The 72,089-nt window shown below is 35.6% G+C and overlaps 3 protein-coding genes across 11 annotated transcripts in view; 2 read left to right on the top strand and 1 right to left on the bottom strand.

The window, feature by feature from the left end:
• Positions 1 to 23,262, top strand: part of LOC127861164 (probable phosphorylase b kinase regulatory subunit alpha) — a 71,199-nt gene extending 47,937 nt beyond the window's left edge. For 4 of the 6 annotated variants that reach the window (XM_052399544.1, XM_052399543.1, XM_052399541.1 and 1 more), the window contains 12 exons: positions 1,389 to 1,629; positions 4,140 to 4,215; positions 5,089 to 5,166; positions 6,703 to 6,779; positions 7,102 to 7,180; positions 7,771 to 7,900; positions 8,568 to 8,666; positions 12,552 to 12,661; positions 17,318 to 17,488; positions 18,478 to 18,531; positions 21,141 to 21,347; positions 22,030 to 23,261. In XM_052399544.1, the coding sequence (XP_052255504.1) occupies positions 1,389 to 1,629; positions 4,140 to 4,215; positions 5,089 to 5,166; positions 6,703 to 6,779; positions 7,102 to 7,180; positions 7,771 to 7,900; positions 8,568 to 8,666; positions 12,552 to 12,661; positions 17,318 to 17,488; positions 18,478 to 18,531; positions 21,141 to 21,347; positions 22,030 to 22,200 (1,493 nt within the window). In that variant the 3' untranslated portion in view covers positions 22,201 to 23,261. Of the gene's footprint in view, positions 1 to 1,388; positions 1,630 to 4,139; positions 4,216 to 5,088; positions 5,167 to 6,702; positions 6,780 to 7,101; positions 7,181 to 7,770; positions 7,901 to 8,567; positions 8,667 to 12,551; positions 12,662 to 13,467; positions 13,548 to 17,317; positions 17,489 to 18,477; positions 18,532 to 21,140; positions 21,348 to 22,029 lie in introns of all 6 variants that reach the window. The other 2 variants (XM_052399540.1, XM_052399539.1) reach the window with 2 other exon arrangements.
• Positions 23,263 to 25,672: 2,410 nt separating this feature from the next.
• On the bottom strand, positions 25,673 to 53,442 carry LOC127861166 (uncharacterized). 2 transcript variants are annotated; one of them, XM_052399545.1, is made up of 10 exons: positions 53,310 to 53,442; positions 43,132 to 43,538; positions 41,848 to 41,981; positions 39,921 to 40,063; positions 39,126 to 39,222; positions 37,884 to 38,036; positions 36,855 to 37,027; positions 33,394 to 33,565; positions 32,744 to 32,934; positions 25,673 to 29,962 (listed from the first exon to the last, which is right to left on the bottom strand). In XM_052399545.1, the coding sequence occupies exons 1-10, from the start codon at positions 53,426 to 53,428 to the stop codon at positions 29,839 to 29,841; spliced, it is 1,713 nt and encodes a 570-aa protein (XP_052255505.1). In that variant the 5' UTR covers positions 53,429 to 53,442; the 3' UTR covers positions 25,673 to 29,838. The 2 variants fall into 2 exon arrangements, with proteins under 2 accessions (XP_052255505.1, XP_052255507.1); XM_052399547.1 differs by lacking the exons at positions 32,744 to 32,934; positions 33,394 to 33,565 and adding an exon at positions 33,928 to 34,093.
• Positions 53,443 to 70,500: 17,058 nt separating this feature from the next.
• Positions 70,501 to 72,089, top strand: part of LOC127861170 (torsin-1A-like) — a 6,348-nt gene continuing 4,759 nt past the window's right edge. Inside the window, exons 1-2 of one of the 3 annotated variants that reach the window (XM_052399556.1) lie at positions 70,501 to 70,548; positions 71,642 to 71,785. In XM_052399556.1, the coding sequence (XP_052255516.1) occupies positions 71,677 to 71,785 (109 nt within the window). In that variant the 5' untranslated portion in view covers positions 70,501 to 70,548; positions 71,642 to 71,676. The other 2 variants (XM_052399555.1, XM_052399554.1) reach the window with 2 other exon arrangements.

Raw genomic sequence — 72,089 nt, 5'->3', positions numbered from 1 at the left:
AAATGGTTTCCGTATGATAACTCAAGAACGCTTACGCCTAGGATCATGAAACTTCATAGGTACATTGATCATGACTTGCAGATGACCCCTATTGACTTTCAAGTCACTAGGTCAAAGGTCAAGGTCACAGTGACTTGACACAGTAAAATGGTTTACGGATGATAACTCAAGAAAGCTTACGCCTAGGATCATGAAACTTCATAGGTACATTGATTATGACTCGCAGATGACCCCTATTGATTAGCAGGTCACTAGGTCAAAGGTCAAGGTCACAGTGACAAAAAACGTATTCACACAATGGCTGCCACTACAACTGACAGCCCATATGGGGGGCATGCATGTTTTACAAAAAGCCCTTGTTTTTTTCAATTTTTACATGCAATATTTTTCAGAAATACCAGGCATGAACAAGTTTGCAGAAAGTTTTCACATACCATGACTTAACATACTGAAATATTAATAGGATATAGCCCATTATTTTTTCTTTTTGAATAAAAAAATGTGCATCTATATTTCCATAAGTTTATTAATTTAAGTAATTAAAGCAACCCCCTTATGCCTTATAAACGCTGTGAATATACACTATATCAGATTTTGTTAACCACATCTGAATGATGAAATCGTTGTCACCATATTTTCTTATTTGACATTTTATTGTTTAGCACATCAATCTCGAATACCATAAATAAAATCAAGGGTTGGCACAAAATATTAGGGTCGGTTTTATGGAAACTTTTTACGCTTAGTCCACCAATAGTTAATTTGAGTAGGACTTGTATATTTGTAGCTGTTTCGGAATATAGTAGAAGTAGCAACACAATTATATACAATACAATGCTTTGAAACTAACAAATCAATGATAATTTTCATCATGATGCTAATAATAGTAACTTCTTTATTCAAAGGTTTCACTGCATTTTTGTAGCTTTGATAACAAATATTGCCCTGTTTGGTAGACATCATACCAAACAAAAATCCTTATTTCATTACTGATTTTTCTCTCGACACATTATTACAATAAATATTATTCTCTTTAAGTGTTAAAACACTGTTCTGGTATGTGTTTGCAATGTGCGTCACTGCATAAACCTGGCGGAAATTCATCACTTAAAATGCTTTTCTCACATTTATGCTGCAACATACATTTATGTTGCTGCAAATTTGTAAGCCTTATTCCACAACTAACCTCTTTCTTTTCCAAAAGAATACTTTGGATTTACAAAGTAAATAATGACACATAATTATGTCAATTATAATATTTTTACCAAGTTTTCTTGACCCTCAAAGAATATTTTTAACCATGGAAAGATTTTGTTTCCACAATCATGAACAATCAGAATATCAAAATAAAGTCAACTATGTATTAAAACTACCACTATATTTCACAGAGCTTGCCCATCCCCACCTGAAGGGCAATGGTCGTTCCCCCATGTGTACCCCAAATAGAAGCCCGGTCCAGAGCCCGATGGGGTCCCCCAAGGCCCAACACAGGCTGTGGCCGTTCATGGACAAGTTCAACAACGACTCCTCCTACAACAATGTAGATGTACATGAGCTGGTGGACCAGCTGTCTCAGTCTGAGAATCTCAATGAGCAGGCCGACATCATTCACTACCTGTACATTAAGCAGTATGTACTGGTTTTGTATAAATTTGTGCATAAAGTGTAATCCCAGATTAGCCTGTGCAGAATGGGTCACACTTTCTGTCTAAACTTTATTTTCTTGAAACAAAAAATAGCATTAAAGAGGAAACTGTCGTCCCTGATTAGACCGTGCAGTCAGCACAGGCTTATCTTGGACAAAATTAAGAGATGCATTAAGCCCAGCAGCGTTTGCATTTGGAGAATCGTAACAAGAAGGCAGACATAATACACTTGGGAATCCTGCAAATGAAAAAGTATGTGTTTTTTTTGTAGACTCTTAATCTATATAACATGATGCTCCATGATATTTCTTTGGACAAGGAACAAAAAATGAAGATCAGCTGCATTTTGGGGATACTGGGCATAATGCATTTGTGCACAGGCTATCTAGGGATGATATTTTGGGGATACTGGGCATAATGCATTTGTGCACAGGCTATCTAGGGACGACATTTTGGGGATACTGGGCATAATGCATTTGTGCACAGGCTATCTAGGGATGACATTTTGGGGATACTGGGCATAATGCATTTGTGCACAGGCTATCTAGGGATGACATTTTGGGGATATTGGGCATAATGCATTTGTGCACAGGCTATCTAGGGATGACATTTTGGGGATACTGGGCATAATGCATTTGTGCACAGGCTATCTAGGGATGACATTTTGGGGATACTGGGCATAATGCATTTGTGCACAGGCTATCTAGGGATGACATTTTGGGGATACTGGGCATAATGCATTTGTGCACAGGCTATCTAGGGATGACATTTTGGGGATACTGGGCATAATGCATTTGCGCACAGGCTATCTAGGGATGACATTTTGGGGATACTTGGCATAATGCATTTGTGCACAGGCTATCTAGGGATGACATTTTGGGGATACTGGGCATAATGCATTTGCGCACAGGCTATCTAGGGATGACATTTTGGGGATACTGGGCATAATGCATTTGTGCACAGGCTATCTAGGGATGACATTTTGGGGATACTGGGCATAATGCATTTGTGCACAGGCTATCTAGGGATGATATTTTGGGGATACTGGGCATAATGCATTTGCGCACAGGCTATCTAGGGATGACATTTTGGGGATACTGGGCATAATGCATTTGCGCACAGGCTATCTAGGGATGACATTTTGGGGATACTGGGCATAATGCATTTGTGCACAGGCTATCTAGGGATGATATTTTGGGGATACTGGGCATAATGCATTTGTGCACAGGCTATCTAGGGATGATATTTTGGGGATACTGGGCATAATGCATTTGTGCACAGGCTATCCAGGGATGACATTTTGGGGATACTGGGCATAATGCATTTGTGCACAGGCTATCTAGGGATGATATTTTGGGGATACTGGGCATAATGCATTTGTGCACAGGCTATCTAGGGATGATATTTTGGGGATACTGGGCATAATGCATTTGTGCACAGGCTATCTAGGGATGATATTTTGGGGATACTGGGCATAATGCATTTGCGCACAGGCTATCCAGGGATGATATTTTCCACCTTTTTTTTTTTTGTTAAGGAGAGACTTCTGTTTAATGAATTAATTACATAAAAGTGGACTGCACAGGTGAATCTGGGACGACACATTACCAACAAGTCATGCATTAACCCTTTCCCACTCAGAAGCAAAGTGAAAATGTGCAAACAGCATAAAACCAGAACAGCCTGCGACTTACTCGCAGTCTGTTCAGGTTTTATGCTGTTTGCTGCTCATCGGTATCTAAGGGTCAGAACTGAAGCCTTTGAAACTTGAATTTAGTACTAAAGGTATTTAATTAAATTTAACTTTCTATGGGACTACAAATGCGAGAAAATACGTATATAAGGGGTAAATGGTTAAGCCCAGAAGCTGTCTCATGCGGTAAATCTCAACGAGCAGGCAGACATTGTTCACTTCCTTCCACATGAAAAAGTATGTTGTGTTTTGGTTGTTGCTTAATATATATGAGCCTTGTTCTGGGAAAACTGGGATTAATTCATGTGCAGTCTGCGCAGGCTAATCAGGGACGGAACTTTCTGCTTTTATGATATTTTTCGTTTAAAGAAAGTCCCTTCTTAGCAAAAATAAAGTTTAGGTGGACTGCACAGGCTAATCTGGGACAACACTTTACGCACATGCATTAAGCCCCGTTTTCACAGAGGATAGCACTAAATTGCACATATGAAGTAATTGTTCAAGTTTTGCACCTGATCAGGTCGAATTTATGCAGGCATTCACCACCTGTTCATGAAAAGCATATTTATGCAGTATTTCACTGTCAGAAAAAAATTCAGATTACATTGAACATGGTAGCGGTTAACGTAGTTGATAACCTATACATGTTTTAAAACATATTCATTTATATATAATGTTATAATTGGTGTGTAATAATGGTTCTGTCAATTTTTTTCTAGTCATTTGAGATAGAAACCTTATTAAAATGCTGTTACAATCATCTTGTTTCACAAAAATCATGTAATAATGTTTATTTCCAGGGGTCCAAATTGGGACACTGAGGTAGATGGAAAATCATGCACTGTGAGAGAACTTCTAGTGGAGCTATATGAAAAGGTAAGCAATGCTTCACTGTGAATTCTGTGGTCATGTGGTCCCATCATACAAAATATGTTTGTATGACATATGCGGCCAGCATATAAAGTAATACAAGGTTATGTGGTCTAATTAGCAGACAAAAAAAGCTCCTTTACTGAAGCTTCACTTGCTGCATATGCCATAAGACCCATTTTCACTTGAAGCTTTTAGTTTATATTGTGAATGATCATGACGGTTTTTACACACCCACACACACACACAAAGTAGTATTTGTGTGTGTTTTATTTAATATAGAATGCACCATTTAGAATCTATTTAGTTTCCCTATGCAGCGCTATGGCTTGAACCTATGCAAATATAATATTGATAACTTGCTATCACTTAGTTATCAATTTTTAGCTCGGCTGTTTTTGGAGAAAACCCGAGGTATTGTCATGGCCAGCTCGTCGTCTGGCGTCGTGCTAAAACCTTTACATTTTGTTAACTTTTGAATATTGGCTCTCAAATCAAACTGCTTCCACCTACCACTTTGAAACTTCATATGTAGATGCACCTTGATGAGTTCTACACGCCACACCAATTTTTGGGTCACTAGGTTAAAGGTCAAGGTTACTGTGATCTCTAAAAAAAAAAAAAATCTGACAAGCTTTAATTTATTCAAAACTGCACCCGCAGCCGAGCGTTGGCATCCGTTATGCTATGCTCTTGTTTAGTTTTTGTGAGCTAATATCAAATACACCAATTTACCAATGTGACTTCTTGACCCAAATTTTCCCAATATCAGGGTTTTGTGTGCAACTTTTTCCCAATTCGGCTAGTACCGGTACTTTTTCCAATTGGGCAAAAAAGTCACTGTGATGGTGAGTGATTGAGGCTTGTGCTGTGTTTCAGGCTGGCCATTGGAAGCAGTGGTGGCTGGTGAGGCATGCAGCAGGCATGTTGAAGAAGAGGGTAGAGGACCTCGCATTGGTAGGATCTATCAGTGCTTAATTTCATATATAGAATAGTCAGTAGGGTAGTCCAAGACCTAGCTTATAGTACATGTGGGGCCAGTCATGTGAAGGTTACTTTCACTAAAAATAGAAAAAATGGATCCTAGTTACTATCTTGAGTTTTGATGGAGATATTGCTCTGAAATTTTGTGTAGGTATCTTACATGAAGACCTAGCATGGAATTGCATTGTGGGTCAGTTAAGTCCATGTCAAGGTCATTGTTACTAAAAAATAGAAAAGCAGATGAATCTGAATGAAACTGTAGCAAGCTATAGCAAGCTTGCATGGCTACCTAGCATGGGATTGTCAATGTCACTAAATTTAGAAAATGGATTAGACTAAATAATGTTAGTTTGGATAGAGCAATGGTACTGAAATTGTGTGTGTAGGTACAATGCAATGTTCAATTGGCATCTTGAACAGCATATCCCACAACATCACACCTTCATGTTTACTTCTTAAAAAAGGTGAATGTTTGTGTATATGAAATTCATTTATGGATTTATCGCTATTATTGGCCACAATTGCATTTTAAAATGCAGTTTGCGATAGTTGTGCATTGGGGAGTTAAGTTGTGTCTCTCTATATGCAGGCTGCTATGCCATGTGGTTGTCCATTGTGTCTCTCTATACATATTGTGTCTCTCTAAACACAGGCTACTATGCCATGTGGTTATCCATTGTGTCTCTCTATACATATTGTGTCTCTCTATATACAGTCTACTATTCCATGTGGTTATCCATTGTGTCTCTCTATACATATTGTGTCTCTCTAAACTCAGGCTACTATGCCATGTGGTTATCCATTGTGTCTCTCTATACATATTGTGTCTATCTATATACAGGCTGCTATGCCATGTGGTTATCCATTGTGTCTCTCTATACATATTGTGTCTATCTATATACAGGCTGCTATGCCACGTGGTTGTCCAATGTGTCTCTCTATACATATTGTGTCTCTCTATACATATTGTGTCTATCTATACACAGGCTGCTATGCCATGTGGTTATCCATTGTGTCTCTCTATACATATTGTGTCTCTCTATACACAGGCTGCTATGCCATATGGTTATCCATTGTGTCTCTCTATACATATTGTGTCTATCTATACACAGGCTGCTATGCCATGTGGTTGTCCATTGTGTCTCTCTATACATATTGTGTCTCTCTAAACTCAGGCTACTATGCCATGTGGTTATCCATTGTGTCTCTCTATACATATTGTGTCTCTCTATACACAGGCTGCTTTGCCATGTGGTTATCCATTGTGTCTCTCTATACATATTGTGTCTCTCTATACACAGGCTGCTATGCCATATGGTTATCCATTGTGTCTCTCTATACATATTGTGTCTATCTATACACAGGCTGCTATGCCATGTGGTTGTCCATTGTGTCTCTCTATACATATTGTGTCTCTCTATATACAGGCTGCTATGCCCTGTGGTTGTCCATTGTGTCTCTCTATACATGTTGTGTCCCTCTATACATATTGTGTCTCTCTATATACAGGCTGCCACAGACCTGCTGGTGAGGCAGAAGCAGCTGTCAGTGGGCCTCCCCCCGGACCGGGAGAAAATCATTACAGGGTTAGTGCATTTAGGGTCCATTGAGAAACTGCTGCATCAGCATCACATTTCTGTATTGATCAAATGCAAACAATTTGCGTTATTAGTGTAATTTCTTAATATTACATTATTTATTCAAATGTATTAAATTTGCAGTCTGATTGGCTTCAGGTCTAAATACCTTTATAATTCATGTAAGAATAATATAAATATTCTCCTGCATTACATGGTTGTGTTATTAATTTACTTAATTTCCAAAGTTTGAAAATAATTTGTTTTGCATAACAATAATACAATAGTCTCCAAACTGTGTTCTTTACATTTCATGATGCCCTACTTTCAGTCCCCTGCCCCCAGATGAGCTGGCTGCAATCATATATGAGTCCTGTGGCGATGACCTGAGCACAGCCTCTCTCACGCAGGTGCAGTACACAATTAACCTTGTAGTGTTATGTATGTCATGGAGTAACCAGTACTCAAGCCATTATGAATGCTTGCCATTCATTTTTTTATCAAAATGGGGGCATTTTGTGAAGTGTTCGGAATATTTGACTTTGTAGTCGGTCACCTTATATCGGTATTTCATCCGTAATAAATGATTATCACATATAATTTACTTTCCTTATAAAAATCTGCAAAATAATAATATGTGGGTAACATTTAATTTAATTAAATTAATTTAAACCTATTTATTTTAGCTTGATTGCATCGAAAGCCTATGGCTTATATAAACGCTCTCGAGTCCGTTTCCTGGGCCTAGAACCAGTACTTGGTGTCTTTGGGGGAGATTTAAAGAACGCTCCCATGTTGTAAATTTGTTGACAGGTAATCCTATGTGCGCACATAAGCCACTGTTTTTATTCCCCTGGGTAAGGTGGCATAAAGCAATTGCTGCAGAAAGTATTTATACTGTATTTGTTTCATAAGATACTCATTAACATGGCTATGTTTATCTGTACTTGTTGCAGAAGATGCTTAAAAAGCTGGCTATGTTTATATGTGCTTGTTACAGGAAATACTGATATACCTTGCCATGTTTATCCGCACGGAGCCCAAACTGTTCAAGGAGATGCTGCGTATGCGTGTAGGACTGATCATACAGGTCATGGCCTCGGAAATGTCGAGACTCTTCAAGTGTTCAGGCATGTATTTACGCAAATAATGTCCAACACACGTAGTCCCTGTAGTCTAACTCAGAACTTGGGGCATGTTTTTGGAAATCAAATAAAATATTACATATTGGTTATCATAAGTTATTACCCATTTAACTCAGGTTAAAAGTTACTTACACAATTATAGTAATACAGTTATTGCGAAGTAAACAAAAACACTTCAGTATTTAACAGAGTAAGTGCCAAATCCTTAATTCTCATTAATTAATCTGGTCACATGCTTACTGTGCCTTTTCTATACTAGGTCAGTTTGAATGATCAGATATTAATTGAATACTACTTGTTTTGCTTCTTATAATGATTATTGTATTCAGTGAGTCTTAAACAGTCTTAATCATGAGCTTTTATTGATTTTGTCTCTTATTGTAATATTTATGATAAAACACACTAAATAACATAATAAACATGAAATAATTTTACCGCATATGAATTCTGTATTTTAAAGCAGCTTCTTTGTATTTGAACTGTCTGGTAAGGTGCTGTCTGCTCTAAAGTCAAGCAAAATTTGGTAGTGTCCTAAGCTGACAATCTAGCTCCTGAACAGGCTGCGTGGTATGCACAGGCTGGTCTGGAGCTGTGCTACTGGCATATGCCATAAGAGCCATTTTTGCATGATGCAGGTCTTGTATTTCAACAGGTGAGGATGCGTCTGACCACCTGTTGAACCTTTCTCCATACGAGCTGAAGATGATGTTACACCACATTCTCAGTGGCAAAGAGTTTGTCATCACAACAGGTACATATACCAGAATTACCAGTTGTCACTATCTTTATAATTACACTGATTTGTCTTTAGATGAAAATATTATTGTTATCAAAAAAAAGATATCTTCAGTGCAGCATAGTAAAAAGAACAGGTTTTTTTTCTAGTGCAAAACTATTTACCAGATATGAATTTGTTTGAAAATTGATTCACACTGTCAATGTTCAGGAGCTCATGAACAACTTTAAGTCGCTCTTACAATTCCTGGTTGTTCAAAAAGTTGCCAATTATTTAATGATCCCAATTGTTAATTTTCTAATCTACATAGATTTGAAAGTTCTGGGTGAGTTTAACACTGACCAAAATAATCACCAATTACTAACCGATTCTGCAGAATTTAGCCTTCATATTTCATAATGATGTTTGAGTCAAGCAAAAGACATTTACATCTAAATTTTTACCATAGGTAATAATATCAATGGTAAAAATTTGGCCCAGAAGTTTATCTAATGACCTTACATTCTGGTAATATATGTATAAGAACTCAAAATTGTTGTAAATGGTTAAATCAACAATAATAAATGTAACAATTTATTTTATGCTTGTTCAAGATGTTTGTAATTTTTTCAGAAAAAGTTTCATGGGACAGTGAAGGTTGATGTAGTCTTTCTAATATATTCCAATTATATTGTACAGTGTTACTCCTGATATTATCTAACAGTGTACACAAGGAGTTGCATTTTGGCAATACTTAACAGATCTTTTTCAGGCCCCAATTGTTTATTTTTCTTAAATCTCATATTGCATCTGTCACAAGTAACATTCTACAATTGATTATAACACAAAATGTCAATTATTTTATTCGACACACATTTTTATTAACATTTGTAGTTTGTCTTTGCAGGATTTCACATTTATTTGTATATCAAATCAGTGAGCTGATGCTAATCTTCCTATAACAGACTTAGGAATTTGGAGAAATTGGGATCTGTTTTATTACGTTTCTCCCCACTCGTTCATGCAGTGTCAAAGGTGACCTTATGAGCTGTGTCATGCTTAAATGGGTCTTATGCCATATGCGACGGGCATAGTGCAAGACCAGCCTGCGCACTTGTGAAGTCTGGTGTAGTGCAAGACCAGCCTGTGCACTTGTGAAGTCTGGTGTAGTGCAAGACCAGCCTGTGCACTTGTGAAGTCTGGTGTAGTGCAAGACCAGCCTGCGCACTTGTGAAGTCTGGCCTAGTGCAAGACCAGCCTGTGCACTTGTGAAGTCTGGTGTAGTGCAAGACCAGCCTGCGCACTTGTGAAGTCTGGTGTAGTGCAAGACCAGCCTGCGCACTTGTGAAGTCTGGCCTAGTGCAAGACCAGCCTGTGCACTTGTGAAGTCCAGGATAGTTCAAGACCAGCCTGCGCACTTGTGAAGTCTGGCAAAGTGCAAGACCAGCCTGTGCACTTGTGAAGTCTGGCCTAGTGCAAGACAAGCCTGTGCACTTGTGAAGTCTGGCCTCGTGCAAGACCAGCCTGGGCACTTGTGAAGTCTGGTGTAGTGCAAGACCAGCCTGGGCACTTGTGAAGTCTGGCAAAGTGCAAGACCAGCCTGTGCACTTGTGAAGTCTGGCCTAGTGCAAGACAAGCCTGTGCACTTGTGAAGTCTGGTGTAGTGCAAGACCAGCCTGCACACTTGTGAAGTCTGGCAAAGTTCAAGACCAGCATGTGCACTTGTGAAGTCTGGCAAAGTGCAAGACCAGCCTGTGCACTTGTGAAGTCTGGCCTAGTGCAAGACCAGCCTGTGCACTTGCGAAGTCTGGTCAGGTTCAATGCTGTCTGGTATAAAGTCAAGATAAAGTCACTAAAGGCTTCGTTGTCTCATAAGCAGAAAGGGTAGCTCTTGACCCGACTGGGCATATGTGTAGGCTTGTTGGCATTTACGCTAGCTTTATATGGCATAAGACCCTTTTTTGCATGATGCCGCTCATATGAATCTTCTTATTTGGAGCTCATAAGAATGTATTATGTCCAAACTTTATTGGAAGTATTTAGCCTGCTTATGCAATTGCTTTTTGAAGTCCTTCAGTCACTGAATGTGTGTATTGAGTTGGTATACTAATGTTTAAATCATATATTTGTACCCCTGATAAATAAAAAAGCAGAAAGTTTGAGAGGGTGTATATTGGCATCACTTCATTTTTCAGTTTATTGGTTTATTGGTTTATATAGCATCAGACAGTCCGCTTAAAATGATATTTGTTTGTGGAATGTATAACTTTCACATTTCTCTAGCAATTTTGTTGAAAATAAATATGTCATTGCCATAAAGTGCAAGACACTTTTTTCATTCCCAATAAAATACACATTTTTGAGTTATTAGCCGTTGTACATAGTAGCTGACAAAGTGGCTCATTATTTTGATATGTGATAAAGCACTTGTTGATGATGTTTTTTTCACAAGTATTTGAAAGTCTTTCGTTATTATCCTCCTTATGTGATATACTGTGCATATTGAATGCTCATGCATGCAAGGTAATGATCTTTCATGAAACACGGAGTCTTTTGCTGAAGAAGAAGATGCATTACATAAAGTTCCTGTTTTGTGTTGAAATCTTAACATTCAACATTTGGACCCAATTTCTTGGCATTTCTTATGGATGAGTGACTTAGGTCTCATATTTGATCAATTCAAATTATCACAAAAATTTATGTGACAACATTGTGATAAGCAAATTTGGCTTTAGATGTTATGTGTTTTTTTATCATTTTAAATGAAAATTGTATTTAAATTTGATTAAAAGGATAAGCTAGTCTTAGCTTAACACAATTAAACACTTATGAGAAATTGGGACCTGTGGTTTTGGTATGAATGTTCTAAAATATGATAAAGTTCTGTTGGTTTTAAAGATTTGTATGCCACTACGGTGTGGGTGGCATTAAGCATTGCACTTGTTTGCCCATACATATGTATGTACGTCCTTAAGCTTGTTTGTTCAACTCTTTTTGAACTATGGGCAGGATCTCACTCAAACTTACACAGTTGAATGACCTTAATGTGTTGGTGAATGTAAAGAAAAGACTTTTTTTGCATGAAGTTGTGGCAGAATTATGGTAGTTTGCCTGTTTTTCGGGTCCCGAAGGTTATGTTTTCAACATCTCTTTTATTACTGGATGGATCTGGCTTAAACTCTCATAGCTGTGTAACCTTGGTGAGTAAATCGTCATAAAGAAAGGAATTTCGGCTTTGAATTGTGGCAGAATTATGGCCGTTTGTATGTTTTTCCAAAATAAAATATTTAGCCCCAAAATGTTATGTTTTCAACTCCTCTTAAACCTCTGGGTGTATTTGGTTCAAACCTACACAGTTGAATGAATTTATTGTTAAGTTGATTTAAAAAAAAGGAGTTTTGATTTCAATAATTTTTTGCGATATTATGTTTCTTTGTCTGTTTTTCCACCATGAGATGCATAGTCCCAAACTGTTTATTTTCCATTTTTCTTACTGCTCTGGGGATTTTGCTCAAATTTTCACATCTGTGTGACCTTAATATTAATATGAGAGTGAGAGAGTTTGAGTGCAGCCAGTTCTGGCTCAATTGTTACCCTTTTTTGTCCACTGAGCCTAACCATTTGTTGATGGGGCATCAGTGATTGTGACATGTTTAAAGTTATTACTGTATCACATTAAAGATATTAAAGATATGCATGCATAACACTTTTGTGGCCATCAGATTTTTTAAGTAGCTTAACTTGTTGAATATGTTTAAGCACAAAGAAAATTAATCTTCATGGTTTATTTGGTCATGCATTCTGATTACCGGGTACCACATTCAGTACATCAGTATACACCCAGACTGGTAACTCTTTTGTGTTGTAGACTGGACCAGTTCATGTTTTGTTTTGCATGTCTGTGTGTTTGCTATTTTGCAGTTATGAACGAATATGATGATGAGTACAAGTTTTCAGTAGTATCAAAACAGTCACGACAGGAGACTTCGGCCTTTGCCTCAAAGCTGAGTAGAAAAGGACTACCCAATCAGGTGCTTACTAATGACATGTTACTAACATTGCTGCCTGCTTAAATCTGGGCCTTAGGTGCTTATCACGTTTTTATTGTTGTTGTTGTAGCTTGTGGAAAGGGAGAGTACTCCAACTCTGTAGTTTGCATTTATACATTGCTGTTAATTATTTGCATGTTCGAGGTGTTTTCAATAAGTATGTCTGGTGATTCCAAAATACTGAGAAATTTGAAAGAAACATGCAAAACATGTGCTGAAATAGTTCAAACAGTAACAATTATTTGTAAGTGTATAGTTTCTGAACACTTGCCAGGTATTATTATATCATGAGAACATAGTTTAGTTTTTGTCCTTATGTTGTTGTTTTTTGTTCTATAAAAAGTAACATACATTATAAAAATATTATTTCTAATTTGAGAGGATAATGTGCATGCAAACTCAGCATATTACGTACAGAAAATGCACATGTGAATGCATGTCTTCTTACTGTTGCCCTTTGTCAAATAGATTTTCTAGCGTTTTACTGTATCTTTCCCGCAATATAGTCCCCCTATCTCCGTTTGCAGCTGTATATTGAATTGTCTCTAGATAGAACCATTTCTCTGTGCAACTTTCTGCTGCATCAAGGCCTTGAAATGCCTGTCCAAGTGCAAAGGCCTAGACATTCCTGGAAAGCATGAAGACCTTAAAATCCCAGTGTATGCATTTAGGCCTTGAAAGCTGAGTGTGTGCATATATGCTTTGAAAAGCATGTGTATGCATCAAGCATTGAAATGCCAGTGTATACAATCTTTGTCTCTATGTCTGTCTGTGTTTTCTCTTATAAGATCTGGAGATTAAGACTTCCCAGTCCCACATTGTGGGGTCAGTGGTAGGGGAACGGTCCCATCTAGAGCTCCGGGAGACAGTAAGTAAGGCATGCAGTTCACCCCCCTGGGACTGTGAACGTTTTTGTCAGGTTTTCTGTCTTTGGGAGTTAAATTTTGGTAGAAATTGCCAGTGGTGCACCTTTGGTTGAATTTCACCCTCTCTGCATTTGTTTTTGGATTTTTATGTCTCTTGTATAATTTAGCTCACCTGAGCACTAAGTGCTCATGGCGAGTTTTTATGTCTCCCACTATAGTAGTGGGGGACATATTGTTTTTGCCCTGTCTGTTGGTTGGTTGGTCTGTTGGTTGGTTGGTTGGTTGGTCTGTTGGTTGGTTTGTGCCAAATTTAACATTTTGCAATAACTTTTGCTATATTGAATATAGCAACTTGATATTTGGCATGCATGTGTATCTCATGGAGCTGCACATTTTGAGTGGTGAAAGGTCAAGGTCAAGGTCATCCTTCAAGGTCAGAGGTCAAATATATGTGGCCAAAATCGCTCATTTTATGAATACTTTTGCAATATTGAAGATAGCAACTTGATATTTGGCATGCATGTGTATCCCATAGAGCTGCACATTTTGAGTGGTGAAAGGTCAAGGTCAAGGTCATCCTTCAAGGTCAGAGGTCAAATATATGTGGCCCAAATCGCTTATTTTATGAATAATTTTGCAATATTGAAGATAGCAAATTGATATTTGGCATGCATGTGTAACTTATGGAGCTGCACATTTTGAGTGGTGAAAGGTCAAGGTCATCCTTCAAGGTCAGAGGTCAAATATATGTGGCCCAAATCGCTTATTTAATGAAAACTTTTGCAATATTGAAGATAGCAACTTGATATTTGGCATGCATGTGTATCTCATGGAGCTGCACATTTTGAGTGGTGAAAGGTCAAGGTCATCCTTGTAGGTCAAATATATGGGTCAACATTGCTCATGTAATGTAACTTCTGCAATATTGAAGCTAGCAATTTTAAATTTGACATGCATGTGCATCTCATGGAGCGCACATTTTGAGTGGTGAAGGGTCAAGGTCATCCTTCAAGGTCAAACGTCATATAGGGGGACATTGTGTTTCACAAACACATCTTGTTGTGAAAAGATTTTGTAAGTTGTTAAATGTATGTCATGCACAGTCAACATTTACGTTGATAATTCTTTATTTGTCACATCAATTGCCCGATCTTCATGAAACTTGGTTAGGATATTTGTCCCAATGATAACTTGGCTGAGTTCAAAACTGGGTCACTTGGGGTCAAACACTAGGTCACTTAGAAGGTCAGATGAAAGAAAAAGCTTCTGGACATTCTACATTTATATTTTTGTCTAATGTTCATTAACTTTGTTTAGAAAATTTGTTGTTTTAATATCCGCAATGAGTTTTAATAAAGGTTCTGGTCCATTGAAAAACATAGCTACAAGTGGGCGGGGACAGTTTTCCTCATATGGCTATAGTGAAACCTTGTGAAGACTGTAGAAATGTTTGCCTAATAAGCATAAAACCTCAAATTGGTTATGAAATGAGGCCCAAATGTTAAGGGACTTGAGAGGCAATTCAGAATGCATGATTCAGTCACTTTATTTCAAGGTTACACTTGAAGGTCAAATCTTTGAACTGCCATTTTCAAGGCTGCTGTTTAATATCTTTTACCCTGTGAAAGGATTTCCATGATGCACAGCTCAGATATCTTTGTGACTATGTTCGGGAGACATGAGTCAGTCACCCCAGTTTTAGGTCCATGATAAAGACTCTATTTGCATGCTATTCCATTCCTCCTAAATCATATGATGGATTTTCCTGATACTGGGCTAAAATTTCTTTGTCATTGGGATGATATACAAAACACATGATCCACACTTCAAGGTCAAAAGTTTGAGCCTCATTTTCGTATCGTCCTCCATATTATCTATACACTTAGAATGATTACAAAATGTTGCTCATATATAATATATCATATATTTTCTGATTTTGGGCTAAGTCAAGAAGGCATGTCAGTAATGCGTCTCTAAGTCAAGGTCATATTTGAAATCCAATGTTTTAGCATGTATTTCATGGCCATTGAATAACTTCTGTACCATTTGAAGCATTTTTATGTAACTTCCCACAAATATTCATTAGACATGTACTTAGGATTTCCTTGTTTAAATATTTTCTTAAGGACCATTTTTTAGTATGAGTATGTGTTGTCTTTCTTTATATTTTGTTTATTGTACGTTTCTTCCAACTATATATGTAGAATGTAAACTATGTGGATACTATTATCAAAATATTCAGTTTTTAAATGTTTAATAAATATTGAAGTATTTATTTAAAATGATAAAATATGGATGAAAGTATTTAAACATGGCTTTATCATGGATTCGCATATAAATAATAAAAATCAATTATTTTGATCGGTCAGTATTTTAAATTGACATTTGTTTGGGAAGCTTTCTTACTTTGCACTTGTACCTCTGTGGGTTGGATGGTCGTAACTGGTAGGCTGGTTGTTGGGGGAAAAAAAACACACCTTTGTATTTTAAGGTCAAAAGGTCAAAGGTCACAGGGGCTTGAAACATGAATTATTATTGATACCATTTTTATAAAGGTATTAGTTAATTTAAAAAGTCATAAAGGTTTGTGGGGTAGGAGATCCATGTTTTACCATGAAACATCTGTTTTTATGCCCCTGGTAGGGTGGCATATAGTTTTATAACTGACCGTCAGTCAGTCAGTCTGTCCGTCCAAAAACTTAAACATTGCCCATAACTTTTTCAATATTGAAGATAGCAATTTTGGCATGCGTGTGTATCTCATGGAGCTGCACATTTTGAGTGGTGAAAGGTAAAGGTCAAGGTCTTCTTTCAAGGTAAAAGATAAAATATATGGGGTCTGTCAATCAGTCCGAAAGCTTTAACATTGCCCATAACTTTTTCAATATTGGAGATAGCAACTTGATATTTGGCATGCATGTGTATCTCATGGAGCTGCACATTTTGAGTGGTGAAAGGTCAAGGTCATCCTTCAAGGTCAAAGATCAAATATATGGCTTCAAAGCAGCACAATAAGGGGCATTGTGTTTCTGACAAACACATCTCTTGTTTTAGTTGTAACTGGGTTTGAAAGTCAAATATTTGTGTAACCTTGGGCCCAGAAACACAAATAGCACATAAAACATGTGACCTGCTGGGAAAATAGGGGCATAAGGCCATTTTTAATGTTTCACTATACGCTATACAGAAGATGCCCTCAGTTACTGTGCAGTCACCACCCCTGGTAGGGTGGCATATAGTTTTTATAACTGACCGTCAGTCAGTCAGTCTGTCCGTCCAAAAACTTAAACATTGCCCATAACTTTTTCAATATTGAAGATAGCAATTTTGGCATGCGTGTGTATCTCATGGAGCTGCACATTTTGAGTGGTGAAAGGTAAAGGTCAAGGTCTTCTTTCAAGGTAAAAGATAAAATATATGGGGTCTGTCAATCAGTCCGAAAACTTTAACATTGCCCATAACTTTTGCAATATTGGAGATAGCAACTTGATATTTGGCATGCATGTGTATCTCATGGAGCTGCACATTTTGAGTGGTGAAAGGTCAAGGTCATCCTTCAAGGTCAAAGATCAAATATATGGCTTCAAAGCAGCACAATAAGGGGCATTGTGTTTCTGACAAACACATCTCTTGTTTTAGTTGTAACTGGGTTTGAAAGTCAAATATTTGTGTAACCTTGGGCCCAGAAACACAAATAGCACATAAAACATGTGACCTGCTGGGAAAATAGGGGCATAAGGCCATTTTTAATGTTTCACTATACGCTATACAGAAGATGCCCTCAGTTACTGTGCAGTCACCACCGTCGGCTGCCGGCAAGCCAGAGATAGAGGATGAAATGGAGGACCGCCAGGGTCAGTGGCTCCGTCGGCGTCGGCTAGATGGTGCTCTTAACCGAGTGCCGGTCGGTTTCTACACCCAGGTCTGGAAGGTGCTGGAAAAGGTAGGCATGATTAGGGCTGGCTCATTACAATTCTGCTATATTTGCTCAAGTTTTCTGTATAAAAAAATAATAATGTTATGATATTAATCATTTGCATGCAGTTGAACGTTTTTTAGACAACAAATATGTGTTAAGTTTAACTCTTTGCATTTAATTGCATGACATGTTAATTCAGGAACTGAAATTGATTTCTTTTAATTTCAACTAAACCTTTAGGGTTGCCTTGTCATAGTGGATATGGTGTCTGCCTAGCGACCAGAAGATCATGGGGTCAATCCCCACTGTGGAAGCATTCTTAAGATCTTCTTAAGATCTCCCACATAGACACCAAGTACTGGTTCTAGTCGCAGTAAACGGACTCAAAAGCTTTTCAAATAAGACAAACCCTAGGCTTTTGATGCAATCGAGCTATAATAAATAGGTTTAAACTAACTAAACTTTTTTGGCATGGTCCCTTCTTCCCTTTTTCCATTTGCTAATGTTCCCTGCTTCTTTTATGACCATTATTCAGGAACTATTGAAAATATTGAAATGAAACTGCTTATCATTTATCTGGTATTCAGTGAAAATGCGGCGCACAAGAACCATAAATTTCTGTAAGATTTACACAATTATTGCCCTTTAGTTAATATTCTTGAGCAGAGAATAACTTTTTTATAACTGAATCAAACATGTCAAAAGAGGATGTTGCGATTCCTGTTCTTTAATGACATTTTTTGTTCTGTTTTTCCCCAAGTTTGAAGAAAAAGAACACAATTTTGGGTAAAGACAATACTTCAGGGGCATTTGGCACGTATATTGAAATCGCTTGTAGAATTTGAGACATGCTCTTAAATACCATTAAAGCAGAAAGTGTCATCCCTGATTACCATGTGCCGAATGCACAGGCTTAATATAGCCTGGGATGACACTTAACGCATGTGCATTAAACCCATATTTCTCAGAATGAGGCTTATGGTATGGTATTAACTAAGTTTTTCGTTTTTCAGTGTCATGGTTTGAGCATCGGCAGCCACTTCTTGCCTCACAGTCTCACACGAGAGGTACAGATATGTATACTGTTTTTCCCCTTATTCTGAGAAGGACTTTTTCTGAATAATTTTTTAAAGCATATTTGTGGGATGTTGTTTCTTATTAGATTACTTGAGTATTGGGAGCTTTTGGAATGCCACGATGTGCGGTGTTCGTAGTGCTCTAGTTTGTGATTGAGTGGGTGTTTGTATCAATTTTGAACTACTTTTTAGATTTTAATGAAACTTAAGCAAAATATCAAAGTTTTCAGGTTCATTGATTGGTGTGTAATATTTTCTAACGGTCTTCTACTCACTTTAATGTAATCATTCACTTTCTTTAAAAATTTCCATGCTCTAGAGTTAAGATGATTTATATAGACTTGTATGGCCATTTGAAAGTTCTTCTCTAAAATGACAAAGTGCAAAAGTGTAAAATTTCACATATAACATTGTGTGGTGGTCCTCTATCAAGTTTATAAAAAAAATACTTGAGTCAAAGTTGGCCTCTACTTTGGGGAAAAATTGTTTAAGAATTTTATGAATTTATTGAAAACTTTTAAAATCCTGTCTTTTGAAGAAGTTTGGTATTTGGCATGTAACAGCACCTAGTGGTCCTCTACTAAGTTTGCTTAGATCTGGGGTAAAAATCCCCGCTCTTGAATGATCAGCTGTTTCCTTTAAATATAAATAGTGAAATCTTGCTCCTCTGAAATCCCAAGGCTTTGATATTTGGCATATTACATCTTATGGTGGTTTTTCATCATGCCCCTGGGGTCAAATTAGCCTTGCCCTGGGGGTTACTGGTTTCACTTTTATATATGTAGTGAAAACTAAAAAAGCACTATAAAACCACAAGTCTTATAGTTTTACATATTTTGAGTATGTAATATCATATAATGGTCCTCTACCAAAGTTGTTCAAAAGATGCTTCTTGGAGCAATATTGTGCCCTGCTTGTTTTCATTTATAGTACAGTAGATTTCGCTTAATTGAATAGCCCATTTGTCACGTCCGACTATTGAATTATCCGGACTATTCAATTATACGGAATCAGTTATATTTCCAATGTTATCACTAACCGGGTGTAATCCTCCTGGAAATTGTACTTTTCATGCATAATCAAAACATTGTTGACACGTAAAGCGTTTAAAAAAGTTTATATTGGAATTAAATATTGAATCCATTATTAAGATAATATAAATGTTTTGTTGAATTCCTAAATGAGAATACAAATTTTGTAATCCAAAACACACTTTCTAAAACGTCCACATGTATTTCTTTTGCCTCCAACAAAAAGCTAGCGAAAACTATGCCGCAATGTACAATGTCACGCCATACGGTGCGTGTAATGATTTTTCCCATTTTCATTTTACCCACCGCTTACGCTTACACCATCTTACGCTCATGTATTGTCCTGGTAAAAAGCGCGCGAAAATTAGCGTGGGTGTATAGACACCGTCAAAGGAAAACTTTGTAGCGAGGAGAATGCTGTATCTTTGACGTTACGCTCATTCAGGTAGTTTAGTATTGAAACAGATAATGTACTGTGTATTGGTTTACCGGAAAATCTGGTCAAAACTGGAATTAAATTTGGTTATTGTGAAAACATGATCATCAGTGTTAAGACTGCGATGTTTTGACAAATTTGCGCGTTTTTGATTGTTTGACATCATGTTTAGATATGATTTAATGTGACGCAGTTGTGTAGGTTTATATACACGAACTGAGAATATAGTGTAACATTCCATCACCGATTGCAAACTGTCGCTTGACAGACACTGCATACATGTACATGTATGCATGGTGTGAAATGAAAACAAAGGCAGTCAATTGAGCGTGTCTGTCAAAATCGTCGATACGATGTGTATCATTGGAGATTTATGACATTCTTTGCTAGATTATAGTGTGGACTATAGTGTGCAATAGAAAATTGGCTATTCAATTAACCGAAATACACCATATTTCCTATCAGAATATGTGGAGTTTTTACAACGGGAAGAGATGCAAATGGTTTGGTGTTTTCAATTTCTATTCATTTAACGGAATTATTTGATTAATCGATATTCAATTAAGTGGAATCTACTGTATTCTAATATGTCGTTAGTGGTATTCTGTGAATGTAACCTGTTCTGATAACATTAGATCCTTGGGTCTGTGGTGAGCACCTTGGGGCCTGTGACCCTCTTGTTTGTTCAATAATGTGGTAAATAACTAAATCACCTGAGGGTTGTAGCTTGCTAACTTGTTCTCAATTATGAAAGTATGGTATTAAGCACATATTGTGTACTTTTAACTTCAACCTGCTTTCTTATACTTATAATTTAACAATCTGTCTGGTCAAGTCTGACATATGTAGGTAAAAGTATGCGATAATTAGGTGAAGTAACTTTAAAGTTAACACACTTTAGAAAATTTTGTTTTGGTAATTTCACGGTATGAATATTTGTTCAAGTTCATTGGCCTTAAATTTAGAAAAAGTGTTCACTGAATATCCTCAGCATGAATGAAGCTATTTGATTAAAACTTCATATTGTGATACCTCATATTAAGGCTTAGCTTAACATATCTTGGGTTCTTTAAAAGAATTTTTGTGATTAAGTTGTTCTTAATATTTAGTACAAGTCCACTATTTTTCCACAGATGACCTCGGGTGAGTTCAAGTTTGCGCTGCAGGTAGAGCGTGTGTTGAACATGATCCCGCAGCCTGAGTACCGACAGCTGATGGTTGAGGCACTCATGGTGACCACCCTTCTGGTGGAAGGAGATTGTCGCATCAACCTCAGTGGGCAGGTGCTAAATGTGGACAAGATCGTGCAACAGGCTAACAGCATCTTCATCAAAGAACAGGTACAATTGTCATAATGTATAAATTTTGGGCTGCAGATTTTCTTTTTTAGAGATTACTTGTTTTAATGGGCTCCAGGAGAAAAACAGGTATCGCCACACATAACATTTTATTTTAAACCTCTAAAATTTTTGCTCAAATTCATCTCAAGTTTTTTTACTTATTGTGACACTCTCAAGTCTGTGTACCGGGTAGAATCAGTAATCTTTAGAACACTTTGCTAGTGGAGACGGAACTAATTGCTTGGTGGACACCAAATTCACTATGCAAACCTCACTTCGAAAAAGCACTTAAAAAACTGAGTTTCGGGTTTTGGGAGCTAAAATATAATGTTTTGCATTTTTTAAATTCATTTGGCTAATATATTTCATATATTCATATATTTTGACAACAGTTTTAAGGCCTTTTAGGCTGAAATAAGTTTAACAAAAAAGAGAGACTTGTATATAAGTTTGCATATTTTGTGTATGCAAGTTGTTTTGGCATGACCAGATTATCAATTGGATTGTAAGATTTTTTTATGTCCAAATTAATTTCTTTTCAAATATAACCAAGTTATCTGTTCCATATATTTGTCAAAAGCAGTGATCAAAATCAATGGCTGTTTGCATGATAAATATGCATGATCAGACACTGACATAATCAATCAATCATGAAGGGTGACTATTCTGTTTTCTCCTGTAGAACATCTCAAGTGAGGTGGTGAATCACTCCACCGGGTCTGCAGGTATCTGCCTTCACTTGTACGATACCGCCCCCAGCGGTCGCTATGGCACCATGTCCTACCTGGCTCGTGCCTTGGCAGTCTTCATGAACATTGGGGACCACCAGAACCTGGAGTGCAACATCAGCTGAGCACATGGGAGACAACTGTGGGGAAGCATCCATCTGGGATTGTCTCACCTGTAACTAGGAAAGGGAGTAAACTTGAATGAGATAAATTTGTCATTCAGGAGTGTTTATCACTCTGGCTCTTGAACGAAAGGAGGTTACTTAGGATTTGTAATCATAGATTGATCTTTCCTGCAACCAAAACAAGGGAGGCAAATCTTGGAATTTGTCACGCAGGAGTGATTTTCCATGACAGAAGGGGTGGGGGGGGCAGTTTATTATATGTGAGACATTGGTTCCCCTGACTTGAAAAGATTTCAGGGTCGACCGAGTGTGGAATATGAATGGTCTTCAATTTTTTCCAGAAATCCTACTGGCATGAAAATGTTGATTGGAATGTTTCCATTAACTGCATGCTTGTTCAAAGTGATATGACATAGCTTTACATGCAGTAAACACATAACCAAAGACCACACCAATGATTATTTTTTATTTGCTGGCAGTATACTTTTTCAGATGATTCAGTATCATTTTTTATATCGAACTACAGTCAAGTTATATATACATGTTGTGTTATACTTACTTTGCTGTTTTATATCATGTAAAATATGGTTTTCCATGATGCAGTATAATGCAATACAATTTTGACAGATTGTTCCAGGAGTCAGATATTTTATGCATGTTTTCGTTGCCAATTAGTTAAGTGATGACCTTATGTTAAATCCATGGAATTATAATGTTTAATTTTTTTTAATTGAGTGAGCATATTTAATACTATTTACCAAAACACAAATTTTGTCTTAATGTAGATGTGTTCAGTAATTTTTGTTTAAAATATAAAAGTACACCACTTTTAAATGAATAAATACTCCCTTATCAGAACACTGTTGCAGTTTGTTTAAGTATCTATTGTATAAAAAAAAATGTAAACCATTTAATGTTCTTAAATAATTAGTGTGCGAGTTGAAGTACTGAACTTCTAATTGTGGGTTTATCATTCAGTATTTTAACCAAGGTAAAATATTGAGTATATAGTGTTATGTTTATGCTTTGTGTGATACTGTTTTCACTACTCCTAATTTTATTGGAGCCATTAAATAAAAATCCTAATTGGCCTTTGTTGTTTTCAGAATATCACAGTAATTGAACATTTCTTCAATCAAAAGCAAGGAAATAGCATGAAACTACATTTATATTGTAGCGGTATTTGATATGTAGAAATCTTTAGCAGATACTATTGTTTAAGGATTAAAAAATTGGCAAAGTATGCCCATTTACATGTACCCCGTACAATTTAAACTTATTTCGAAAAAAAAAATCTATATTGTAGGAGTGATGTTCACAAGGAATTTTCCATACATATTCTATTTCACTGACAAGTATATGAACGATTCCAATTATTAAGACTTATGGTCCTGGTGCATTGATATACCTTATTGAAATATGTCCTTTATAGTATATTATTATATTCCCTGCAAATCCACTTCATGATATTCCTGTTACTAAGCTTATAGGCATATTCATTGCATATTGGTTATGCTCTGTGAAAAGGGGGTTTAATGCATGTGCGTAGTGTCCTTCCAGTTTAGCCTGTGCATTCCGCTTTCATGATATTTTATATTTAAAAAAAGTATCTTCTTTATCAAAAATCCAGTTTAGGCGGAAATTGTCAATACTGATTAGCCTGTGCGGAATGCAATTTAAATAGGAAAAGCAATTGGTTAAAATATGTGATGCATCTTAACTTATCAAGATCGCTTATCCAAATTTCTAAATGCTCTTTTGAGGAGGTGGAAAAGTGGTAATCATGCAAGTCCCATTTTACTTGCATTTACATATATAAATGTCAAATTTACCATTGGTTCCCCTTAACAGACTATTACTTTAAGCCCCATAGAGCTAAAGTGGCTTGTATGGTATTGTGGCGTTTATACATGTTCGCTTTTGCAAGAATGTTGAAGAATATATTGTGCACAACTCTTTTGTGATCACTTTTGCTCAATCATACTTCGTCAACACTAAGCTTGGGAACACTTCAGGTCACATTTTTTTCTCATCTTCATGCAATTCGGACAGATGATCCTATTGATTTTTAGGTCACTAGGTCAAAGGTCAAGGTCACAGTGACTCGAAATAGTAAAATGGTCTCCGGATGATAACTCAAAAATGCTTATGCCTAGGATCATGAAACTTCACATTGATCATGACTGGCAGATGACCCCTATTGATTTTCAGGTCACTAGGTAAAAGGTCAAGGTCACAGTGACTTGAAACAGTAAAATGGTTTCCTGATGATAACTCAAGAATAATAAGGCCTAGGATCATGAAACTTCATAGGTACATATATCATGACTGGCAGATGACCCCCATTGATTTTCAGGTCACCAGGTCAAGGTCACAGTGACAAAAAACGTATTCACACAATGGCTGCCACTACAACTGACAGCCCATATGGGGGGCATGCATGTTTTACAAACAGCCCTCGTTTTCTTTTGCCTACAAAATTTGCCAGACTTGCTGATGCAGTAAATCAGTGTAATCACCCGAGTGCTCATTTCTTCTTTTTCCACACTTCTTTTTCAGGTCATAACAGGTTTCAGAAGACCAGCCGAATGTGGACTATACCAAACATAAGACTCTCCATTGACATAAAAAAGCAACTCATTATAATTACTATAAAACATAATTATCATGCATGAAGACAACAAATTCATTAGACAAGTTATTCCAAGAGACAGCTTTAACCCCGCCAATATTCTTTTGACCTAAACATTGCGACCTTCATTTTGAGCAAATTCGATTGACTTATGGAACGGATATAAGGGCAACAATTTTGACTTTTACACATAGTATCAGTGAGCTTAGCATTTTAGCAAAGTTTCATTAACACCACAGGGAATGGATACATGGAGCAGACACGAAAAAGAGAAGAACTTTGACCCTGAAGCATCACCTTGACCTTGCTTTCTGCACATTGTTTAAAAAATGTAAACATTCAGGCAAACATTTTTGGAAACGGGTATAGGAGGTTTGAAGATAGGGATCTGAAACAAAAGTATAGGCTAAAATGTTTGACCTTGTTATGTGACCTTGAGCCATCTTGACTGGCTTGTGTTTTCTGCACATTGTCTAATGGCCTCAACATTTTAGCCTTGCTTCATTAACATCCTTCAAAGGGTGTAGGAAGTATGGAGCTTTCATAAAAATAGAGACTCAATCCTTTGTTTTTTAAGTACAACCTTGAGATGGCATAACTGAATCATACTTTCTGCACATTGTCTGATTGACCTAAACATAGATCCCTAGTCTGCATGAAATCATTCAACGGGTAGAGGAGATAGGGACTGGATTTATATAATGTATACTCAAACTTTTGACCTTGAAGTATATGACCTTGAACTTATGTCAGCTTGACTGCCTAATAATTTTTTACACATCATTTCAATGAACTTAACAATTTAGCAAAGTTGAATAATAAACTTTGAACAAAAACCAATTTATTTCAATAGTTTTATTGCAAAAACATCATAGACATGTTTTCATACAAAAGCGAATATATGGGAAAAACTTGTAATAAAAAGTTATGATTACAAATAGCATTAAACATCCTTCCACACAAGTGAAATACATACACACATTCTCTCAAATTTGAATGTTTAACGTTTACAACTGCATACAATAGTATTTGTTGATTTGAATTCCACTCACACAAAATTGCGTCAAAGGAATGGCTTACTGTATATTATAGGTTACACAAGAGTTACGTTTGTTCACAGACACTCATTATTGTAACTTGGGAAAAAAATGCACCATTGAACACAAAGACCTTATTATTATGCAACAAATACTTACCTGTAAAAGTCTAAGTTATAGAAGAAATTTCAAGCCAAATGACTTTATTTTTGGCAGTTTTTGGCAAGTGTATTAGAGAAAACCAAAATTAAGCTGTTTGTCCTTGTCCGAGGAACTAGAGATTTTGTTCATCAGTCAGTGTCCTCGACAGACAAGACTACATTTAATGATGAAACTGGCTACAAATCAAGTTCCTATAGAAAGCAATTTGCCATAGCACAGCGGTATATTAATGATGATGAGTATTGACACTAGATGGAAACAGAAATGCAAGACATCCTTTTATAAGAAACATTCTGTTATAGCTTGGTGATGCTAAGACAAAATAGGTGACAAAAACTGTCTACACAGCAAAAAATGCCACGAGAAAAAAACAGACCGATGAACAACCCACTGATAATTAACAGCCAGCAAGTTCATATTAAAGAAAGTAGACTAGCTGTAATATTTAGTAACTCTTATGAACTTTAAACCAGTAGAGTTTATAACAAGTCTGTAAGCTTAAAAAAAATATTTTGAAAAAATAAATAAAAAATTTATCAGATAACTATATGAAATTCGTGTTTGTTATCTCTAACATGTCTTTTAAGTGGAATGGTGCATTTAACTAAAAAAAATCATTTTTAAGTCATGGAAAAGATGTTCAAATCAGTGGGGACAAGCACAAATATGTCACATTGTAACTTATAGTAAGTACCCCAGTGGATCAGTTGCATATAAAAGTATGCATATAGATACACTAAATGAAAGCAATAACAAATAGCTGACCCGTTTGGCAAATAAATGGATATATACATTTTGACATACATGACCTTCACATTTTTTTTCAAGTTTGAATAATAAGGTAAATTCATTTATGTTTCCATGATAAACATGAATTCTACGACAGCTTCAGTCAAAGTTGCAAAGCAGTATCACAAATAACTCCAGTACCAACAAGTAGAACATAAATCTACATATTGGAATAAAGTGACTGTAAAACCTATTCCCCACTCACCAGAGTCAACATTAACCAACAAATAAAAAAATACTAAATACAGGTATTATTGAATTTTCTTGCAGCTGTTTTGTTCAAAGAATGCTGAATTTAAATTAATAACCATTTAATTTATGACATTCCCAATTAACATTACAACATCCTCTATTTTGATAAATCATTTTTGGCAAATATAACATTGTAATCTTTCATATGTGAAAACTGAACAGTTTTTCATTATTTAGTTAGCGTTTATTCTTCATTCTTTAGTCTATGAATGGGTTGGTTAAAGCAGGCCTGGTACTTCCACTTAACAAGTACAAGTACACTGACAGCATTACATACCATACTGATTGCGATAATACTCACTGTTAACAAAATTAATGAAATATTGCTTAAAAATCAATATCAGTAACTGCACATGCAAATAAAGTTATAAAATAAATTTGATTGAATAATACTTTGATCAACAAATAATATTATTTATTAATGTACATAGTGATAGATTAGCTCTGTCAAAATACAAAACACTAAAAAGGTTTACACATGTTTATATATTGCAAGTTACAACTGTAACACTTGACTGCTAGTATAAATGAAGACCCGGCAAAAATATAAATCTACACATGTTCCAAATTTAACTTTCATTTAAAAACCTAGCTTAAGAAGAAATTCTTTATATTTTACTTTATCAAAACATTATGCCAATTATAAAGCTTTAGACCTGTATACTAATGAATATGATTTTAAACATGTACTTGTTATTGTAACTAGGAAGTTGACTGAATAAAGTTCTGAAATCATAATATGTGTAGAACATGTAAGCTATTTCGAAATGACCATGTTTAAAATTATTGTTGGAAAAGTTTTATGTTCAAATAGCCATGTACATGAAACATCAATAAAACACACATTTTCAAGCACAATGTTTACATTAAAATATATTGAACATTAATGTCCATCAACACATTGTGGTATATCAAGTAAATTAACCATGAAATGGTTGACAACTGCAATAATACCAAAAAAGAAATAAACAATGTAAATATATAAATATGATAAAAATGTCAACATGACCACAAATGATAATTTAACAATGAAAGTACCGGTACATCATATGGACAGAAATATATTTTTATAAAACAATAAACAAATACTCATATAAAAATGATAATTTTGTTTAAGTTACCTGTTTGAAAATGTGCATACACATGGAAGCATTTCACATTTTTGGGAATAAATTACTACAAGTCTGAATACATTATTGAAGTTTTCACAATTCGAAAGAAATCACAGACTGATTTTGGACTGAAGAGGTAAAAAAAAAAGGAATAAAATTTGTTGCATGCACTTACATTAATATTTAACTTTTGGAGCTTTAAAAGGTTTATTTGTATTTGTTATGTAACAAGCCAGTGCTTGGGAAACATAATGCCCCCTACTGCCCTTTGAAGTGGCACAGCAGCTATTTTAGAGAAAATTGTAAAGTATTGGCCCATAACTTGGCCAAAAACTAATGGACTTAAAGGAAACTCACACTTAATCTGAAAGTCATGTAGTTAGACTCACATACCAAAAATCAGCTCAATATCTGAAAGCATTGCGATAAAAACCTCAGGAAAACAGAATGCCAGACCGACTGACAACACAACTTCTATATGCCAGTAAGTAGACTGCAAAACTCCTTATAAAATTTTATGAAAGCAAATTCACAAAGCAAATTCACAAAGCAAAGCATGAACAAGGGCTGTTTGTAAAACATGCATGCCCCCCCATATGGGCTGTCAGTTGTAGTGGCAGCCATTGTGTGAATACGTTTTTTGTCACTGTTACCTTGACTTATGACCTAGTGACCTGAAAATCATTAGGGGTCATCTGCCAGTCATGATCAATGTACTTATGAAGTTTCATGATCCTAGGCGTAAGCGTTCTTGAGTTATCATCCAGAAACCATCTGGTGGACGGACGGAGACCCCACCACAACAGTACATAATATAATCTGCAAATGTGGTCCTAAACTGTATCCAAGAACGAGTCACTGTGACCTTGACCTTTGACCTAGTGACCTCAAAATCAATAGGGGTCATCTGCCAGTCATGATCAATGTACCTATTTAGTTTCATGATCCTAGGCGTAAGTGTTCTTGAGTTATCATCCGGAAACCATCTGGTGGACCGACCTACCGACATGTGCAAAACAATATACGCCCTCTTCTTCGAAGGGGGGCATAAATATGATCAGATCAGGTCTGCTAAAACACTGTTCAAAACACGTTTTTTTTCAAGGTGAACAAACAAAAAGTATTAAACTGTTTACAAAAATACTAAACAGTAAAATGTCCATTGCTAAACATTACCATTATTTAGCGTACTAACAGATGACTCACAAGGGTTGAATAATCAATTTAAAACAAGAGATGTGTAATGCCCCCTATTGCCCCGCTTTGAAGCCATATACTTGACCTTTGACCTTGAAGGATGACCATGACGTTTAACCACTCAAAATGTGCAGCTCCATGAGATACACATGCAGGCCAAATATCAAGTTACTATCTTCAATAGTACAAATGTTATGGGCAACGTTAAAGTTTTCAGACGGACGCACAGACTGACGGACAGTTCAACTGCTATATGCCATCCTACAGGGGGCATAACAACCAAAAGAACAGCAAGGCTATATACCGCGGTATAGTTTTACCAATACTGACCTTGCAGGTCAATAAATATTTGTATACACGCAAACTAAATACGTGTATAGGACGGGTCACACAGTTCTCACTGACAATAGTTCCACATCTCTCTCCTCCTGCGGCCGTATGATGTGCAGGAACTCCTTTAGATTCTTGAGTAGACCCCGGTGGAAGGGGTTATAGAACTGTCCCTTTCCATCTTTAAGGTAGCTATATCGCTGATGATTGATTCTCTCATTGACTGTAAGGTTGTAACTAGCGTGGAAACACTGAAAATACACAACACCGCAAACATAATTATATTATGAATATAAGCTTTCAAAGAAGCTCTTAACGAACTAAAGGAATATCCACTGATCTCAGGCAGTGTTGTTCTGGAAAAAAGAGATGGGTTTTTATAAATATTTGTTTTCTTGAATACAAATTTGATTAAAAGGTCTTTCTTAAATAAAGTTATAACTAGAAAGTCTTTTAAGATGACAAAAATCTCTGCAATAGCTCATTTCAAGCTCGTACAAAACTACGGTAAAATATTAAAATCTGCCGAAATTTTGTGTGTTTTGCTTCAAATCGATCACACACGGAGACAAAAATCTCACATTGACTTAATGAAACCATTCCAAAAGTTCAATAGCACATAAATCTGCAACAAACATAATGACATACACAAAGATAATGTCTAACACTTATGCTTAGTATAATGATGTACGCCTCTTAAATTTGCCAAACATCATGGGCACACAACTCTGCAAAGAAGTTTTCACATGCGAACATTACGTTTTGCAAAGTTGACAGTATAAACCATATAATTAAAAAGTTTCATGTAAAAGCAGAAAGCTGAAGGACAAAGAACAAAGTAAGACAGACCAACCGAGTGATGTCAGTGCAAACCCACCATCAAAGTTTGTGGAGTATAATAAATTGTATAGATAATACATCCCTTGTTACATACAATTTTGTTGCAAAAATATGAAATACGCGGTGAACGTCTGAAATACCTGTATATTAACAAGCAAATTCATTGAATTGATATCCCCCCGCCAAAAATAAATTATGTGACAGACAACGCCAATATTATTTCCCTCTGCCTTTGGCGGGGATAAAAAGGGATTGCATTTATTTAAACACAACATATTGCAGATTTTTATTTATAGTACAATTTGTATAATGTAGCAGAATATTGTGGCCTGCTCTTTTTGCTTTCTCCCAGCTATCCAAAATTTGAATTTATTTTAAAATGTGATATAACATAACAAATATTCAAGTTCTAATGAACATGTTTTGCTTTAACAAAAGCCTATATTCATAGAATAAGACTAAGGATTAAAAAACAAGACTCAGTCTGGGAAAAATGGGCTTCATGCATGTGCGCAAGTTGTTCCAAATTAGCCCACAATCTGCAAAGGCTAATCAGTGAGGACACTTTCCACTTTTATAGTAAGTTTTGTTGAGAGAAAGTCTATTTTAAACAAAAATCCAGTCTAGGTGGAAAGTGTCGTCCCTGATTATCAGGTGTGGACTGCACAGGATAATCTGGGATGACACTTACACACATGCCTTAACCCTTTCATCGCTGGAACCGAACTTGCAAACAGTTTGGATCCAGATGAGACGCCACACAACGTGGCGTCTCATCAGGATCCAAACTGTTTGCTATTCTGATAGTATTCTTTCAAAAAATACGAAGTAAATGCTAATTTTAGAGATTCAGCAGACGACATTTTAGCAGACGACAAATTTCCCAGCATGCAAAGGGTTAATCCCAGTTTTCCCAGAACGAGTTCCACATGTCACCAGACTGGACCGGCTATTATTCCTGCTTTTTAGCAGTACCCTGTACCTTTTGTGATGCTAGATCCTCCTTTTTAATGGAAGTTAACATTAATACACAAATTTAGATCAATATGACCCATTTTTGTGTTGAATATAATACCAAAGGAACAGCTGCAGGTCTACATGTAAATCTGACATTGCATTTATCATAATATACAAGAACAAGGAATATGAAGATCTGTATGAACAATGGAATGTTAATCTCCTTGATCTCTATGCTTTCAACAGTAGAATATTCGTTGATTGCTCTTGTAAACATAATGTTAACCAGATAATAAGAATATATCTATTGTACATGTAATAAACACATATTATGACCACAATTCCAAGCTGCCTAGACTGATACCTGCATCAAAATCCAGTCAATGTACTGAGGGTTGTTTATCAGAATTTATTATGTTGAATGGAAAAAAAATAGTTTTTTTTAAGTTTAAGTAAACCATTGACCAAAATGTCAACAATTGACAATGACAGCAATAATGAAATATATCAAAATGATTTTATTGTTTTTAGCAGACTTTAACCCAAGAATTATTTCAAAATGCATTCCGTGGTTACTGACAAGTTGTTATAAGTTTTCATTATATACATAACTAAAAATGCATATTACTTAATTCTAAAGTCAGCACACAGTGTGTGTTTTTGTGTGTAAATAATCGGTGCCGGTATACTGCCCCAATTCCGATAGATTTGTATATATATTTTATTCATCTCCCACCCAGCTCTACAAGTTTCACCTTGGTAAATATAATATTGAAAACAATTTAATTCTCAATTTTGAAGCATTTATTTACAGTACATCAACTACACTGATTTCCGCAATTTTTCCCAATCCAAAGAGACCCCGCCCCATTCCAAAAATGGTGAAAAAAACACACACTGGCATTAACCCTTTGCATGCTGGGAAATTTGTCGTCTGCTAAAATGTCGTCTGCAGAATTTCTTAAATTAGCATTTTCTTCTATTTAAAAAAAAACAAACTATCAGAATAGCAAACAGTTTGGATCCTGATGAGACGCCACGTTCTGTGGCATCTCATCTGGATCCAAACTGTTTGCAAAGGCCTTTAAAATTCGGTTCCCGCACTGAAAGGGTTAAAGGCAAAGTCGTGCTACTTACAACAATTACAGTTGACTGAAAACAAGCGTATCTTATATCACATGTAATAGTGCTTTTTTTTATAAATTACATTCTTAAATCATAAATAATGAGATTACATTGTCTCATTATCATCATCTTTGTCTAACAGATCTCTATTCAGGGGGACAATGTGGAAGAACTCAAGCAGGTTGATCCGCCAGCCACAGTTGAATGGGTTCCTAAACTTCCCCTCCTTGTCATGCATGTGCTTGTATCGCTTGTAGTTGATCGACTCGTTTGTGGTGAGATTCGTGATGGCCAGGTAAGCCTGCAAACAGAGGTGGACAATATACTTAAAAGGTGCTTTAACTGAAGTCAGTTTCAGTCATGCAAATAACCTGGTCAAGGGATCCTGCCATTTTGAAGATATCTATTTCTGAATGCATTAACATGTTACATTCCTGCCTCCATAGATAAGATAATCTGAGCAAGTCTATTTGCAATTAACCCTTTGCATGCTGGGAAATTTGTCGTCTGCTAAAATGTTGTCTGCTGAATTTCTAAAATTAGCATTTTCTTCGATTTTTTTTCAAAGAATACTATCAGAATAGCAAACAGTTTAGATCCCGATGAGACGCCACGTTTTGTGGCGTCTCATCTGGATCCAGACTGTTTGCAAAGGCCTTCAAAATTCGGTTCCAGTACTGAAAGAGTTAACAAGCGCAAGTTTGTTGAAGCTGTGATATTTTGATCACTGGTTTACTGCCTTGTGTGTCATACAACATACCATTTGAGCGGTGATGTAGGCGGAGACTCCCTCAAAGAACACTGCAACGCCCATGTAGAAGATGTAGACAATGTTCCAGCTCTCTTGCAGCACTTGGATGGTGATCAGGCTCATGTAGATGGCAAGCGCCCCATTCAACATTACCGTATAAGAAAATATTACAAACGAAACTCTGAAAACAAACTCCTGCGATTAAGGAAAAAACCACGACAAAATCAGCCTAAGCTATGGTACCTTATGTTAGCTATCTAATGTTTGTTAGTAATAAATCAGATCTGTTTTGGATAGATTCCCAGTATCATATGCAACATTTCATACGAGCAAACATGATGGCTTACATTTGAGTGAGGTTTTCTTAAATCATTTGCAATTAGTAATTTATCCAGCCCTTAAAATTTGCAAGCTTAATAAATATTGTATGACTTAACGACCACAATTTGCAAGCTGTAAACACACATTTTGGTCGAAAAAATGCGCATATAACTCAAGGAACCCACCAAAACAGGCCTCAATAAAATCATAAGCTTATCTTACCATCATGGCAGAGAGACCAGTCACGGCAATTGTTAAAACTGCAGCCTCAATGGCACCAATTATTGTGAGCCAGTCCCAGCCAAACAAATGGACGATGTAGTAGCAGAAAAAGTCGGTGATATATATGTTGACCAGGGTAATCAGTGTGAACGACAAAAACCAGTGCCTAAAACGAGACCAAAACAATACTGCATTTTAGGGTTGCACGAAGAAATGCAGCATTTGTGGTAAAGAATCACGAGAATTATATTACAAAGAAGTACTTTTTTACATTTTTGTTTGTTTATCACATCTCTATAATCAAATCTTATCTTGAAAGAAAAAATCAAAAGGCATCTTCTTACCAGTATAAATTTTACTTTTGTACATTGGAATTCAATACATTTATTGGAATTGTAATGCACTGAATATTTGTACAACAGTAAACACAATATGTTAATTTTTTACTGGTTCATTATTTTTAAGTACTTATAAATTTCATACCATTTTATTTTTTGTCTAAAAAGAGCCTTGATATAAACTTAATTAAGTTTAAAACACGTAATGAATCATGGATGCCTGTTCATCATGCACGAGAGAGAATTGATGCCAACAGGAAAACAAAGGAGGGACACATAATATATAAGTACTCAATATTCCTTTGTATATTACAATTGCTGGGGAAGAGTTTCTTGTTTCCTAATATACAAAAGCTTGTAAAAGCACCATAACCATTTCATGCAATTCAAATAATGATAGGTTTGCTTGTTTTGACACGTAGCACAATAAAACAAACACCAAAAAATAAATTTATAGTTGCTTGCAGTTTTCTGTTTTTAAATGGTAATTTGAGTTTCTGGTCATTTCAAATCACAGACTTTTTCAAAACTACAATAGAAAAGGTGCAGGTTAATAACACATTTTAGAGAGGAAATGAAAGAAACAAATAGGTACCCACATTTATGAATGTGCCTATGAAGAAACAGTAATAACAAAAGAAGTATTCTATAATACTAAAATATTAAAAATTTAAAGAAACTATGCATGTTTAAAATATTAAACCATCAAAAAGACAAAGGACTAGCATAACAAATATTTTTAATAACACACATAAATGTAACCTACTTTTTATAGATACTATAAAGATACCAGTATATCATTTCAAATTGTAACTTTATACTGACTAAGACTAAAAAATGCAGATATTTCTAGGCTGGTGTGACTAGTGCTAAATACCCGAACCAAGACAACACATAACATGCATGGGAAACAAATAATTATAACTAAATCTAGTGTAAACCGAGTTTGTTCATTTAGCAATCTTTAAAATCGGCCTCACTCTTAAATACAGGACTTAATGCATGTGCTTAACCCTTTGCATGCTGGGAAATTTATCATCTGCTAAAATGTCGTCTGCTGAATTTCTACAATTAGCATTTCTTCGATTTTTTTTCAAAAAATACTATCAGAATAGCAAACAGTTTGGATCCAGATGAGACGCCACAGAACGTGGCGTCTCATCTGGATCCAAACTGTTTGCAAAGGCCTTCAAAATTCGGTTCCCGCACTGAAAGAGTTAAAAAGTCTTCCCTTTACGCTAACTTGGTACGACACTTCCCCATAGACTCTTTTTTTTTCAAGAATAAAAATTTCCTAAAAAGCTGACTGTATAGTCCCAGATTAGCCAGTGCAATCATTAGCCTTGGTGGACTGCACAGGCTAATCTGGGACAAACTTAACCAACATGCATCAAAAACTGTTTGTCCAGAGCGATGATAAAATATCAATTGTAGTGAAGGGTTATCTTGTGGGAGTGAACATTACTCGATTAATGTGTGTGTATTTCGATGTTTATGAGGTCCCTTCGCGCCCGAGGCTGCATTAGGTGAGGACCCGGAGTGTGTCCCAGCACTCCTACCTAATCAGATTTTTAGACTCACGAAATTTGGGACGAATTTCGAATGATAGCTGCAATTTCCAGCTATTTATAGTTTTTACTAAAATATTTTTAATTTTGGGGTAGTCTTTTGCTGTGGGGGGAAACCGGAGTACCCGGAGGAAACCCCATCTGTCCGGTATGGTGACCACCAACCAAACTCACATGCGCCGGGAGCGGGAATCGAACCCGGGTCGCCAAGGTGAGAAGCGAGCGTGCTAACCACTGCGCTAGCCGGACAGCCCAAACTCGATTTATTGGAGCAATTTTAGCAGGGAAATTACATATATGGTGAATATTCAGATTAACAATTGCAAGCAGACGGACAGACGTCCGCATACTGACAGATATGACTACACCAACACTGTGGTTGGGTAATAATTAAACAAGTGCTGAAATATGGTAACAAAGGTAGCTAGTAGCAGGTGCATTGGTTAAAGCTAGACATGCATATTAGTACATGCAAATCATTCCATGATACAAGTGGTTCACAGATAAGTAGTTATATACAATTTTGTAAATTTAGTGTAGAAGTAAATGAAAAAGGTGCTATATATTATCAGAAACCGGTGATAGGCTGGGAATTTTGGCATATTTCCTGATGACAAGAACATATTTTTGATTGGCTGGGATTTTTGGCGCATATCTGATGGCAAGCAGTGCAATCGAAAACATGGGCAAATTGGTGGTTTGTCAATTATGGCTAAAGTAGGTTAAGTTTTTTATCCGAATACATGTATTCTTTTTTTTAAATTAAATAAAATAAACATTGTAGAGGGAAGAGAAATATTTAAGCATGATCATTTCATTCCAAATAGACATTCACAGCTAAAAGCAAAGCTTAAATATTTGACAATACTTATGTAAATACCAGTAGAAATACAGAGTACATAAGATCATTATTTTTCCAGGCTATACATTTTCATGCCACAAGCAATGTCTTTAAGCCTTATAATCCTGTTGCAACGAGGTCCTGATGTTACAAGCTTAAATAAATCCGAGAGGAACTTACCTGTTATTCACACCCACACAGTTGTAGATATAGGGGCAGTGATGATCAAACACTTTGACGCACCGGTTGCACACTTTGCAGTGTTTTGAGCGGAGAGGTTTCACCGTCCTGCACGTGTGACACAACCGGCTCAATGGGTTCTCTCCCTGCTTCCATTCATCAAAGTGGGCAACCTGTAGCAAGAGCAATCTATTGTCATTGAGAAAACAAACATTTAATGCCATGCACAGCTTGAAACATTCTTGTTGTCTCTTGGTCAAGACACCAAACACAGTTTTGCAATATACCTAATGAATTTTCTTTTACATGTATGAGACAACAAGCAGTTCATTATATCTCAAAAGATATAAGCTGTCCTCTGAGGAAGCTGGGCGCCTGTAGCTAAAAGGATTGGCCCAGAAAAGACTGTGCAGGCCGCATACGCTAATGTGGGACTGCATTTTTTATTTTAAAGGAATAAAGGAAGTCTCTTCTAAACAACAATATAGTTTAGGGACAAAGTATCGTCCCAGATTAATCTGGGCAATACTTGTTGCAAATCCATTTCCCAGAGACCTGTTCTTATTAGACTTTATTTAAACAAGGTTGAAAACCCCACAATATTCAGTGATATTTTTACGAATTTTCTCTTCTGATTCCTGGGTCTCCATAACTTGCAAATCTATGAGTCCCAGAATTGAAAGGACGTGTCCAAATATTAAACTAGATTCCTTTTGTAGAAATTTCAATTCACTTTTGCGACTCACATAATTAGAAACTAAATGCATCCCCAGAGGTTTTGTGAGTCTGGGACCCAGGACACCTAGGCAAAATAAATCACTGAATAAATCACTGAGTATAAAGGTTTCACAAAGCACTCATCGTGTTTGATCGTTATTCTTCTTTCTTAAAAAAAAAAATTGTCTAAAATGAGGATGATGCAAAACACACAAAAAAGTATGATTACTGCAAAATGGTTTCCTGCTGCAGTAACTAGACAGATATAAAAGGTAATATACCTAACATTTACAATATATTCTGCATACACACCTGTTTAATAGCCATGTCATACTCGGGTATATTCCTGGGCAGGAAGCCAGGGTCGGTGGTGCTGGCATGGAACAGCGAGATCCACATGGCTGCATTGGTGATGAAAAAGACGATATGCAGCATCTGCAGGTCATACCAGGTGTACGGCAGGCACTGAAAACAATGTAGCCATAATGAAACTTCTGAAACATATCAGGACAGTAATTCATGTTACATTCAGTAAGCATTTACGGATACATGAACAAGAGATGTGTTTGTCAGAAACACAATGCCCCCTATTGTGCCGCTTTGATTTTTTTTTTACCTTTGACCTTGAAGGATGACCTTGACCTTGAACTCAAAATGTGCAGCTTCATGAGATACACATGCATGCCAAATATCAAGTTGCTATCTTCAATATTGAAAAAGTTATGGCCAATGTTAAAGTTTTCGGACGGACAGACGCCATATATTTGACATTTGACCTTGTAGGATGACCTTGACCTTCACCTTTCACCATTCAAAATGTTCAGCTCCATGAGATACACATGCATTCCAAATATCAAGTTGCTATCTTCAATAGTGAAAAAGTTATGGCCAATGTTAAAGTTTTTGGACGGACGGACAGACGCCATATATTAGACATTTGACCTTGAAGGATGACCTTGACCTTCACCTTTCACCACTCAAAATGTGCAGCTCTGTGAGATGCACATGCATGCCAAATATCAAGTTTCTATCTTCAATATTGAAAAAGTTATGGCCATTAAAGTTTTCTGACGGACGGACAGACTGACATACTGACTGACACACTGACGGACAGTTCAACTGCTATATGCCACCCTACCGGGGCCATAAAGACATCAAACAGAACACTATTTCAATTATTAATGCTGATATTGTTTGTTTTGTTTTTTCTCTTGTCCCATTTGACTTACAGATTCTTTAATGACTTATCCGTATCTATAGTCTGCTTTTCCCTGACGATCGGACTACATTTTATGGGGAACTCCTTATAATAATAAGTTGTTTTATTTTAGCCTCGCTCTGGAAAAACTGGGCTTCATGCATGTTCGTAGTATTGTCCAAGATTAGGAAATACAATTTCCATTTTCAAGGAATTGTTCATTAAAAGGAAACTAAAATCCAGTGTAAGGGGAAACAAAGTCTTCCTGATTCTCTGAGACTTCACTTTAGGCACATGAATTAAGCCCAGATTTCTCAGAACAAGGCTCATTTTTCATATCTAAAAACCAGTCCTACCTTGATGATATACATAGGATAACCCCAGCACAAAAGATTCACAAAGAAAAACAGCAGAGGACCTTTGCTGTTACCAGGAGGACCAAACACTATGGACCTGAAAAGACACATTTAGAAAATAAGCATACTATATTTTTTAAGAATGTGAAACAGGTAATAAAGATTTTTGCATTACTAATAATCAGCCTTTTTTAAAACATGAAATTATTTATTAACAAAATATTTATCAAAATTACTAGAAACAGAACATGTAACACACTTAACTTAAAAAAAATTAAAAAGGTAAAGAATAAGTAACAGGCAAATTCGTTGAATTGATATCCCCCGCCTATATGCTTCTGGACACAAAAGTGTTATATTTGACACTCAAAAAAGCATTTTTTCAAGATACAAAGGGCCATAACTCCTTTATTATCCAACGGTGTACAATGCCATTTGGCGTGCATCATCCTCTTATCCATATATATACTCATACCATGTTTCAATGAAATCCGCCAAAGCACTTCCAAGATATGGCTCCGGACACAAAACAGCATTTTTCCAAGATACAAAGGGCCATAACTCTGTTATTAACATATGGTGTACAATGCCATTAGGTGTGCATCATCCTCTTATCTATATATATATATATACTCATACCAAGTTTCATTGAAATCCGCCAAAGCACTTCCAAGATATTGCTCCGGACACAAAAGTGCCGGAAGGACGGACAGAAAGACGGACGAACGAACGGACAACGCCAAAACAATATCCCTCCGCCTATGGCGGGGAATAATAAAGCTAAGACAATCATACCAGAAATCAATCTTTGGCAGAAAGCTGTTTTTCTGTTTGAGCTCAGCTTTCAGATAATCCATTACTGCGGTATGTTTGCGGCCAGTAGCCAACATTAGCGGCGTCTTGCCGTTTTTGTCAGCAAGAGCTATGTCAACGCCATCCTGAAAAGGGCCACACAGCAAATACAGGCACACATTCCATATCTACCAACACTTTTCTTAAGTAAGTTTTTAAAAAACTTGTTAAGAGAAATTCAACACACTGCAGATCCAATATAAAGCGATCCATTATTTCGCAATGTCCAATATATCGCGAGTCGGCCGTGGACCCCTTGTTTTCTTGCATTCAATAGTCTGTACAATCCGACATTAATATCTTAATCCAGTTTGGTCAAGATTTGTTTGCCTTCATCAAACATCACATGTATGCTTGTGTAATGCCACACGCAATAACCCCAAATAGCCAAACATCAAAGACCTGATGCCAGCTGTCATCACATTCTTCTTGGTAAACATATCAGACAATCATGTTTCAGGCAGCTGCATACACCCAGCCTAACCCATCCGAGGACACCCATGGTGTTAAATACTAGTACATTTCACTGATCAATTCCAACCTATCTCAACAATGTAGCGCAGTACATTATATACAGCATAAACGACTAGTTATTAATGGAAAGAAAAGTTTACACATATTTTTAAAATGCACCAATTTTTAAACAACAAAAAAATGCGCTACTAAGTTTTTAATCAGCAATCGATTATTAAAACCGATGCTTTCGGGTCACCGTGACCTTGACCTTTGACCTAGTGACCTCAAAATCAATAGGGGTCATATGCGAGTCCTGATCAATCTACCTATCAAGTTTCATGATCCTAGGCCTAAGCGTTCTTGAGTTATTATCCGGAAACCATTTTACTATTTCGGGTCACTGTGACCTTGACCTTTGACCTAGTGACCTGAAAATCAATAGGGGTCATCTGCAAGTCATGATCAATCTACCTATCAAGTTTCATGATCCTAGGCCTAAGCGTTCTTGAGTATTCATCCGGAAATCATTTTACTATTTCGGGTCACCGTGACCTTGACCTTTGACCTAGTGACCTCAAGATCAATAGGGGTCATCTGCGAGTCATGATCAATGTACCTATGAAGTTTCATGATCCTAGGCCCAAGCGTTCTTGAGTTATCGTCTGACAACCACCTGGTGGACGGACCGACAGACCGACAAGAGCAAAGCAATATACCCCCTCTTCTTCGTAGGGGGGCATAATAAGAGAGAGGACACCATGCTGAATGTTAAAAAATGCACTAAGTGTTCCGTGACCTAGTTTTTGACCCGGCAAGGCCCATGTTCGAAATTGGCCTTAAGATCATCTAGATATAACTTCTGACCAAGTTTGGTGAAGATCGGACGAAAACTACTTGAATTAGAGAGCGGACAACATGCTGAATGTTTAAAACGCACTAAGTGACCCTGTGACCTAGTTTTTGACCCGGCAAGGCCCATGTTCGAACTTGGCCTAGACATTATGTAGATACAACTTCTGACCATGTTTGGTGAAGATAGGATGAAAACTACTTGAATTAGAGAGCGGACACTTAATGCGGACCGACAGACAGACAGACAGACCGACAGACAAGTTCACTCCTATATACCCCCTTAAACTTGGTTTGTAATGAATGTACAACATCAGTGTTTTTGTGTTACTTTAAAATCTCATTTGCATACCCTGCATACATCTGTGCAAAATTATTATTTTAATTTAACATATACCGGGTAGTGAATTATGGATCCGAAGGTCAATTTACACTATTGTGTTGATCCTTTTGTTTGTAAGATTTGCATAATACATTATAATTAATTTCAATGCAGTTAAAAAAAAAAGAACTTAAAAGTTTGCAATCTTCAATATAATAAATATCTACTATAAATATATCAAACCTGTTCACAGAGTTCTTTGACACCGTTGATATCTCCATTGATACATGCTAAATGGAGAGGTGTTTGTCCAAAGTTGTCTTTCTGTCGTGGGTTAAACCCAGAGTATATCAGAAGCCGCATTAGCTCGGATTTACCTTAAACAGCAAACATAATTACACAATTACATCATAAAATGAACAGAACACAAACTAAACAAAACTATTGCCAAGCAATATAAGTCCCTTAATGGCTCCACCATTGTCAGAAATATTTTTTTATATATTTGTTGCCATAGCAACCAGAATTTTTGAAGTAGGAACAAAATGAAATGACGTGCATAATTTCCTTATTGCCATCTATCCATGTTTCAAGTTTCATGAAAAAATATTAAGAACTTTTAAAGTTATCGCAGGATCCAGAAAAGTGTGACAGACAGACACACAGAGTGCAAACCATAAGTCCCCTCCGGTGAAACCGGTAGGTGACTAATAAATGTGAAATCCTAAACAAAGTATGTCAATTATAGTTTAATACTAAAATTTACAACTGACAATGATGTTTACATATGTATATTGCCTTACAAAAATGACATATTATTAATTACCAGTATATTAAAACTATTATTATTATTATTATTATCCCATCAATACTCCAAATAAGCTTAGCTCTTTTACTATATTCATACAAAAATGCAAGTTGTATATTATCAGTGTTTTTTGGAAGCACTTGCAGCTGGCGATTTCACAGGTTACAAACAATCTTCGTGCCGGCTACTTTTCCTCAAAATATCAATTCAAAACAGCTTGAAACACTCGTTTTAGTTCTTAGTTGCTGGCAGCTTACTTTCAAAATATAACTGGCTACTCAAATTGTTATGAAGAACACTGATATTATGCTTGCAAGATGTATTGTTTGTGTATTTCCATGAATGGCAAATGCTCATGTTACAAAAGCTGGTGAGGAGATGATACTAGGCATGTAGCCTGTTCTGGTAGAACTGGGTTGAATTCATGTGTGTTTAGTTTAATTCCATGTAAGCCTTTGCAGTCTGCACAGGCTAATCAGGGAAATCACTTAATGCCTCAAAATCAGGGAAATCACTTAATGCCTCAACTGGATTTTCTTTATGAAGAGACTCCTGTACATGCAAAAAATTCCATTAAAACGGAAAGTCTCGTTCCTGATAAGCCTGTGAAGACTGAACAGGCTCATCTTGTACGACACTTTACGCACATGCATTAAGCCTAGTTTTCCAAGAATGATGCTCCATTGTTAACCCTTGATAAGTGTATACTAAACTGGTACCTTTAAATGCAGCCCAGTGCAAGGCAGTGTCGCCATCCCGGTCCACCATCTGTAGCCTGGCCCCCTTGCCCATCAGGTAACCAGCCAGCATAGTCTGGCCATACTGTGCAGCAACTATGAGACACGTGCAGCCTTTATTATCCGTTATATCCAAGCTAACACCAGCCTGCACCAGTATGTCCACTATTGCTATGTGTCCGTTCACACACGCCCAATGAATGGGCCTTGCACCAAGGTCATTATGGCTGGTTTCATTGACAGGTGCTTTCTGTTCTAGAAGGTATCGCAGTACGGGAGCATGGCCACCTAAGCAGGCCCAGTGGGCTGGCGTATGACCTTTCTCGTCCCTCAGTGACAGCACATCAAGCCCCATCTGCTCCACGACTGTCTGCACTGGTATAAGCATACTGCAAAACACAATATACACATGACCCAATTTTGTAGATTAATTAACCCTTAAAGCGCTGGAGCTGAATTTTAAAGGTCTTTGCAAACAGTTTGGATCCAGATGAGACGCCACAGAACGTGGCGTCTCATCTGGATCCAAACTGTTTGCTATTCTGATAGTATTCTTTGAAAAAAAATGAAGAAAATGCTTATTTTACAAATTCAGCAGACAACATTTTAGCAGACGACAAATTTCCCAGCATGCAAAGGGTTAACATTGTTTTTTCTGACACCTAAAATTAAATGTTGAGTGGACTGTTTACAATAAAAATCTTCGTTAATTCAGGCTACTGGCTAAAGTAGGACTTACACAAGTCTTACACCATAATAAATAGTATCAATGCACTATATTATACATTTCATGCTAATTGAACAAGTTTCATCCGAATTTTCTTGGAGAGTTCTGAAAAACTGAAGAAAAGATTCTGAAATTTGGTTAAAGTTTGAGATGTACCAAGCACTGAAAAAAGGATAGTGACGCGTATATGTCAAATGATTGAAACAATAATTAGAGGCAATCAAAATGATTGAGGATATATCCATCCCCAAATCCACCCCTGCCAGGAGTGGGCACCTAAAAGTACCAGGAAGGCTTTGAGTGATTCTGAAATGATCAGAAAAAAAGACCTTAATCAGATGTTTATTTTGTGCACTGTTCACATCAAGAACAACTTATTTGAGTGGTTTATACAAGATTTTTGTGTGAGACAGAAAATCTGTTAGTGGATACCACATAGTAAATTTTTGTCAAAAGGATACAAGTGTTACAAGGAAATTAAACGTCATATGATGGCAAATCTGAACTTTACTCAGGTGACCGCTAAATCATGTTGTACTTTTAACAAAACATAATATAATGACAATTAAAAAATCTCAACGTGACCCCATTAAATAACCTTTATGTGAATTGTTATCAAAAATATGTCATTTATTTTATATACATAGCCCCCATTCCTGTTCCACATATAGAAGCATTTTAAAACAGTAAAGCTCGCTAATTATATCACTAAAGGAAATTCTTAAGTGATCTTTACAGCACAGTGCAGCAAATTTCTTATTAATAAAGAATTGGTAAACAGCATTTTCCCAATCAGGGAAAACTTACAAAATTACAATTAGTTACTGTACTAAAAGTTACAAAAAAAGAAACTATTGCTTCATTTGGGTTCCAAAATGGCATCCTCGGCAACAAAACAGATAAGGGTTTTGTTCTGTGTAACCAACAGAATCTTGCAAAAAACTGGTTTGATGAATGCGACTATTTCAGTTTAATTTCTATCTATTTTGCATTCTAAATTGATATTTCTTAACTTAATTACTTTCTGTAAATTCAAGTCATAAAAATAAGAACTTCAAACAAATAACTTAAAAGAGGACATCAGCCTCATGGATGCCTGCAGTTGTAACGCAAGGCTTTAAGAAAACTTAATTTGTTGATGATGGCCAACACAAGTCAGTTTCAAATGAGGTCCTAGAAGTGCATCAGTCAGAATCTCAGTTTATAAAACAAATGTCTCCAAATTATTATTAAGCATTTCAGTCCAAAGTGTGCACTGAAACTTAACATTTCACCAAAGAGACAAGTACAAAATATTTAAATGGGTTTTTGAAATTATTATATCAATCAATGAAACATAGCTTAAATTCTGAATTTCATTACACTAGTTTACCCAAGTACAGGGTTGTTCATGCTAATTTTTCCAAATTGGGCTGGTACTGATTCTTTTCCCAATATGGTCAGAAGAATCAATGTTCCAAATGTAGGTCAATATAACAGCATACTAGATAAGCTGCATATCAGCGTAATATACGCATTAGAAATATCAAGATACGCTCAATTTATCATTTCCCTGCGTACATTTAAGCAAGCCAATCTGGACTTACGCAAATGATGTAAATTCTCTGCGTAAAACGTAAACAAAACATATACAGAGCTTATTTTCTTTCGCCAAAATATGAGACTGGTTATCGTAAAAATCAGAGCTAATTTGTGTGATGGATTGTAGAAATAGTCAGCCAAGTGGGTATGTATACTCTGTATCATCTAGACGCATGGTAAATTTAGTATTGATTTTTTAACAGACAGACAAGCGCTTATGTGCATATTAAATTACATGAAGAGGTCAGCATGGCTCCTTCGAAGCCAAAACAAATTATTTCTCAAAGTAAAATTGATTCTATTTATACGGCAAAAGTTGTAACGAGTAAAAACATTGTACTGCCAATACTTAATGATTTAATTACCAGATTTCAAATAAAAAGGACACACTTAAACGCTAATAAAACAATGGTTGAAAGTTGGCAAACAGGTTTTCCGTGGCTCACGGTGGTGGACAATAAGGACGAAGTTCGTCTTAAATGTAAAATCTGCCAACAATAGAAGACAGTTAAAGTGATTTAAGTAGTGTGTCTGTACCTCGGCTATATTCTTGTTTTACTTTTAGCAAATTACCCTTCAAGCAAGACAAAATTTGACCATTTACCCCCATGCTTTAAAAGGTTGTTTTTTTTACCCCCATGGGTCCAAAAATTATCTATAACGCTGATATAAAGGTCAAATTAGGTCATGTGAAGTTAGTGAGCTAATAGTGTTCAAAATTATCAAAGCTTTGTAAGAAGCACTCTAGATGTAAGGCAAACACACATCATCTTAATTAAACCAAGAATTTTGACCTTCTGAATAAGTCTCAGTTTACAATAGGTCAATTATTAGGTCAAAATAAAGTTAAAATGATGTGGGTGTAATAGTAGTTTTCAAAGATTACATTCTTGCAAGTATCAAAGCTTTGTAGGAAGCAATATTGATGTTATAAGAAATCTTTTATTTATGTTAATGTGTTGTAAATGGTTTATGAATGCGAAAATAAAATGATGACATTCAAACCTTATATACACATAACCTGCTGTGCATATCTCAGATTGTAAATACCAAAGAACAGACAGAAGGATGTACATGATACTAGTACATTCATACAGCATCAAGATGTGTAGTGATAAAAACAACTTGAACTTTATCCTTTTATATAAATAATATTCTCAAAATTCTCACAAAAGTTTTTATGTCGCAGTCATCACACAAGAAGCAAGGACGCCAGAAGGCCACTTGACATTTTTTTTGTTTATCATAAAGCTCATAATTTTAAATGTTCTTCATTTATTCACCAATTTACTTCAAATGTTCATTTTATTTTACAGTGATAACACAAACAGCAAATTTGCTGGTGTGCCAGTCTATAAGTTATATCAGGTTTAATGAACCACACAGACATGTAAACATGCAGCCACAGACAGGTCTGCCTGGCACAGCATCCAGGACTGGATACATTTTCGGAAAACTGTGATTAAACAGAAATTCATTTGCGGCATCAAATGTGAATTTCTTTTAGTATTCATACTTTTTTAATAAATAACATGGAGGCTAAAATGTACATATTACTGTTTCATTTTATTGTAAAAGTGTCCTCATTTGATTATGTTTCACCAAAAAATATACAACAGAAACGGAAATTCTGGAACGAAAATCACAGTTACAGGCTCTGGAGATACAGCTCTTACAACAGGAGCTCACTGACATGAGAGAAGTGACTAGGAACCTACAAAACAGCCTCACAAACAAGGATGATCAAAGTGCAGCCATAGTGGATCAACCAAAAGACATAAGTGACCACCCACATGCTGAACAAAGCTGTCAATACCAAGTTCTAAAGGCACTTAAATATGAAAAGAAAGCAAGGCTTTCAATGGGAGATAGGATCAATAGCCTGGTAAACATTTTAGAACAAAAGAATCAAAACATGGTTAACCTTTTGGAACTAAAGAATCAAGATATGGTTAAGCTTTTGGAACTTAAGTATCAAGACATGGTCAACCTTTTTGGACAAAAGAATCGAGACATGGTTAAACTTTTGGAACAAAAGAATCAAGACAATCTGAAAATGTTTGCAGAAATGAAAGCAGTTTTATCATCAGTCAATTCTATTTAAGACAAGCTGAAGGATCAAGTGATAAACAGTTGGTCACAGGAGCCTAAATGCACAAGAACCCTAGATGGGTTAAATAAAAGTGCAAACAACTGCATGATTGCATTTCATGCACATCTAACCATGAGTATAGCAAATTTGGAACCCTGGGGGACGCTTGTCTTTGACCAAGTTCAAATCAACCATGGAAATGCCTATTCAAAAACAAATGGAATATTTACAGCCACAAGGTCTGGGGTTTATGTGTTTTACGTACATATTCTTGGCTCAAATCGTCCGATGGAAATCTGCCTAAAGAAAACGATAACTGCATACTTTTTCTATACTCCCAGGGTGGCAGCTCGTTTGGCTCTGACGACAACATGGCTGTTGTGGACCTAGCTGAAGGTGACTGTGTGTCTGCCGCCAAACTTGGCCATTTTGGAGATGCTCCATTCTATGTTCACCACCTCTGGAGCAACTTTGCAGGCTACATGTTATATCCGTTGTAAACATTGATACTTTAGTAACACTACTATAAGAGTGGCAAGAACTATCAAGGAGTAGACTTCACTCCAAAACCAAATTACAAACACTTGTTTTCATGACTTACATTTGCAGCAAAACGTCTAATGAATATTTGATGTTTGTTTCTCAAACCTATTCTACATCATTGATGGAAACTTGCATTTCATTCATCCTTACTAATCATATGATGTTGTTTAATATTCGAGAGTTGTCAATTTTTGTAGAATTCTTTTCTCAATTGTCTGCCATAATAGAGACAAATCAACAGGTGACTTCAATTGAATGCGACATATACGGAAAAAAATATGGCAAACTCCAACAGTTTCAAGAAATTATTTCACCAATATATAAATACAGAACTCTGTTGTAGTTCACTAAATCCTAAAAATTCATATTTAACTTAAAAGCATCACCCGTGAAAATATCCATGCCAGGGAAATAGCTTCAAAATGTATCTTCCAAAGCCAAAATTAATGAAAACTATTTCTAAGTGGGTGACCACTTGACATTAACGACTGTTATCGATAAAAGGCAAAGAATTACCTACATGACTTCTTAAGCCTCGATAAGATTCAGAAGCATGCCTATGTTTCATAAGAGTCTGTAATTCACGAGACGAAAAAAAAAATACTAGGAGATTTGATCATCTAAAAGACTTGACCTATAAGTACGAATATACTGGTAACATTGTCTGACGAACAGTTTATTTATTCTGCCTGATAGACGCACTGAATTTAATTTCTTCTGTCATTTGCAAATTTTATCGGCCATAAGCTGAAGGGCTGATTCAATCTGAAACAATGCAGTAATCAAACGAAGTATTATTGTTGAGATTCATGACTCATTTGAATAAACACAACATCGTGTTTGGATTCAAAGGAATGAGTCACAGAACAGACAAGTTGAAATACCAGTTTGTCTTTATATATATACCGGTACACTGCAACTCCATAATCATTATATTCCAGTTTGCGGGGTCCAAACATTGCGATAGCGATATATCTGGCGCACACAATATAACTTGTCAGGTCATTGTATATGCATTTATATGTATGCAGGGCTATAGATAACAAGCGTATTTGCGTTATGACGCAATTAAAATAACCAAAAACGTAATTAAATTCAAAATAAAGCGTACAAAAACGCAAATAAAAATTTAATAACGTAATTCCTGTAAAAGACCATGCGTCACAAAACGCAATTCTTACGAACACCGGGTATTTTTTAAGACTGGTTATTTTCCGTACACAAATGTACCGGATAGTTTATATGCCATCCTTTAAAGAAAGTCTTTCCAGCGGTTATCAATCTTTGGGGTATTATTTTAATTATTCGTAGACCCATTCGATTTCTACTTTCATTTTCAAGGTATTCAACTCAAAATGACCCGAAAACGGGGTGCATCGCTTTCATGAACAGCCATAACTTCATCAATTGTGCAGCGATTTTCACTCGGTCTTATTCAACGCAAAAATGAATGAACTTTGATTCGATGTTCAGTAATTGTTAGTTGATATGTACATGTACAGGTACCTTTTTGAATTCCATTTGTATAAATAATACAGTTACCTAAGTTGTAGATTTTTATTCTATCATATATGTCATTCCCTAAATTACCCAATTGAGTTAAAAAACCGGGGTTGAAAAACCCAATTAAGCTCAAAAGTAGGGGGTGAACATTTTTGCTAAAACTCTATTGAATTTACAAAAACCCTATTGCTATCAGAAACAGGGGGTGATTTACCCAATATACCCCAAAAGTTATCTATAGCCCTGAATGTATGAATAAGTTTAGTTTGGCAATTTCAAAACAATTTATTTATGTACCTTAACCGTAATGAATTTAACGATAATTTGTTAAAAAGCTTTACAAGTCAAAAAATTGTTTTTGACAGTGTAATGGATGAAATACACAATTTCCATGAGGATTACAGCCGGTTGCCATCATCATTCATCTAATTAACTGGCCAAGATTTCTGTTGGCGTTGTCGCAATTACATGGTGTACTTGTACTTCACGAGAAGTCTGCATGATTTAACTTAAAGTATTGCTAGTTACAATAATTCTACTCTCAGCTTTATAACTCAAAGGGTTGCTGAAAGTTGCAATGTGCCGTCTTTTGTCCAAAGGTGCAAAGTTTGATTACCACTGAAAATGCTAAGGAACACTGATACTGCAAAAACCTATTAATGTTTACCTGTCTCAAGCACAAACTCATGGGAATTGTACCATTAAAGCAAGAAATAATTGCTTTTTATTTACTTTCTTATTCTTTCGTACGCTCTTTCCAACATATTGGGAAACTGTTGTAATGTTGCCAACTAAAAGTGTCGCTATCAGTATGGTCACAGTACACCAATCATTTGCACATCGTGATGTTTGATGTATTTCAAGTCGATAACGATGTCAAACAATTGTAGAATATTAACACTGTTCCAAATTTCAAAATGAAAATGTCAGCAAGAATAGTGTGTCAAAACATAATCATGTGTTTTTAGGTAACATGCAAAGGATAACGTTCCAAGGCTGCCTTTCAGGTAAATTTAATGTGTTTTTGAAGCTTATTCATTGCTTTCCTTAATTGGTAAATAACAACGTCTTTTTAGTGATGCGCAAGACTGTACGCAGAACAGCGATTGTGTTTCGGAAGGGGTGCTGTTATGTATTCCCAGAGCAGCCACAGCATAAACTATCAAAGGCTTTGGGAGTTGGTTTATATGGACTACAGGTAGGGCATGCCTTCAAGTGCTGTTGCTCATAAAGCGTGTGAATTGGTCAATATCATTTGTCCAATAGAATGACGCTTTGCCTTTAAAGGGATCTTTTCACGGTTTGGTAAATTGTCAAAATTGAAAAAAGTTGTTTCAGATTCGCAAATTTTCGTTTTAGTTATGAAATTTGTGAGGAAACAGTATTACTGAACATTTACCATGGTCTAATATAGCTAATACATGCGTCTTTTGACAAATTAATAACCTAAAAATTATAAAGCGTTGCAACACGAAACGATTGAATAATTTGGAGAGTTCTGTTGTTGTCGTAAAATTTTGTGAAACTACGAAGATTGCTCATATAATGCATAAAATACTTCAACCAAGTATGCTTGGCAGAATAGCCAAGCGGGCTAATGCGTTTTTACTCCAGGTTACTCCGGGGGTCACTGGTTTGAGTCCAACTGCGGGTTTTTTCCTTTTTTAAATTTTATTCTTGATTTTCTTACTGGAGCTTTTAAGATCCAATGTTTTCATTTATCAATATTAAGCATTTAATGACTTATTTCAAAACATGCCAAAAACTGTGAAAAGGCCCCTTTAAGCGAGCATTGGTTGGGTAAAGCGAGATATGCAATTGACAGAGGATCTTAAATTGGATTTCACAATTTTCAGCGAAGGCATCATGCTTTGATCTTTAAAATGGCTAGTTGCAGAAACTGCAAAAAAAACACTGATTGGAAAAGTTCAGGCGCTCCCCAGACTTGGATTTCAAAATCCAAGCGCCCCGGCAAAGTAATTCTTCTCGAATTCTCTGAGCTTTTATAAGTACATACGTACAGCTCAGAGTTCTTCTTGTTAACCCATTTTTTAATGTAAAAAAAGTATGTCTCACGTATGTCTATAAAATCGAGTTCAATCAACCTTATACATTGTTTCAAACACAATAACTGTTATTACTGATATCAATTTGCGAGTGAATTGTGGAGAAATACTCAAAACAAAATCTTTGTACAAAAACCATTATCAAACCGAAAGCGGAAGTTTTGAATTGACGATTCAATCTTTCTTACAGATGTTCCTAGATGCAAGATCTATCTCGCCGAGGATTCCGGAGATAGTCTATAGTGTATTTTCGAATTCGGAATTACTTGGAAAAACTTGGCTTAGTCTATTGCAGTCTCAGCCAAACATGGCCGGACCGACATACATGTGCTGTAAAATTTTGTAAGGTCCGGCCTGTCTGTCAAATAAACAGGACCGATAGTCTGGTAAAAAAGAGAACGAATGCGTTGGTTTGTATAGGCTTGTTTATGGCTCTGAAAATTTTCTGAGTTGCAAAAATAGCGATAGTGTCTTGATACACATGCTTTTCTGTACCAACGCTCTTTCTGCTGACGGAATTTTCCGAGGGCACCTGATTGGTCCATTTTTGTGCATCTTACGAATGCCGGTCAGGACGGTCAAAATCCATGAAGGCCTAGTCGCTTAACTAGATAATCATAAATCTGATTATTAAATGATTCAGATATCAATTTGTGTGGTTGCAATAGTAATGTACATGTATAATAATGTTCATTGTCATTCGAACCTTTATTTTCTTGGCTGTCAATGCCCCATGCCTGAAAAAGGCTGGTAATCATTTCTCGAGGCCGTTGTCGGTTAAGCCGTTTTGACGAGACTCCTATCTCACATGCCCGCTAAGGGTAGCTTAGGACAGGTAAACAAGTATCGGCTACCTTCGTTTTGGAAAATGTTCTTAAGATATTACGGGGAGCGATCCCCAGCGGGAAATTAGAATGATTGATGAGAAAATGTATATTTACTGTTAACATGCGTTCAATATTTTTTTTGGATATGCTTTAAAGTTATTTTACTATTGTATTCTGTAGCCGGTAGGTCCAGTAAAAAAAGAGGAGGTCCTGTATTTTTCCCATTTTACAGGACCTACCGTCCTGTAAAAATTTGCCTAGTTTGGACTCGACTGCTATTGCAAAAACATATACATTTAAAAGAAATGTTGATGTGTTTGAAATTTTGGATTAATATCAATATTATGCGAGCATAACATTATCATGTAAGTTGTTTTAATTTGTGCATTATGGATATATTTACGATATATTTGTGTTTATTTATGCCAGAAAATATTTATGTGGCTTATATTTCCGATTAAACTGCTGCCCGGATTCTGGGTGGCGAGTTTCTTTGGAATCAGGTTGTCAGTTGCAACTCCCAGCAACCTGGAGGGTCAATAGCTGGGAGTTGTATTATTGCAACTTCCCGGCAAAGGAACCTTAGCACCCTGTGGAAAGCACTGCGTTTACGCTGTCTATCTGGACTTCTGGACTGGTAACAGCGTATATGTAGCTTACAAACTTGCAAACGAATACTATGTCATACAAATTTAATAAGTGATGAAGTTTGACAACATGCAAAAAATGATCAGGTCAGAACATGACCAAACATTGTGATGGCAACCTCTGTAAACATTCGCTAGCTGAAACATATAATCAAATCATTGAAATATGCATACCCAGATTTAATTGTCTCAAATATAGGATGTGATCTGATAGGTGTTCCATATGTGTCTTGATTCGTGGGATCACTCCCAGGCTCCAGAAGTGGTTGATTCTCCCCATTCCAGGTTGCCATTTTGACGAGTTCCTCAAGACTATGCAAATAATATAATTGTGGTTTAAGCGAAATAAGATAAACGAATAAAACAATTATAATTATGCTCAATTATTTGTTAATTGTGTTTTAGTATAAATTGTTGATATGCATTATTTCATACTGGAAATAAGTTAATATGATACGTAATTCGCGATTATTAGTTCTAAAATTAAACAAACAAACAAAAACATTTTCGTAACAATTTTCTGCGAAATGTTTAGGTTACACTGCACCACTGTAATAAGCAGTGTTCAACTGGTTCCGAGCATAGATCTCACGAAATCCTCGTCGGTATTACAAACTGGGACATCTGATGATAGATTCAACTTGTTTATCATTTTACTTATTTATTTTATATTCTGGTTTGCTAAAATATTTACTTGTAGCGGCAGTGGTGAATGTTAATTTTACGCTTTAAACGAATACATAATGACTCACAGCATATTCCATAACGATTCACCCTAATTTCATAACGATTCGCCCTTAACTTTAATGAATGCGCAAGTATGTAAATAAATGTAAAAGTACAACAACATTAATATGTTGAATGAATTTTAAAATCTTATTTTCTACTCACCTTATTTGTTTTACCGTTAAGACGTTGACACGTTAAAGACTAGACAAGAGATTAGTCTAGTCGAGCGTTAGGCTCGATTGGTCATTGTCGGCTCGGGTACTACTTACATGTACCCCGGGTAATCGTAAGTGTACTCAAATTTACCCTGGTTACGGAAAATAAACGAACACATTCCCGGCCAATTTAGATTGTACCCGTGTTTTATTCCCGCCTAAAGTTCGATGTCGTAAAACGCGCTACGGAATACGAAACACAATTCTCTTTATTTTTTTTAGCAACATGCTTTTTTGAGCAGGACTTTCGATAATATAGAGGTCATTTTTACAAAAAATTTACATAAATATGCACATAATTAATTTGAAGAAAAAATAGCCGACAATGACCACTTTAGCGTTAGAATTCCCGGGTACGTTTCAGTATATTATCCGTACCCGAGGTACATTTAAGTATACTTAAGAGTACCCGGGGTATATTAAAGTAGTACCCGAGCCGACAATGACCAATCGAGCTCTAGGCTCGAGTAAGGAGCGCTTAACAAATTGGTGCCGTCATAACAAAAACTTGCTATAACATCGGTAAAAATATTTGTTTATTTATTATAATAATTATAATTATTAATATGATAATAAGTGCCACTAGTTTACGGATAAAACTTATTTGATAGCCGCGTATGGTATTAAAATAATACTTGTCAGGACAACAATGTTCGCAAAGACCTTTTATTTTTAATCTTTTTTTTTATAAAAATACGTATTGTAGCAAAACAAGTATTATTATATTTTTTAATGAAATACAATAGATTTTTACATCTTCCAAGGAGTTTGAAATAATATCATAATTTTTGTGCTTGTGTATATTTTTTTCAGACTCACAATTTAAATGCTGGCTGTAGAATACAGTGTTTTAAAAGAAACTAAACAACATGATGTGTCAAATCAATTTTAATAGTTAAAATTACCAATGTATACTTATGTAGACGAAATACAGAATTGTCTGCTTAATTCTTTTTTTAAATACAACTATATCGCTTGGTATACATTTATTTCGCCACCTATTGTCCTCAGTTTAAAACGTCTGCCTCAATTTTTTTGCCGCAACTCCAGAAATGAGACGATTTGTAGCCGTTCTTAAATCATAATATGTCATACATACAGTTTGTAGCTGTATTGTAATTGATCACAGGAAGACAAACGTTAATTTATATCATCCATAATTCTTTATTTATACATTCTATTAACACATACATCAACCATATATACATCGGTAATCACATGAGCATATTAACATGCAAACCATCTACTGTATCGGCTTTGTTTGTATTAAATGGCAGAATGAGTAGATTACCTTGTAATAATTCAAGCAGCATATACTTTTTATCAGGTCTCCTACGTTATTTAAGCGTATTATCAATATGGATGTTTTAGATTTGTGCCCATTACTTTTAGATGTGCATAACCCCGTTACTATGCTTCTCCAATTTCCAAATCACCGTAACAGGAATATTGTTGATGTTAACAATACATGTACATGTTAAAATGATTTTGAAAATGTTGATGTATTGTTTCTAATGCAAATGTTGTTGATAATGTTATAATAATAAGGATAATGCTTACTGGTATATCAAAACTGATGACGATGATGATGCTTATAATAATAGTATAGTGGGATCATGATAAATGTAATTTCTTTGTTGACAATATTAGTACTTCAAATGTCAATGACATCATCCGGGGTCTCGAAGCTTTTGAAAACACGGATACTTATTCAATTAATGACATGGGCCATATAGTATCGACAATTGATTCCCTATATCAAAACTGTCGTATAATCAGCTTCGGCACTCATAAAAATGTAAATACTAGTATATTAAAGTATAGCAACAAGCCCAAATGGAACAATTGACATTTTAAAGAAGCCCAGACAAATTTTCACCTAGCCGAATACTATACAAGATTATTAAATCCCCTCGCCTTAATAAAAAAAAAACACACACAAAAAATACAAGAAAACAATTAAACAATATTATTACACATTTAAACAGAAATATGCTAAAAAAATAAAGTCATTGAAAAGCACATACCCCAGAAATGTTTGGAAATCTGTTTCATTTAGGCAAAACTACGCAATACGGTTGGTTGAAGCAAATATTATATTACCTTGCAGAAAAACCATTTTAAAACTTTAAATTTCGACGACATAGTCTTTGATTTCACTAGCGATGAATCACAGCCTACTACCGTTTATAGTTAAGATTTATTTAATGCCGAGATAAAATGCGAAAAAAATCGAACATTTTATAAACTTGTTAAAAAAACATGCTACACTGATACTATTTTTAATTAATACATTAAATCATCATTTCAAATTATAAAATATGTATATATGTAAAATTATTTTTACCTTATTATTTAACTCTGGTATTGTACTCTTACGTGACAATTGGGTTAATTAATCCAATTTAAAATCAAAGTACTGACAGTACTGGTGTGACGATGCTTTTGAAGAGGATTGATATAAAAGCATATATTTAAGTTTATCTACATCACCACAATTGTGTATGTGGGAACGAAAATTTTGGAACAAATATGGGTACAACATTTTTGGGTACAAAAATTATGCCAAAAAAAATGGGTACGAAAACAGATTTGGTAACGGAAAAAAATTTGGGCAGAAATAAAAATTGGGTACGAAAACAAATTTGCAGATAATTTTTTATCGTCAAAAATAAAGGTTCTGAAAACGATCCTTCTAACTACAGACCAATCACTTTTTTAAGCTGTGTGAGTAAATTATTTACCTCAGTCTTAAACATACGGGTAGAAAAACATATTCTTAAATATGACCTGATTGACAAGCACCAAGCGGGTTTCCGTAAAATTGTTTCAACAGCTGACAATATGTTTGTCTTATATGCGCTGATTAATATTCTAAGAACTCAAAACAAAAACAAAATGTTTTGTGCATTTATCGATTTACAGGCTGCATTTCATATGATCAACAGGTCATTATTGTGGTATAAGTTGAGCTAGTATAAGTGGAAAGTTTTTAAACACGGTCAAAATATGTACAACAATGCCAAATAATGTATCATGTGTAGTGGCGAAAGATCATACAATTATTTATGTTCAGTTGGGGTAACGCAAGAAAAAAATGTATTCCCCATAATATTTTCATTCTTTTTGATAGACCTACATTGATTTTACGAAAATAGAAGATATGTAGACGGATTACATTTTTATATTCAGTCAAACGACAACGATGTGTTAGCTTTTGTTTTGTTGACGACACTGTTTTCGCAGAAGAGTCAGCTAACAATCGTAAAGATTGATCAAATGGGTATTGTCTATATTGGGACAGATGGAAACTAACTGTTAGCACAAACAAGTCAAAACAATTATCTTTAAGAAGAGCTGACGAGCTAATTATGCATTTTACTTTAAAGATCACCCCATGAAGTTGTTAAAAAATAATAATACATCGACATTTCATTCAATAGTAGCGTTTTTTTTTGTCACAGACAAAAAATATAGCCAAACAGGAACCAAAGCTATGTACTGTCTTATTAATAAATGAGTTAATCATGTTTTACAAATAGATAGGAAGCGATCTGTTTATTAACGAAGTTTACTCATATATATACAATTCTAGTGAATGCAGTAATTATAGATTGTTCGAGGATACATTTGGGTTTGAATTTTACATCTAATAAATAACAGGTTACCTGTCGAAATTAAACAGATATCTGTTAAACAGATGTGATAACTAATGACCCATCCTTCATTGTATAATCCTGTTGTATTAATTATTATATGTATGCATGTATATATAACACAAAAAATCTGTAAAGTTTACGTGAATAAAATATGTTCTGTTCTGTATAATTGAACCAAATAATGTGTTGTTTATCTAACTCAAATACTCATGGGAGCGATGTATGCCATTATTTACTTCAATGCCCTCGCGTATCTAAGAAACTGAACACCAGCCATTAAAATGTATAAAGCGTGTGTCTCAACAAACGTGTATAGATGTGTGCGCACTATTTATCGTCCTATTTATTTTATAGAGATAACTTAGACAAAATAACAACAACATGGTCCTTTTTTACGTTCTGAAAGAATAGAAAGTATGATGAAAATGGTAATGAGAACTGAATATAAAGACAATTTGCAATCACCATCATATTAAATTAATATTGTTGGAATATCGAATACCTATCTCACTAAGAATATAGTATATATATATATATAGCCCACTCAGCCTGCGCATCTCTCAGTCTGGTTAGCAGATACATAATCAGACCATAACACATTGAGTGATTTTATAGCGACCAGCATTGACTCTGACCAGACTGCGCGAATGCACCGGTTGAGCTTAATATTCGCATAAGACCCATTTTTGCATGACGCGGATATGAAAGTGTGATTTAAATGTGTCGAAAGAAAACTGCGTGTAAATCAAATATTAACAGATGATATATTTCGATAATGAAGAAATACACTCATAATACGGCATGTGAGGACACAAAGGATGTGAACTCCCGTAGTATATTTTTTATCAACTTACACTAATATGTGGTTTGATCATTTGGACGGCTCTTGACTTTTGTACAGCACTTATTTTCTTCTGGATAACTTGTTTGTTGAATTTAATGGTAAAATATTTAAACAAATTATTGGCGTTCCTATGGGTACTAATTGTGCCCCACTTATAGCTGATCTTTTTTTTATATCGTTATGAAAGCGAATTTATGTTAGAATTATCTAAAACTAAACAAGTAGATTTGATTCAATGTTTTAACCTTACTAGTAGATACATTGATGACATACTTAATTTAGATAATCCATTATTTGAACAATATATTCACAAAATCTACCCAAACGAACTAGTCTTAAAGGGGCCTTTTCACAGATTTTGGCATTTTTTAACTTATTCATTAAATGCTTTATATTGATAAATGAAAACATTGGATCGTAAAAGCTCCAGTAAAAAATCAAGAATAAAATTAAAAAAAGGAAAAGAACATTGCCCGGAGCAGGTTTCGAACCAGTGACCCCTGGAGTCCTGCCAGAGTCCTGAAGTAAAAACGCTTTAGCCTACTGAGCTATTCCGCCAAGTACACATACTTGACGTATTTTATACCTTATATAAGCAATCTTCGTAGTTTCACAAAATTTAACGACAAAAACAGAACTCTCCAAATTATTCAATCGTTTCGCGTTGCAACGCTTTATAATTTTTAGGTTTTAAAATCGTCAAAAGATGCATATAATGGCTATATTAGACCATGGTTAATGTTCAGTATTACTGTTTCCTCACAAATATCATAACTAAAACGAAAATTTGCGAATCTGAAACAACTTTTTTCAATTTTGTCAATTTACCAAAGCGTGAAAAGATCCCTTTAAATAGATCGTCTCGATCCAATACAGACGCTGCGTATTTAGACTTACATCTTACTATTAATAATAATATGATTAAAACTAGTTTATACGTCAAACGGGACGACTTTAACTTTGATATTGTGAATTTTCCGTTCCTAGATGGCAACATACCTTAAGGTCCTTCCTATGGTATTTACATTTCACAGTTGGTACGTTATGCCAGAGCATGTTCATGTATTAAAGATTTTAATGATCGTAATCTAATATTAACAAAGAAATTGCTAAAACAAGGCTTTTTGTATCATAACCTTAGAAGTAAATTCGCTAAATTTCACTCAAAGTATGGTGTTTTAATTTCTAAATATAATGTTTCTTTAAAATGGCATTTAAATAATGGAATTTCCCATCCATCATTTTATGGAGATGTTTTGAAGCGTGTCCGCAAATTAAAATATGTTAAAGAAAATGTTCATATTAAACTTTTTAATTTAATTAACTCGTTTTTATCAAAAGGATATGATGCTGATGTACTTAAAAACACGTGCTTGATGGTTTTCGATTCACTATATCTTTCTTCTCTTAAAATTTGGAATCATTAAGTGATATTTTTGGCATTTGTCTCTGTTGAACATAATTGTGTCTTTGTTTCGTAGGAACAAATCAATATGATAAACTACATTTAGACTCACATCGTACATTGAATCATGAATTTCACAGGCGTCTGTTTATTATACAATTTAAATATACGTAAATTAATAAATACAATAAATAATACGACACATAACTCCAAAAAGGTAACCTCATTTTTTCGGCGTAAGCTGTATTAAGCCAGCTTTTCACCTTAGCCTGACCTTTGTTAGCGTCCAATAGAATTCAAATAAAACTTCCCGCTGCCAAGTACAGATGAATACACGTCCACGTGCGTCCACCTTTTATTTTCAGCGCGAGAACGTTTGCACTTAAAGGCTATTTTCTCATATTTATTACTAACTTCCATATTCCTGTCAACATGTTAACATGTTAAAGTATAGAGAGCAGTGGAAGCGAAGACTCACTTTAATGCATTGCATTTCAACTCGCGAGGTATATCGGGTCAATTTGCGGCCAGAGTTTACATACAGGTCATCGCTGCGTCTCTACCCTATGTGCTGATCGTAGTTCGCGGCCAGGAAAATAATCGTTACATAATAAAGACGCTATAGCGTGAACTAGGTGAACTGGAATTTTCTTTTTGACCAGACAGATGTTAAATGAAGATATCCAGCGATATCATATGGTATGTCAATAATAGATTCTTAATGTGTTTTACAACAATACCATGATAAATATTATTTTTAATTAATTTAAAAAGAATAATGCCATCATATTGACTAATGAATTAAGCATGAGCGCAATGATTCTCGATACTGTTAAAAATCGAATCAAATAGCAACGCCAGACAAACCACTAAAACAGGTTTGTTCGAAGAACGCGCGTATAAATATTTAAAATATATACGGATACTTCGCGTGTGGCCGGTTGACTCATATGTTTTAATTTCACTTCCATTCTTCTTTTGGTTTTCTATTTTGTATCTATACGTTTATGACCAGCAATATGTAATAATGTAAAATAAGCCGCGAAAACTCCGCGTATCATCCCGTACTGCGTTTGCTGCAGCTAAGAACTGCACAGAAAAAGACATTCGCTATCTTTGATCTCATTCATTTAAGTCTTTACCTTTCATTAACTGCAACCACAATCAACGCCGTATATCTTTTTTAAAGATATTTCTTGTTACAATTTCATTTATATCATAAACACCGCGGGTGCCAGTCTAAAGCACATGGCATAAATTAGCGTGAAGTTGTTTCCTGTGGCTGCAGGTTTTTACAAGACAATAGTTCTATTGTGAATTCGCACTGGAGAATCGTTAACGCATATCTGTATACACCCCTGAAGAAGTCATACGACCCACTTTCACTGTTGTAATCTTCATGCATAGGTCATTGGTTTTATATCGTTCAATTTTCATTTTATTTTATCTCTGATAGGTGTTTCTTGTTAGATTTATTTTTTAGCAATCGCATAAACAACAAAGGTATGTAATATGAATCCTTTACACCCATTATTGCTCCTTCTTCCTGTATTTGCGCGATGATGATCTGAAATATCAACTTTATGACGCTATATTTTTAAATCTTTTTCTATAAAGAAGGAATGTAGTAGATAATTGTTAGTAGTTTCATTTCATCGTGCCTCAAAAAGTAACTCTTTTGCTCTGGTATCTTTCCTACCATTGAGTATTTAAATGATAATTAAATTGAATGCATTTTAATTCCCTTTTATTATTGTTTAATTTGAGTTACTATGCTATGAGGTTAATTTTTATTTACAATTAAATGTAACATGAATATTGCTGGGCCAAGTGTGAGTTTGAGCGCTCTAAAACCGGTTTAAACCCCCAATGCTTTGCATTGACCGTTCCAAGGCGGTGACCCCAGCTTTATTCTTATTTGTGTTTATGTTGTTTTGTATTGTGCTGTTTTGTACTGTTTGGGCAATTGGTCACTTGCCTTAAATAAAGGACCAACTGATTGTTTATGATAATAATTCAATACTGCTCCAGCAGCTGGAGTTTCACTTCTTTATATTGACAATGATAACACACATTTCATGCGGAGAATATGCGACTTAACAAGTGAACAAACACGATAGTTAAACTTTTGTTTTCAATATAATAATTTTTAGATACGTAAATTGCAAACTTTATTTCAAAGTCAGCATTTACGCCGACTACCTTTTAAAAAGATATTTCTTGTTATATTTAGTTGTTTTTTATATTCGGTTTAAGCGATTATCAAGCATTTTTGCTGTTGTCTATAGTATACCTCTAGTAATTGGTGTACTGATGGTCAACGTTTTATAAATTGAGAACTGTGAATATATGAAAACTTAACCTTCTACTATTGCGTTGTTAGCACCCGTGAATACAAAAGATCGCCGCTATCTGTTGAGAACAAACCGTTTCCAAGACATATCAAATTTAACCCCGCTGTAGAAGCATGCACTATGAACGAGGTTACGCAACATCCCACTGTACTTGTTTATCAGCAGAAGTTCTATTTTCCCGCATATATTAATAGCCTCAAATTATGAATGACTTTTGCTGAGCAAAAAATACTACGTCATTAAGACGCAGCAGATAGTGGACTATTTTAATCATTCATGCACATTCTTTTCCGCGACACGTAAAATACAAAAGTTTATTGATTTTTTCTATATACGTTTTTTCTATATAAAAATATTCCATTTAACACGATTTTCACATTATGTTTCCATTTGTGAATGAATATAGTTGCAGAACTCAAATCTCTTGCATAAATTATACAACTTTTTCTCGTTTTCAGGTTTATTGTAGTTAAGAGCGAAGTGACTTGAAAATTCTGATACTAACATTAGATGCTCGCAAGCGAACAACTAAAATGTTTCAGTGATACAAATATTAGACGAGACCAAATGTGGACATATTTAAATCGCTAATGTTCATCGATTTTCATGACCACAGTACGTACATGAAAATATGCATGTTCGTTAAAGAAGTACATGTATTTAAACAGTTTTAATGTTTAACATATTCTACGCGTTTGTTTCTCTTTAAATTTAAATATTGTCTCTTCCCCTTATGCCCACCGTCAAAATATTGATAGTATATGGTGTTAATCTGGTAAATATTCTCTCCTTTAAAAAGTTTGCTTTATAATATGTATCCACTTCAACTATTTACCTATCGCTATTTGATATTTTTGCTCATATTTTCATGTTATACATTAACTGGGTTTAAAATAAATAAACTTGGTAAACATGGAAATGATGTGACCATTGTATAAGAAAATGAAACACTGTTTCCTCACAAATATCATAACTACAACGAAAATTTGCGAATCTGAAACATTTTTTTTTTATTTTGTCAATTTACCAAACGTGAAAAGACCCCTTTATTACTACTGTGGGATCAATTTACGTATCATGAACTAGTAAACGCATGTATAACGAGAGCGCCGATGGCGTTAAAAGCATAGGTGCAAGATACAGGGAAGAATGGCGTCACGTGGTATAATGTAGTTCGATATCGCCATCCGCGAATTTCTCAAATCAATAATTTCAAACAATTACCGACTATTTAAATAGATAATCTTTCCATTTACATCAGTGTTTGAAACGCTTATGAAAAATAATTACCCAAGCCTTTCAAAATTTAAGCACGGACAGATCTGTATCGAACTATAGGAGGTTTTTGTGTGACGTCACAAGAGGGGTTTTCCGTTACTAAAAATAGATTGGCCGTCAACTTCTTGATCGCGGCCAATTACATTGTATCAGAGTAAAGGTCGTCGGAAGACATAATACTTACAATTTCACAAAACAAAACTATAAATATCCGTATTCTTTTTTAAAATAAGAATTTAATAAATGATATTTCAAAAATAATAAAACATATATACTAATTTGAATATTATTATAAATGGTGTGGATGCGATAGTGTTATTTTTCATTAACGATTGAAATTTAGTGTACGGGGTGCATTGAATCAGTTATAAAACAAAGCCCTAAAAAAACTCAATACATTTCAATCTTGAAATGTATTTTTAATTTTCTTTTACATTGAATGAATTTTCGTTTCGTTTACATTGAATGAAAATATTAATAAATTTAAGCATTCAAATTGAAAAAAAAACACCTGCATATTTTGCAAATTGAACTGTCTTTGCATGTACACGTGTATTGAAAACTCGTCTGTAGTGATAATGAGCGATACAAATCTAGCATTTTATGATACCATTAATCTACACATTTCATTTATTTAACGCAAGTATTATATACAATATAATGACCAAACGCGATTGCTTGTTTTCATGATGATGTTTCGAACACTGCAGTAACGCACGATCTTTACACATTATAGCAGAGTTTACATTTGCAGGTACCCGTTAAAAACGCTAATTGTGTAGCAGTAAATGTGTACAACATTTTAAATGTATAGTTATTAAACACTTTATTATTATGTTTAAACTGGCTAATATATATACTTAATAGTTCCTATAGCTGTTAATCCATTTCGGACAGATGTCTATTTTTAAATATGTTCAAATATTTTATTAAAGCAACTGTTAAGTTTTTGACTTATTATGTCGAGAGATGACATGGAGGTATCATAAATTATGTTAAACAAAGACCTATAGATAACAATGTTATCTATAGGTCTTTGTGTTAAATGACCAGACACATGTGGTTTATGCAGAGACCCCATACCGAGTCATACAAGTATAGGTCCCTGGGTTTATGACACACTGTTTTCTTAGTAATTGTCGGAACAGTATCCGATCATATCGAGATAATTGGTTTGTGATAAAGAAAGGGGCAATTAAACACTGGCTTAAAATGCTGTAACAAAGAGTGTCAAAATTGGTGTGAACAATTAAACTAAAAATAATTAACATTTATCAAGAGGATTTAGTTAATCTGTAACAAGGTAAGTTTTTATAGACAAATAGGTTCAAATCAGTTTCTATATGTTGATTAGATAAAATCAATCAATTTGTTGTTTGTTTTCGTCCTTATTTGTGTTCATTCATTGGATTCAATTTAATCTGAAAGAATTTCGATTTCTGAATATTTTTGTTCTTCAAAAGGGTCGCGAATATGTTTGTAACCTTATCACGATGCGCTTCATCAATGCAAACAATAGCAGAATGGCCGCAGTTTTGACGGCCAAAATTTGAGCATGCGCAAACGTGACGTCATTATCGGAATCCCCAAAACCTCCTATTCTTTTCACAAATGAAAATAGACGCTACCCTATTCGTCTGCGTCAAGAATTTGTCGTAAAACTTGTGGTAAGCGTTAGATGCAGACGTGCACAACAGATTGAGTTCTGAATACAAATTTCTGAATGCAGATTTTTATAGAAACTCCTCACAGCAGTTACTTCCCTTGCTTCGCCCGGCCAGTAACTTCTAGTATAAGGGAGGCCACTGCGTAGGAGATTGAGATTTATAGTGCAGATAGAATTGTTTTACGAACGAAATTTGTTTTAGGTTATAAGAAGATTTTTTGACATAAAACGGTCTTAGAAAAATTCACTAAAAACGGTGTCAGCAATATTCTTGGAAGATAACGTTAGAAAAACGTTTCCAAAATTTGTTTGTAAGAATGACCATATACTAAATTAAATAGATATTTCGTCTGATTTTTGATCAGGTAAGGCTTCATAAAGGGCAACCGATATATGTGGATTTATGAAATGTGGTATATACCATAAGCATAGGTGCGTAAACGCACCTATGCTAAAAACAAGTAAAATACAGCGAAGAGTTAGCATAAGTAAGGCATTGTATTGTCTTAAAATAATAAGTCATGCTAGTTTTGTACATCGGTATAAAACATTTATTTTATCACAGAGCAATACAACACAGCCCATTTACCAATTACACAATACACATGAAATTATAAATGCATTAATTAAACAAGCTTATTCTTACTGTTTAGAATTACACTGTCGTACTCCAAACAGTCATAACATAGTGGTAAACAAACTGAGTTTTTTTACTTGCTTGTGGTAAGTTTTTAAATAGCAAAACATTTATTTTATTTTCATGCATTGACTGACGTACATACTCAACTAAGTTTGCATGGAATCTATACTATTTCTTCAGCGTGTTGGTTGCATGCCAATTGCTAATTTAACCTCTCTTTGGTAATTTTGGCACATCTTATCTGTGTTATGCCCTAACTGCTTTTTGTTTACAGACAGACATAAGTATAAAGAATGTTCACATCAGTATAAAGGTTCACTTATATTCCATCCAAGTAAACAAACAGTGCTAATAAACAAGATCACCATGGGTAAATTATTTATTCCTTAAAACGTTGAAAGTTCAGAAATCGCTCCTTCGGTGTTTTTTGGAAACCCAAACTGTCATTTTTGAACCCAAACTGTCAGTTTTGCTCAGAAGAATGGATTGTGTCCAGCTCTTTACAGAAGAACTTCTAAAAATGAAAAAAACAAAAACGAATAAAAATCAACCAATTATACAGAAGTTTTGTCAATGTCCAGGTTTTTGTTGATTGATAATGATCTGAAAGAGTGTAAGTAAATTTTCGAAAATTAGCGCTTATAAAGATTGTTGTTATTGTTATCATTTACAATACAAATATTTTACAAGGTAAGTAACATTTATTGTGGTGCGACTGACGAGCATTAAACTTAAAAATGGCGGAAAATTGTTTTGTAAATTTGCGTTTTAAAAGAAAACAGATATTTTTACTAATATTTTGAAAACAATTGTTTATCAATTAATGATGATAATAAGAATAATATATTTTAATTCATTAAGCTTAACAAAATGGCCGAAAAAAACGTTTTGAAGCGGAAAACAAAACAAAAAATGCGAAAATAGTAAGTACGAATAGCCAGGGCCGGATTAAGCTGTTTCGGGGCCCAAGGCTGCATATGTTACGGGGGACCCTTCCCTCTAGCCCCCTTCTGTATATTGGAAATCATACTTGATCCTACAACTACAAAGATCAGAAAACTTGCATTTGTACACAGTTGACAGTTACATTATATATAGAGCAAAACAAGTTAAACAACTTATAACTGTTTTATTACCTGAACTTAACATACATATTACATGTAACAGTTTCCAGCCTATACGACTCTTTTACGACACTTCAGTTGGCAAAAGTCATCGATCAGCTGTGTGACGTCTAGTTATCGGATGGCTTGACATTACGTAGACAGTAGCAAATGCTGTCAACCTTTCATGACCCATGATGTTCCATAGATAGTTTTTCACGCGTGATAATGTTGAAAATGACACTCTACCTTGAAAGTTATTAACTGAAATTATTCGTAAAGCGATGTCAACGTTTGGAAAAGTTGTCTGTAATTGACCTCCATCTAACTTCAGCAGTTCACTTATGTGGGTGATGGTTCCGTATTGGTCCGCGTCTAAGATGGCTTTGAACTGAACGAAATCGTCAATAGAAGACGATTGAATGTCATCGGAATAAGACTCCACTAGATGCGTTGCACATTTCCGTAGATCATCCATGGTGAGAGATTCAAGCTCTGCCATGAAACCAGTTTGCGAAACAGAATATGCGCTCAGCCGCTTGGGAAGTTCAACAGTGAGCCAATCAACTAAGCTGTAGAGAGTGTGAATTCGAAAATAATCGCGTGCTCTTATCTCCGTATTCGCAGCTGGTGTCGTACTCTCGTCACGAAATAGTTTCTGTCGTTTCTTACGCTTATTCGGATCCCGCTCTAAGTTGATTGCAACAGTCGCTTTGGCCTTCTCTTCAATGTCGTCAAACGTGTCCAGATGTTGTCATGACTATACGGGCACGTCGTTTAATAAACAGAGAAACTAATGGTTCTGAATGGATATACAACACACAAAGAAAATTGATATCATAGTTAATTAAAGCGAACTTAACGCTTACAATTCGACATACATCAGGAAGCTGGTTAAGTCACACATACAATTTCTGCTGCAAACCCGATAGAGTCGTTCAATGACGTAATAAAGAAAGATAATACAAAATGGAAACTGGCCGTAGGGGCCCCTTGAAAATCGGGGTCCCAAGGCTGCAGCCTTGTTAGCCTATTTCTTAACCCGGCCCTGCGATTCGCCACAAATAATGATGTCCATTATATATATTTACATGCGATTAAGCATCTTTCTTGAGTGATAATATTGCTTCAAAGTTCAATGATTATCGCGAAAAAAGTGTGTTTGTTGTACTTTCCTGCGGGTTTATCTAACATGATGTCATTTTCATTCGCTATGATGTAAGTGGGCGTTATTTTCATTCGGAACACTCGGTTCTTGTCAAACATCTAATGATTACGTCATACTTATGTCCGTCCGTATATCCGTTCGTCTATGCGTCTATCTGTTTGTCTGTATATCTGTCTGTTTTATATTTATCTGTCTATCTGTTTGTGTGTCTGTCCGTCCGTCCGTCTGCCGGCCTGCCTGTCTCTCCGTCAGTCCCTCCTTCAGTCCGTGGGTCCTTATTTCCGTATATCAGTGCATATGTCCGTCCGTCTGTCCATCCGTACATCCGACAGACTGACTGACGGTAAGAATGACAGACGGATATAAGGACGCAGGGAGAAACGGGCGGACATGCAGATGGAAAGACAGGTACAGTCGGAAATAAGAACACAAAACAAAACAGACAGAAAAACAGAACGACAGACAAACGGACGAGGCACACGGAGAGATGGACAAACGGAAATAATGACAAACGGACGTTAATACAAACGGACGGAGGATCAGAGAGAAAAACATTCACACCGACAGAGAGACAGACGGACGGACAGACACACAAGCAGATAGACAGAAAGACAGACACACCGAAAGAAACACAGACAAACAGACAGACGCACGGATCAACGGAAATACGGATGTACGGACATACGTATGACGTAACCAATAGTTTTTCGACTAAAATCGAGTGTTTCAAATGAAAATAATGCCAACTTACATCATAGCGAATGAACAGGACATCATGTTAGATAAACTCGCAGGATATTACAACAAGCACACAGCATACCATGATGAACACATAGCATACCATGACAGACACGCAGCATACCATGACAAAACACAGCATACTATGACAAACACACATCATACCATGACAAACACCTAGCATACCATTATAAAACATAGCACATCATTACAAACACACATCATACAATCACAAACACACAGCATATCATCATATACACACATCATACTATGGCAAGCACACAACATACTATTACAAGCATATATCATCTGATTTAAATCCACATCATTTCAATGAAACTCACAGCATACCTTCACAAACACACAGCGTACCATCACAAACACAAATCATACCATGTCACACAGCATGCCATGACAATCACGCAACATACCATGACAGACACACATCAGACTATGACAAACACACAGCATATCATCACAAGAACACAGCATACCACCACAAACACACAGCATACCATCACATACACACAGCATACTATGGCAAGCACACAGTAAATATTATAAACACACAGCATACCATGACAAGCACACATATTGCCATGACGAACACACAGCATACCATCGCAAACACACATCATAGTATGACAAATACACAGCATACTATGACGAACATACCGCATACCATCACAAACACACAGCCGACTATGACAAACACATAACGTACCATGACGAACACACAGCATAGCATGACGAACACACACCATACCATGACAAACACTCAGCATAACATCACGAACACACAGTATACAATCACAAACACAAATTATACTATGGCAAGCACACATAATACTATTATAAGCACATATCATATGATTTAAACCCACATCGTTTCATTGAAACAGCCGATATAGCAATAGTCAACAGGAGACAGACCTGTTCCATAAATAAGCGATCAATGCCCGCCCTGCGAGGCTGGCTTTAGTGATGAGTTACAAACAATGATGCCCGCGTTACACATGGTTGGATACGGAAAAAAGACGAACAAGTAGTTAAAGAGAAAAGAGCCATTCTTCTTAAATAGTACTTTGAAATTCCCCTCATTGTCAACTTTAAATTAATGCAGTATCATTACTTTCAATTGTCTACGTACAGAGTTATGCTTTGCACAAATAAATCATAGTTCTCTTAGTAGTTCTTGCTTTAATAGTCATCGAAATGAGCTTGCAAGCCGTGAACTGGTAATTTGTACCCGGGCTTGCTGAAGTTGTGTGTGTCATAGCGGTGGATTGGAAATATTTCATCGATCTAAAGAAATAATATTAGATTTCGGGCTTAGTTGTAAAACTGAACTGCTAATTTCAGTGACTGTAACTGGATGCACAAGTATATCAATTCGTTGTGATTCCTGAAACACGATCTTTAGGTATCAGGCGATCTTTGTTTAAAAAAAACTATTCATGTCTTTATCGATTTACCTTATTTCTTGCGAACAAAGCGTTTGTCGGAGTTGTGTAATTACATACATAAATATCGGATAAGGTGGATAAAGCTTTATCTCATGTTACATGGGGATTGATCGGATAGCATTCAGAGTGGTGACAGTGGCATGTAAAGGTTGTAATCAACGGTTTCTATATCCAATCAACATGTCGATTCTGAAAGTTATTTCAATGACACGTTCGTAACGTGTATAACATATCTATTTAGCGCGCATCTTCGGATTTTAATTTCTGAAACAAGTAATTTTAATATGTTTTATAATCCAACTGTTGTGCATCAAAATATTCTAGTTTATTACATCGAGGTCATTTAAATGAACGCGTTAAACTGAGCTTTATAACATAATTATATAAAGCATGCCGTCTGATCGGTAAATACTAGTAGTGTGTGTTTATTTATTTATAATATTTTAATTTCGCACGGTACCCGACATAACAGGTAAATAACGTTTTCTTTAATTAATCTTTAATTAATATGATTTGTTGACACTTATTGAATTCTTTTACGGAATAGATAATATTTATGTTGATTCTTTTTTCATCAAAAATGCGACACACTCATACCTTTACGTTCAGACGAGTCGTTATTAATTGTATGTGTGTATATATCAAAATTTATAACGTTCTTAAACGCGTGCGACTCCATTATTTAAAGATTCTGAATATGTTCAAGCTCGCATACCAAATTAATTTATCGAACTCACGAACGTTGGGATTGATTTTAAATTTGTAGATGCTAATTTGAGCTTTATTTATTTATTTTTTATTGAAAGGAAATCCCATTTGGTGTGGTCTTGTGCTGGGGAAATCCGGGGTACCCAAGGAAACCACAACAGTTCTGAATGGTGACCACAAACAAAACACACATACCCCGGGAGCGGGAATCGAACCCGGATCGCCAATATTATAAGCGCATGTTTTAACCACTGCGCAAACAGGAAAGCCCGAGTTGAAGTTGAAAGCGCAGATAATTTCAACAGTTGAAATAAATGAACAACTTTATTTAATCGGCCCAAATTAACCAATTGAGTAGTCCATATGTTTAGTGTTTGCTCATGTATAGGTCACTATTAGGTGTCAATTCTTACCCGGTGATATTTGGAAGTAGCCAAACACTTCTTGAATAACAAGCCACAAAAGTTATCAGTTGACATAAATTTTACCCATGTGAACGGAGATTTCAATTTAAATCCTTTTGTTTGTTTCAGATTGACTTTTGACTGACAAGAAACTTCGTTAAGTTATGGTTCTCTTAGAGTCGGTGTTTACTGCCATTGTGGCTGCCTGGACTTCTTACAGCTGCATTAACAATGAGTGTTGTAACGATGAATGGATAAGATCTGACTTATCGAGTAAGAATTCAATAAAACACGGATTTGTTACCGACATATTAAAGTGATATTATGGGCTTTTTGCACTGTTGAATTGAGCTGAAAAGAATTAACAGGTCAAAAGAGTTAGTTTAAATGTGGTTACTGACCAATTATCTGCAACTCATCATGCTACCAGTTGTTTATAAAAATATATTTTATATTCGATATTCTTACGTAACCCACCCAGTCCTCTAAGCCGAAATGATCGTAAAACAGAATTGTGTCTTTGTGTCGTATGAACCAATCTGCACTAAAACTAAATTTAGGTTCACATCGTACATAC

This window comes from Dreissena polymorpha, chromosome 15 (assembly GCF_020536995.1).
Source record: "Dreissena polymorpha isolate Duluth1 chromosome 15, UMN_Dpol_1.0, whole genome shotgun sequence".
Lineage (NCBI taxonomy): Eukaryota > Metazoa > Mollusca > Bivalvia > Myida > Dreissenidae > Dreissena > Dreissena polymorpha.
The sequence above is the reverse complement of the archived record's forward strand: the minus strand, read 5'-3'. Positions and strand labels throughout refer to the sequence as shown.

What these genes read in the sequence shown, in the direction of transcription:
- LOC127861166 (XM_052399545.1), bottom strand. Translation starts at nt 53,428, where the DNA reads ATGGCAACCTGGAATGGGGAGAATCAACCACTTCTGGAGCCTGGGAGT. An exon ending in TCAAAGAACTCTGTGAACAG is followed by an intron (nt 40,064 to 41,847) that starts GTTTGATATATT and finishes GGCCCTTTTCAG; the next exon opens with GATGGCGTTGACATAGCTCT. An exon ending in ATCCTATGTATATCATCAAG is followed by an intron (nt 38,037 to 39,125) that starts GTAGGACTGGTT and finishes CATTGTTTTCAG; the next exon opens with TGCCTGCCGTACACCTGGTA.